General features: G+C 43.3%; 1 long non-coding RNA gene across 1 annotated transcript; it reads left to right on the top strand.

Moving 5' to 3' along the window:
* Positions 1-36,157: 36,157 nt before the first annotated feature.
* Positions 36,158-68,454, top strand: LOC128327600 (uncharacterized). The gene is made up of 4 exons (XR_008308700.1): positions 36,158-37,258; positions 41,981-42,057; positions 65,263-65,378; positions 66,040-68,454. It is a non-coding gene; the product is annotated as an uncharacterized LOC128327600 (long non-coding RNA).
* The last annotated feature ends 3,635 nt before the right edge of the window (positions 68,455-72,089 follow it).

Genomic DNA, 72,089 nt, shown 5'->3' with positions numbered 1-72,089 from the left:
GTTCTCAACATTGGGTTCCCAGACTTTGGATTAAAACTCCCAAGATTCCTAACCACTGATGTTAGTCCAGCTACATCTGGGGACCTAAAGCTGGGAAACCCTGCTCTATGTAGTTGTTTCCTGGCAAGAGATGATACCACCCTTATGCTACTGACCATCAGTACTAGATAAAATGCAATTTCATGGCCTGGCTTCTGAAACCTGTAGGTATGGCTATGTAGTAATTCGAGCAGACAATTATTAAAAGCAATTGTCTTCTTTGTATCTGTTTTATGAGGATCCCTTAGCTAGAAACAGGTAAGTCCTTTTGTTTGCTGAAATAATTTTCCCTTTTACCTGACCAACCTGATGAATGTTTACTTGGAAAGAATTCCCACTGAATTCATTGGCATTTACACCTAGAAATGTGTGCATAGATGTGTATCCTTAGGTCAAATTATTTGTGTGCCTAAACACTTTTAAGAGGCATTTTTATCACCAGAAGTGCCCCTTCCTTCAGTAAAACAGGGAGGCCCAATCCTAAGGACCACAAATACACATGGGGGGGTTTAACTCCTTCCCCTTCACTATTTCTCTTTATAATTGTCTCCTGATATGATTATTTGCCCCCAGAGTTGCTATTTGCAGCAAATGGTCTAATACTGTAATTTTTTTCGAATTGATTCATTCATTCATTGATAAGGTAGCAGCATTTTCTTAGTGGAATTATTTCAGTGGTGAATTATTTCATTGGTATTTCCATCCTTGGATGATGGAGAACTGATGCAAAATAGTGTGGTTTTTCAAAAGAATTAAAGGTGATGAAATCTCAATAGGGCTATGTTAATTTTTTTAATCAAATTGGACCATGTTATAAATTTTATTTTAATTTCACTTTTATCATGTTCTGGTCAGTTGCTGCCTCCCCCCCCCATTAGATTATAAAAGCTTTATTTTTATCATTCTAATTGCTCGTTAGGCAATGGATGCCTTGATTTGTGTTTGTCATTCATTCAGACTCAGAGGCCATATTATGAAATGTTGATAAATTTGATGTCTCTGTTGTATTACATTCCTCAGGTTTTCTGAAGGACATTTGTCCAGTAATATATTGCTGGAAAAAAGATTTAACACTCAGTGGAAGGCCTACAGAGTGGAAGGTAGCTCATCACATTTATTACTCCTCAAATCTACCATAAAGGCTTGGCTTTTAGTGCTGCTTTTTTGCTTTGAAACCCATGAAAATTGTTAATTCTGTGACGAATTGTAAACTTTGTGGGTGCCCTTCATTAAATACACCATGAGACAGCACTAAGTGAATGGACTAGTAAAAGATAATCTAGAAAGTTGCCCTTTAACCTTTTGACACTGCACATCCAGGTCACAAGGTGGTGTAGACTGTGGGTCAGACATTGTGATCATGTAAATTAGCGGCAGTGCTTTGATGTGAAGGGCGATGCACAGTCTGTACTTGCTGAGCCATGTGGGAAGTGAAATATATAACCTGGAAAAGTGAAAAGGGCTTCAACATGGTTTCAAGCATTTATTATAGAGTGACTGTGTAGTGTTTCCACACAAAGTAAAGAATCAAAATGATCAGTTATCAATATCTAGGTTCCAGTTTTTACTTACTTTTAATGGCTTGATCTTATTTTAGACCTGGGACAGCTTTGAGCTTTCATTTCATCCCTCAGAAGATTTGGCAGTTGCAAGATCGAGGCCAAAAAGAGATGCACCCGAGTCGTCTATAGGGAGCTGACACCCTTCAAGATTAGGGTAAGGCTAGGGGTGTGCACGGACAGTGAGCCACACAGAATTTGGACCGAACCAGTTCAGTCGAACCCACTGGATGGGCCCGTCGGGTAGATGGACCAGCTAGAAGCAGTTAGCAATCAAACCACTTGAACCGGCCCAATTTGTGGCAGACCAGTGACTGAGAACCAGTTCTGCACATCCCTAGTAAGAGTGAGCTGCACGGGCAGCTCAGGTTATTATTGTACCTGAGGCAAGGTGCAAAATGTTGTCTTGCCCCATGCCCCTGATGGGGCCAGCTCCCTTTCAAAAGTAATCCTTGTAAGCATTGAAAGTGCATTGGGGACAGGAAGGAAGGAAGGTGGCTAGCAGGCGCCTCTTTTCTCCTCATACGTCTTGCGAGCTTGGCAAGGAGCATGAGGGGAGGTGTTTCTTTTCAAGTTTTCAAAGGTCAGACTAGTCCCAAAGAGATGCTCCATTGATGGGGGGGGGGCGCAACATCCTGCTGGCAGCCAGTAATCTGCCACCTGAGGCTAATGCCTCACCTTGACTCATGAAAGGGCTGCCTCAGGTGAGCTGTACTCTGAGAGGTGAGCTATATTCAGGCACAGTAAATCAACTCTATCCAGTCTCCTTAAGTACAACCGAGCCTCAAGACTCACTCCTCCCTCTTCTCCCTGCACATACTTCTGTCGCACATACCTCTGGGTAGAATTTGGCCAAAAGTGCATGGGAAAGCAAAGAAGGCAATGCAAAGAGAAATAATGGAGGAGTTTTATTAACTCCTGGCTTGGGAGAGAGACTTGGGCTGTGGCTGGGATGTTATCAATCCTCTCTTCTGGCTGCTACCTGTTGCTTGCTTGCCTTAATTGCCAAAACATCCTGCAGCTGGACCAAGTTTGTCTGATAGAGACACACCTATTGGACTCTCTAACCTTCTGGCCCTTTATAAAGGTGGGCAACAGTGGAGGCACAACCCCTGGTGCAGCTGCCAGTGGAGCCTTCTGGTGGGTGGGTTGCCTGCAGGAGGCCACCGAAGCTCGCCACCAAAGGACCTTTGTTGGTGACCTTTGGGGTGGGACTGAGGGCTGGAGCAGACTTTATTGCATCTGTTTCCTAAAGGAGAGACTTCTGTTGACCATGGTACTACCATTGCCATACATGTTGTTAGGCCTAATGCAGGTGTGTGTCTTGGGTAGTCCAGATATGGGGAGACAGAGGGTGACTCCAGGGCAGCCATTCCAGTGGTGGGGGAACCAATGAAGATACGGCATTGATAGGTCAGCAGGCCACTCCAGGGGAAGGGAAACTAGAAAATAGTTGTTTCTCCTTCCAGCTAGCCTGCCATCTCTTTGACCCTGGGGAGTGCCAATCACCCACAGAACTCAAACCTTGCTACTGTAATGCCAGGTCAGTCCAAAATAAATCTGAGATCATTCATGACCTGATTGTGGATGAAGGCGCTGACCTGGTATGCATTACAGAGACCTGGTCAGGAGACTCAGCGCAAATCTGATAGTTTACAACACAGAGCACATTTGAAGATCTATGCTCTGGCAATACTGAATTTCAAATCTTTGATCACCTTTGATCACCTGCTGTGACATTTTAAATGCCTTTTTTGTGTGGATAAAATATCTTGTATTTGGGCTGAACTGGATTCTACATTTATTGCAGAGTCTACTAGGGAGTTGTCCAGAAATTCCTCTTACGGGATCAGATTGGATCACTTTCAGTTTGTGACTCCTGAGGATATGGACAAGCTGCTTCGGACTGTACATCCTACCACCTGTTCTCTTGGCCCTTGCCCAATTTGGCTTATTTCATTTGCCAATAGGACTATCAGAGAAGGTATGGTACATATTATAAATGCTTCTCTGAGGGAGGACAAGATGCCTTGTTGCCTTAAGGAGGCTATTATTAGACAATACTTGAAGAAACTGGCACTGGTTTCCTCAGAGTTAGCAAATTATAGACCTGTCTCTGAACTTCCATGGTAGGGCAAGGTGATTGAGAGGGTGGTGGCCTCTCAGGTCCAGACAGTCTTGGAGGAAACAGATTATCTAGACCCATTTTAAACTGGCTTTCAGGTGAACTATGGGATTGAGACTGCCTTGATTGGCCTGATAGCAATAGCAATAGCAATAGCACTTACATTTATATACCGCTCTATAGCCGGAGCTCTCTAAGCGGTTTACAATGATTTAGCATATTGCCCCCAACATTCTGGGTACTCATTTTACCGACCTCGGAAGGATGGAAGGCCGAGTCAACCTTGAGCCCCTGGTCAGGATCGAACTTGTAACCTTCTGGTTACAGGGCGGCAGTTTTACCACTGCGCCACCAGGGGCTGAAGGATGATCTCCATTTGGGTATTGACAGAGGAAGTGTGACTCCATTGATCCTTTTGGATTTTTCAGCAGCTTTCAATACCATCAACCATGGTATCCTTCTGGGTCTTGTTAATGAAACTGCTCTGGAGTGTTGGCTATGCACTCCTGACTAGCTTTGGGGTTTGTGTTGGAAATCAGCATATCTAGAGCGAGCAGTTCATTACAGGATAAATTTGTACAAAGCTTTGGTTTTGGAAATTACTGAAAGAGAGTTGGAGTCAGGATACAATCAGGTTTATTTAGGATAATAGGGGTACAGAATGGAAATATTGATTAATAAGCAACACAATATTAACTAATGAGACTAATAAGACTAGTAAAACTTAATTGAGGCTAATGAAGAGGCATTTTAGCTTGAGATAAAATCAACTCAAGGCTTGCTAGGGAAATGGGCATTTAGAAAACAGCTTTAGACTGTAAAGAGAGCAAGGAGAGAGGGGAGCAAAAGTGTTTGGAGCAGAGGTTGGTTACCTGTATGAAGATATCTGTATCCTTTTGATGGTGTGTCAGACACTTGTTGCTCAGCAGATGCCAAGGGACCTCTCTCTGGGTTGCAAGATTTTAGACCCATGTGCCACTCGTGAGTCAGGAAGCCAGTAAGAGTCTAAAGGTAGTCTGATCCCAGAAGACCAGTTATCTGGTGCAGCCAAGCATGCTATGCAGATTGGGCCTGGACACAGTGCCAAAATGGAGGTTGGAAGCAGGACAGACATGAGGGCCAAGGCACAGCCAGATGGACTAGCTGGTGCCCAGGCACATGTACATGCAACAGATGAATCTGAAGAAGAAGCACACCGCTTGATGGTGTCTGTGATACAAATAGGCAGAGGGCTGCCTTGGGGCCAAATGCTGACCACACCTCATTCATGATGAGGGTGACATCTGTGGTGGACAAAATAATACATTTTTGTCCTGTTCAATCCTAGGTGGGTGTGCTCCAGAGCACAATGAAGTGAAAAGGTTTAGACAACCTATATGTAAAAATATTAAACAGGCAGACTCAGAACTTATCTTGTGTCAGGAAGACCTTCTGCGTAGAAGATAAATTATTTCCTTAACATAATGAGCACTTTCCCCATGCTTCATGCCAACCATTAGCACTTATGTTAGAGGGATGAGCCTACTGCAATCCTATTTGCTTTTCCTGTGAAGGTGATTAACTTAGAAGAATAATCCTTTGTGCCAACATCAAGAAGAGTTTAGGCTACTCCTTTTAGAGAAATAATGTCTCCTTAACTCAAGCCTATTCAGCAATTGCTTCTGTGCATGAACAAAGAGGGAGCATGAGGAGTAGTTCCCCCTTTCAGTCACATGTTAGGCTTGACCTGGAGTTTCCTTCTCATGCTACCTGCTAAGTGACTTATTCTTGAGAGTTAGCCCATGTAGGCAAATGGTGAGCACACAATCCTGTGAATTCAGCTAGTCAAAATGGAAACTACAAGCCTGTAGTTCCATATCACATATAGGGGTGCTGCTGGGAGCTGCCAGACAAGCTGTTCTCTTAACAGCCGCCTGAGGGAGTTGAGTTTGAGTGGTACTGTTTTATAGTGGTTTCATTCCTACCTCTGGCAGATTCTAGATGTGTTTGGAGACTGGACAGGGGAGACTGTTGCTTGGAGACTGTCACTTGGAGACTGTTGCTCTGCATAACAGGAGTTAATATATAGAGTTCCACAAGGCTCCATACTGCCTCCAATGCTTTTTAATATCTACATGAAACCACTGGGAGAGATCATCAAGATATTTGGTGGAGGGTGTTATCAGTATGCTGATGACACCCAAATCTATTTCTCCATATCAGCTTAGTCAGATAATGACATAACTTCCCTAAATGACTGCCTGGAGGTGGTAATGGTCTGGATGAGGGATAACAAACTGAAACTGAATCCAGAGGCACTGACTGTGCAGGGTCAGAACTAAGAGATGGTTTAGATCTGCCTGTTCTGGATGGGGTTACACTCCCCCCAAAAGAATAAGTACATAGCTAGGGAGTGCTCCTGAATCCAAAACTATCTCTGGTCTCTCAGGTTGAGACAATGGCTAGGGGCACTTTTTATCTGCTTTGGCCGATACATCAGCCACACCTACTTCTGGAGGAAAATGGCCTTAAAACAGTGGTACATATGCTGGTAACCTCCAGGCTTGACTACTGTAATGTACTCTATGTGGGGCTGCATTTGTACCTATTCCAGAAACTACAATTTGTGCAGAATGAGGCAGCCAGCCTAGTCTTCGGGATAACCTGAAGAGAGCCCCTGGTGGCGCAGTGGTAAAACTGCCGCCCTGTAACCAGAAGGTTACAAGTTCGATCCTGACCAGGGGCTCAAGGTTGACTCAGCCTTCCATTCTTCTGAAGTCGGTAAAATGAGTACCCAGAATGTTGGGGGCAATATGCTAAATCATTGTAAACCGCTTAGAGAGCTCTGGCTATAAAGCGGTATATAAATGTAAGTGCTATTGCTATCGCTATATAACACTGATCTTAAAAGAATTGTATTGACTGCCGATAAGTTTTTGAGCGAAATACAAAGTACTGGTTATTACCTATAAAGCCCTTAATGGCTTGGGTCCAGGGTATTTAAGAGGCCGCCTCCTTTTCATGAACCATCCTACCTATTAAGATCATCTGGGTAGGTCTGGTTATGGCTACCACCAGCTTGTCTGGTGGCTACTCAGGACTGGTTTTTTTCCTGTGGCTGCCCCCAAGTTTTTTTCCTGTGGCTGCCCCCAGGGCTCTGGAATGCACTCCCTGTTAAAATCAGAGTTTCTCCATCTCTGGCTGTTTTTTAGAAGACCCTGAAGAACTTCCTCAGGCTTTTAATTAATTGTAATTGGTTTTATATAATAAAAATGTTTTAATCATTTTATCCTGTTTGTATATTTGTTGTATCAACCTATGTACACTACCTAGGAATGGGCAGTAATGCTTTTCAGTTTTTTCCACCATTTAAAAAACTTTTTTCCCCCTCCAGGGAAAAAAACCCCAAACTAACCCCATTTTCCCTAGGCACAATGCTTCGTTACTCATGGTTTTGTTACTCATTGTATTAGGTGAGGAACGTAACCCGTACTAGTAACGAGGTATACCTGTATATGTACCCCATGCTGACATTCACTTGGAAGCATAAGGTCCCCTTTCACACTCATCCATTCACACAGTATAAATCATAAGAACAAGGCACCAGAGTCTTTTGAAATGATGCAGCAAATCTGCATTCTTTAATGTCAGCAGGCCAATTCTTTTATTAGGCAGAATCTAGCAGATAGTTCTAGAGCCAAATGGATGTTTCTTAAGTGCCTTTTCAGTTGTGGCCCCTCAACTTTGGAACACTCTCCCAGAAGAGCTTCACCATGCTCCATCCCTCCATATTTTACAGAAACAACTGAAGACACATCTTTTTACAGAGGCTTTTTAATGTTTTATCCACTGCTTATATCTGGTAGGCTTTTAAAAAAGAATTTTAAATTTTAAACCTGGTAACCTTTAATTTGTAACTTTTAAAATTTGTATTTTTTTAAAATGTGGTTTTAGCCTGGTCTTTTAACTTTTGTTAATTTTATTATTTTTTTATTGTTTTATATTGCATCTATTAATTATGTGAGCTGCCCTGAGCAGTAGTGTGTACTGGGGGCGGGGGTATAAATATTTAAAAAATTAAATTAAATTAAATTAAAATTAAAAAGTGGTTTCCTAATGGTATCTGAATGGAGAACATTCTGTGGGGCCATAACTTCCACTTCCCTGGAGGGGCTTATGTGTAACCAGCCACCATCATTTGTTTCTCCATCCCAGAGGTGTGTCTATGTAGTCAGAGTAAAGATAGAATTAGCAGTGGCAAGCTAGGGGTGTGTGCGTGGGATATCTGGAGGCTGGAATGCCTAAGCTAGTAGAAATGCTGAAGCACCTTAGGATACAAGGATTTGCTCTCTGGGAACAGATGTAACCTGTTGCTGTGCTTGTAGGAGTGCTGTGCTATTTTCAGCCCTGTCTAATGCTGAATTTGTATGCTTGTAAATAAGCCAAATATTCCTAAGCCTCCAGTGATCCCTCCTCCTAAGGAAGCCAGAACCCGTGGTGTGGCATGCCTGCAACTTCTCACCACTTGAAGTCAGGTGGGGGCGGAGCGGGGAGCACATCATAATACAAGATGCTACCCATACCAGCACCATGAATCTCCCCAGAACTTCATCTAGTGAGCCTCTTCTTAATTAAAGGAGGGCTCATTCACTTTTCCTCACATTGCGGTCTCCCCATACAACTCTGAGGAACAGCACAGGGAGGAGAGTGATGGACAATGTACTTACTACAGCTTCCCATTTTCAGTCATTAAAGGTTTCCTCAGGCATAACCACAATACTGAAAATCATTCAGCAGGTTCTCCCTCCATGTTGGCAACCATCACTTCAGTAATGTTCCAGTAAACACAGCATTACAGTCAGTGTCTTCTAAAAGACTCCCTCTTAAGAGGATACTTTGTGTGATGAATCTCCTTCTGCCTGCTTTGGGTTATTACCCTCCAAGCCTGTGTTAACATTTGTTTGTTTTAACGGGTTCTTGTATGCCACACAGGCTTCTTAAATTGCCACAAAAACAGGATTTTATTGCACTAGACAAACATTTGAAACCTGCTAATAGCTGTAGCGTTTGCATTCCTGATGTTCTCTCACTGTAAAGAAAAACAGCAGCCAACAGTATAAGACAATTGTTAAAATGCCTGAGTAGCCAAGAATAGTTTTATAATACAAAAACACATGTCCCCTTACAAGGCAGGCTGCGGGCTGATGAATCAAAACAACATACCTTCTGAAACGCTGGATGCAATTCTCATTCCATCTGCTATGGGTGAATCCCAAACCTTGGGAACATCTGGATATTATATGCTCTAGCTACCCTTATTTACTAGAGGCAGTTGCTATTTCCAGTACCTGTCCACGGTGGAACACTGGCCTATTTTATCCTTTGGAGAGCTCTGGGGATTTTTTTAAAATTTAATTTAATTTGTTTGTTTTTTTAGAAAAGTGGTTAGTAGGAGTTGCTTATTGCAATTCTTTAAGTTTCAGCCCCTTTTCCCTAGGTGTTGAATCTTTCACTGAGATGCACCTTGACATTATTGTACATGCATGTGTTTCTTTTTAGACTGTGAGCCCCTTTGGGAGTAAACCATCTTATTTCTTTTGCCACATAAATCGCTTTAGGGACATTTTTGTTGAAAAGCCTTATATATAAAACACTCTTTGATAAAGCTACCTCATATTATTCACTTAAGAGATATAAGGGACAGTCTTTTGTAGAAAGCTGAAACCTTTTAATGTATTATTGAAACACCAGGTGGCATTTTGCTCACTAAGTTTCATATCTTGTTTTCTATATTTTTCTCCCTCCAATGTGAGGGCGAGTGTGAGTATGTGTGTGTTGGGGCCTATCTTGTTTCCCTCTAGTCTTCAGGCAGCACAAATTTATCTGTACTAGCTGAGGCCATAACAGCTATTTTTAAAGTGAGTTGATAGCTTATGCTCTCTTACCTTGGAATGAGCCCCATTAAAAGTGAGACTTATTTCTGAGTAAACCAGCATAAGATTGGACAGTTAGATTATATGCTTGCTCTGTTTCAAAGTGGATCCAATATTAAATTAAAAAGGGATCCTCACTGTATTGAAAATACATAATTGATTGATTGCTATTGTAGACTGGTAGAAAGTAGAAGCTCACGATTCAGAACTTAGACTATCAGCCAAAATGCTCTCTCTCCCCATCCCCCTCCCTCAGGACCAACACCGCTTGTGCTGGGCCCTGGGACAAAACCCTGCCTGCCATTATGCACTGGCCCCAAACTCCCCAAGCTTACTGAGTAGCAAAAGGTAGGCTGTGGCTTTTACTCGCCCCACCCACAAAGAAGAGAAGAAGAGGAGCTACTGCCACAAAATCCTTCAGTGGCGAGTCCTCCCCATCCTGCCCTGCCAGCCAATGAGCATGCCATCACAAGGGATTTGGGGAGAAAGTCCATTGGCCAGTGGGGAGACTTGGAGAAGGAAGAGCTGCTGACTGAATCTCAACTCCTACTCCTCCTTCTACTTGCCCAGAAGTCAAGAGGAGCATCCTCCAGGCCCTATGAAGATGCAAGGGCCTCTGAGACCTGTCAATTTATTTATTATATTGATTTACTGTATTTTAATACTGCTCAATCTAAGTAGCTCTAGGCAGTTTACGATAAAATTGTAATTATATTTTCGGATGGGGTACCTGACAGCAAAGGCAGCAGTAATGCAAATCTGATGGATGACTTGCATACTACTAACCACAGAGGGATCAGTGAGGTAGGTGGAAATAGGCCCTTGGCTGTGCATGAGCAGGTGTGCGCACTCGGGCCTATACCTGACCTAGTACACCCATGATGATGATGATGATGACGATGCTCTCCCCTCACCCCCCCCCCACACACATATAGCTCTCTTTAGCTTGGCCCCCTCCTCTACAGTTAAACAGTACTCCCAAGAAACAACAATGAAGGCTCCAGATCCTTGGGAAATGGGCTGTATCTCTCCCACTCCTTCAGATCAGATCAGATAAGTTAAGCAACACATGCTGCTGCTGCTGCTGCTGCAGAAGACAGTTCATGGAAGGCCACTGTGGAACAGATAGCTTTTGAGAGCCGTATGATGCTGGGTGTCTAGGAGCTGATGAGTTTCCCAATGATATGAGAGGCAGGCAACTGTGCAGGAGTTTCCACCTCATGTCACTAATTCAGCAGTCCAAAAAGGCTGGAGACAACAGAGGGCCCAACTCCATGTGATGTTAAATGCACAGTTTGGATCTGCATATTTACTTATTTTTCACAAGTATTTTTAAGCCCGTTTTAATAACGGGCTCTAGTGGGGGGGGGTGCTGCTCTTGCTCTGAAGCCCAATCCTCTTCTTGGGCCGCCAGCGGGCCCAGTCTTCTCGCCGCAGTGGCTGCCGCCAGCAGGGCCAGTCCTTCCTGCCGCCGCCGCGCCGAGAGTCAACATGGGCGCCATTATGTTTCCGCCACAGCGGACGGGCCGGTCTCTTCTCCCCACTCTCATCTCCCTGCCGCTGCAGTTTAGTATTCCCACCGTTGCCGTCTCTGCCCTCCCGGTCCCCCCGCGGGCCCGTTCCCCCCCCCTTCTCTTTTCTTCCCGGCTTTTTTTCCCCTCCCCTGCTGCCGCCTCTGTTCTCCCGGTCCCCCTGCTGCTGCTTTTGCCTTCTCCGTAGGCAACATGTTCTCAACATGGCCACCCGTGTCTGGTCGGCCGTATCTTTCTCGGCTGTTCTAGGCATGCGCTCTGCGCATGCCCAGAACGGCCGAGAAAGACACGGGCCGGAAAAGGACACGGGATCACGCTCAAGGCTTTTATTACAGAGGATTGCAAACAGCAGCCATAGGAAAGCCCAGCCAGGAGCAGTACTGTAGTGCACAAGATGTGTTTTTATCAGTAATGAGGAACTTAACTGTCCTAGGCAATGCAACGGTTCTCATAGAGAATATTACACTTATTTGCGCTTTAACCAACCTTTGTAGAAACATCTACCATTCCAAAGAGGTTCATTATCTTTGTTTACAAGCAAGAGGAAAACCACTTTATTCTCATGTTTATTATTGCTATCACGGTGGCATTATTATAAACCTGCTGCTAATGAAAGTGATGTGTAGTATATTTACTAGGGCTCTGCACAGACCAGAGAACCGGATCTAATCTAAATCAGAGCCAATTGAATTTATTCCCTGATACAAATGAGTGGCCACATCAAATCAATCTGATCAGAATCAATCCATCACCTAGACAAAATAACAGAAAATCAAGGAAATGCCTATAACCTTTTGTGTTAAATCATCGTGGGATGAGGATATGCACCTTCTCCTTTAATGATTTTACTTGCCTTAGGTGCTTGGAGGCATGGTGGCCCCTTCTGAGATGACTTCTCCCTGCAACCAAATCGGCGGGGCCGATCCTCACTAAATCATCCAATCGGTAGTAGCGATGGGCAGATTGGTGATTGGAAGACCTCTACAGACTAATATCACACTTACAAGGGATTAAATTTTCACCAATCCGCCCTCCCTCTGCTGACCCTTATGCCCATGAAAATATGTCCTTGAGGGCTGGGGGACCTTTTGGACATATTTCAGGATGCATTGGCAAGTGTGGGCGGAATCAATTAAAATTGCTGCTCCTCTATTGCATGATTGCAATGTTACTCTGTGTCACTGTGATTGGATAAGAAGGGAGATGAATGAATGAATCGAATGAATGAATGAGATGCAAATCAACCAATTGCAGCATGCTTCAGCAGCTGCACACTTGAAAACTCATTCCCTTATTGGTCAGCTATAGCTGTCAATTGTTTGCAACTGGGGCTGGGAGACTGCAGGGCTCCCTTCTGGCACTGGGGGAATCCCCACTTGCACGGTGCATTATGGGAGTTCCAAGGGCCTCCCGGCCCCAAACCTCCTTGCTGCCAACAGCGGTGATCATCTGGGTGTGTGATCCAAAGAGGAACAGATAGTCTATGGGAGATGTAAACTTTTAAAGGCTTCCTCACCCCTTTAGTCCTTTCTCATGATCATGAGAAAGGGCTCAATATGTGAGACTATCATATTAAGAAGTTGCAGCCCACGTTTTTCAAACAGTTTTCCCAACAGCTAGTGGATGGCTGGGAATTGTAGCAAGAACTTTTTGCTTAGCAAGCATCCAAGTCAGGAAAGGAATTCTTAAAGCATTGTGAATTCCTCTTAAAATGTAGTAGAGGGCCTTATGGGAAAATACCACAGATTCCAGAAGACATCATAAATAGGGACTGCTGGAGCCTTTCCCTCCATATTTTGCTGGTCATCCAAGGGTCATATACCAGATGTAAAATTGACTATATGCAGCATGGGCTACTGTACACTCATTGCCCTGGAGATGTGCCAGCAACATGCATGGCAAAACTCTGCATTCTCACATGGCCTGTGGCTCATGCTTTTTGCAGATTTCTCTCTCCATGGCTTTGATTTAATGTGAGTCAAAACTGTGAATGGCGTATAGAAAGCTACATGAGATGTAGCCTGTGGGTCAGGTGCCAATGAACAAAGGTAGCATTTGTTCCCCAAAAAACTAGTATTGGACATACAGAATGGATATGGCTTTAATAGAAGTCATGCCCTCCATCTGATCCTATCACAATCAATAGAGGCAGGAGTGGCCTCCCCAGCTTGTCTGGAGGAGTGTGGAGAGCAGCTGAAAAAGTCCTCACCCCGAACCACAGAGGAGCCAACTTCTTCTTTCTTCCCCCTTCCCCTTCTTGCCGGAGAATCTGTTAAGGCAGCAGCCAGTGATTCAATACAATACAGATACAACAATTAAATAAATAAATAGGTGGGATGATTTGGTCACTGAAGCCAGCATTGAAGAATGTTGGGCTAGAGTTCGCTCTCTGCCAGGAGGAGGAACAGAAAGAGGGAAGAAACCTCCACCCTCACCTCGGCTTACATGCCAGTATAAGGACAAGTGGGGGCATTAGGGACATAGAAAGCTGCCTTCTACCAAGTCAGACCTTTCTTAATAAGTCCTGAAAATGCCTTAGGAACATAGGGAGCTGCCTTTACTGAGTCAGATCATTCACCCATCTAGCTCAATATTGCCTACACTGACTGGTGGCAGCTCTCCAAGATTTCAGGGGATGCCAGGGATTTAACTTGGAGCTTTCTGCATGCAAAGCAGATGTTCTACCGCTGAGCTACAGTCTCATCCCTAAATACAGAAAAAACATTAGCAGTGAGACTCTACACGGGAACAGTAGTGAATGCTGTGTTCTAGAGCAGGGATTCTCAACGTTGGGTCCCCAGATGTTATTGGACTTTAACTCCCATAATCTCCAACTAAAGGCCACTGGGATTGGGGATTATGGGAGTTGAAGTCCAATAACATCTGGGGACCCAACGTTGAGAATTGCTGTTCTAGAGTATATCAACATTTTTAATGAAGCAATGCTCACTTCTTCCATTTTGTATTCCAAAAAGTGCATTGACACTGGCAAAAATCTATGTGTTGGATCCACATTTGATTCAGCCATTATAAACTGCCCCACACGTCCATGCATGACCTTCATCTGTCAGCCCTGGATATGGGTGCCACAATAGGCCTGGGTTGAGCAAGCATGGACACCTCAGAAACTGGAATCACTGGAGACATGCTTTTACTGAAAAGATAGAATAGCATCACTTAACATTTATCTGTTGTTTTTTACATCACTGGATAAGTGCCCCAATTTGTTAAGCCTTGAGTCCTTTTGAGATGGTCTAAATCAGGCCTGCTCAACTTCAGCCCTCCTGCAGATGTTGGCCCACAACTCCCATAATCCCTGGCTATTGGCCAGTGTGGCTGGGGATTCTGGGAATTGTAGTCCAAAAACAGCTGGAGGGCCTAAGTTGAGCAGGCCTGGTCTAAATGAATGCACATGAATGAATGCACAGGTATTAGATATATGTGTGTCAGAATCATGCTTCCTGCTCCTGGTCAGATAACCATACATTCTTCTGTGCCTTGCATGGAGACTATGCCCATGCAAAGTGTATGCACAGGAGCCTGCACAATATAATATCTAGGGGTGGAGGTAATTCACACAAATGGTGTATACAGTTTGTACATGGATAGGCTCCATGCTTAGATTTGGATGAAAACATGAGAATCAAGGTGGGGCCAGAAGGCATGGTCCTGACCTCCCCATGTATTCCTTCACCCCAGGTCATCATCTGATAAGGGGTATCATTATTTTCTAATGTTCCTGATGTTTCAAGAATAAATGACTTCTTGAGAAGCTTTTATTCAGGCCACAAGAGTTAAAAATCCAGTAACATTTGACTTTAGAAAGTGTGTAATATTGTAATATTGATGTATATATATATTTTAAAAACAAGATGTACATTCAATTGCTTTAAAGCATTTACCGTGTTTCTTTAGACCCCCCACACGTGGGTTTCCAATCAGAGGATTACCAAGTAACTTCAGAAATATAACAAAGTCTGTGTTCTAGTAAATATTTGTAAAGTAAAAGCCTGGGAAGAAACCACAGTATATTTTACTGCTGATAATTTAATAAATCTGTGGCATGTCTGAATTGTGTACTATAAAGCTTGGAATGTGTCAAATGATGTTCTGTGTAAAAATTTGTTGGCAAAGATGAGATGTGTAAATGACATTTGTCATTCCAAAATGTATAAATTAAATCTATATTAAGATTTTGCTTTCATTTCACTGACAGCTGTAGTGGAAATACATAATGAAGCAGAGCTGTTTGGAAAAAAAGAATTAAAGTGGAGATACTAAGAATGCTGTCTTAAAATTGTGGACTGCAGAAAATACACCTTGTGCAGCCATGAATAGCCTGTGAACGGGATGTTGCTGGCTTCTTTGCTGAAAGCCCTAAATTAAAGAAACCTCTAAAATGAGGCTGGAAGACGCTATTTTACATAGCACTGTAATATTAAAGAGAACCTTAAGTTTAAAGCATTAGCACTGTGCAATAGCTAAACTGATTCATGGTATGAATCCAGCATGAGATCTGTATGGCATGTACCAAGGACAGGACCTTTCTGGCAATGGCTCCACACTCATGCAACATTGCTAGACAGATTTGAATGGCTCTCTCATTCACAGCTTTTAAAAAGAACTTGGAAAACCTGTTTATTCTGCAGAGCATTCTTGCTTTATATTCTATTTCCTGGTCGGGGCGGATTAAAATGTTGCCACCTGTAGGCAACCAAAGATTTGTGCCCTGGTTCAAGGGGCTAGGCAGCTATACTTGTATAGGGGAATGCGGTAAGGATTCCCTTTTACAAGTAAAGGACTTGGGGTAGGGGGAGTTAAATCTTCTCCCCATGCTAGGAGAGCCCCCAAATGGGCCGAGAATGGCCCAACCTGTCATTTGGGAGGTCCATGAGAGAAGCTCTCTCTGCCATCCCCGCCACGCCGCTACCATCCTTCCACCATCCTGATGCGCAGTGGCAGTTTTTAAAAGGTAGAGAAGGAAGATTTAACTTTCCCCCAACCCAAGCCTTTTACTTGCACACCACTCCCATAATTTGCCGCCCCTCAAAATTTGCCGCCATAGGCAAGTGCCTATATTGCCTGTGCATTAATCCACCCCTGTTGCTGGTATCCATGTGTTTAGCAGCTGGTTTTCTGTTACACAGGTAAGTCAGATGGTTGGTCCATCTAGTTCAATTTTGTCCACACTGCCTGGCAATAGCTCTCCAGGGTTTCTGGCAGGTATTTCCCAGCCCTAGTGGGAGATGCCACGGTCTAAACCGGAGATCTTCTGCATGCAAAGCTGCTGCTCTTCCACTGAGGCACAAACTTTTTCCATTGGCCCAAATAGAACTTCAACACAAAGAGAACTTAAAACAGTGCTTGTGCAGTTGTGCAGCACTATTTCTACTGGAAACAATGGAAGTAGGGCTGCACAAGTGTGGGGGACATTGTTTTAAGTCGCTGCTCAGCGGCCCTGTTGCACAACTCTACTACTACTACAAATATCTATATACCGCTCTTCAGCCAAAGTTCTTAAAGCAGTTTACATAGAAAAATTAAAAAATATGTAAATAAGATGGTCCCATGTCCTCAAAGTGCTCATAATCTAAAAAGAAACATAAGTCAGATACCAGCAACAGCCACTGGAGGGATGCTGTGCTGGGGTTGGATAGGGCCAGTTGCTCTCCCCCTACTAAATAGAAGAGAATCACCACTTTAAAAGGTGTCTCTTTGCTCAGTTAGCAGGGGCACAACCACTGGGGCTGCCTTTCACATTGCACAGCAACACTGACAGGTCCCTAGCACTAGCCTAATACTGTGCAGCATTTCAGCCAATAAATAGTGTAAACCAGAAAGGGTATCTTACTATCTCTCCCCCGTCTCAGACTGTCAAGGAATGCCATTATTAAAATTAGTTATTTTAGTGGGTCTCAATTAAAGAAGAACTCAGTGGCACCTAAAACTTCATATAACTAAGATCTGAAATTTTTGTTATTACAGACAAAAGACAGTTGTGTAAACAGCTGGTTATATTCACTGAATGTTTGCTCCCTGAATTTAATAGACTGCCATAGTCAATTTTTGCACTAAAATTAAGCAATAATGATCGAGATGCAGGGCATTTCCTGGGGATTAATTACCAGTTGGGAGTAATACTTGGTCTGAAGTAATAGCCTTTGGCCATTAACCCCAGCTGGCCATTAAATCCCAAGGAAATGCCATGCCTTCAGCTCTTCATTGTTATAAAATAAGAATGAAGAGAAAGCCCTCAGATATATTTGCAGGTATTTGCTCAATATTGATGGTAATGTTTCAAATGAATCCATACTTCTGTATGCAAAGGCTGACATCCAGACTAAATTACTCATGAGTAGTCCATTGAAGTTAACGGGACAAGGTAGTCATGATTAACTTATCCCATTAATTTCAGTGGGACTATTCAGGAGCAATTTTATTTGGATGTCAGCCAGAAAGTTTACCTACCTGCTATTGCTGCCACAGACTAATGCAAAAGGAATATCCAAAGAATAGCATGTATGCTATTCTTAGCAGGACCCCTGCTAACTTGGAAAAGAGGCACCTTTTAATGTGGTGATTCTCTTTATTTAGCAGGGGGAGAGTAACTGGCCCTCTCCACCCCCAGCACAGTACTTCCAGTGACTGTGGCTGGTGTCTATCTTATGTTTCTTTTTAGAATGTGAGCCCTTTGGGGACAGGGAGCCATCTTATTTATTTATTATTTCTCTGTGTAAACCACCCTGAGCCATTTTTGAAGGGCGGTATAGAAATCAAATAATAAATAAATAAATAAACAAACAAACAAACAAATAAATAAATAAATAAAGTAAGTTGCTCAAGGAGAATGTTTGGATTTTGTACAGTTTTTTATACTGTAAAAATATATAAGGAAATCTGCTTTTAATGGATTCCTTGATTTAATTGATTTTATTTGTTTTTAAACACCACATGCTGATATTTGTATCCTCACTTGTAATACTGTACTTTGCATCATTTGTGCATTGCATGTACTTTGCAATACCATACTTTGCATATAATTTGAGGTGGAGGGATTCTAGACCCAATGCAGCCTAGGCAACCCCACTCTTGCAGTGTCCAACAGTGATAACATGGGCAATGGGGGATCAACAGCTGGGAGAGGAACTGGTGTAGGCCAGGCAAAAGCATGGGAGGCCTCAAGGTGAAGCCAGAGCTTCAAAAGGGCAGCTGTAAAGTCTAGGAAGAAGGGTGTTATTTCAAGCATGTAGTTACTGAGCTTTCCCAAAGCAAATTGCTTTCTTTCCACCTCAGTTGTCTGTCTGTAAAATGGGAATAACAGTAACTAATCTCATCATGTTGTGAGAAAGAGTAAGAGGTGAAGATCTTATCACCCCATCCATAAGGACAGAACATACATCTAAAAACAGGATACTACTGTAGACCTCTAGATTTGGCAGCATACCAGTTGGAGGAACCTATTTTGGCTTTTGGCTTTTTTCATTTGCTTCGGCGCAATGTAAAAACTATGTTTGACACTGATGTGATTTAAGTATGGCTCTCTTCTAGTAAATGTATACTTTTAAATAAATATCTCTAAGTACCCTACATCATGTAATGTCTGGGCCTGGCTATTTAAAGTCAGTAATGGCAGCACACCAACAGAGGATGCACTTGTGGTTTGGGTTACATTTAAATCCTTTTGTTTCTTACATCATTGATACTATATGGCCCAGTACACACTTACTGTGCAACGGCCAGGCAGCTGATTGCAACTTCTCACCTAGTGGGGGAGATGATTTGTGAACCTGTACACCCATACAGGCATAAGCAGTGCAGCAAGGGTGGGAGTCCTCTCCCAGACTTGAAGGAAAGGCATTCTTCACATATTCACACAGATACTTCAAAGCAAAGAAAAGACACACACACACACACACACGCGTCTCCAGTGGAGTAGCAAGGCTGGAGGCAGCCTGGGGGCAAACCCCAAACTGTAGGGCCACCTTTGCTCAGCTCCCCTGTTCTTGCCACCTGTCACCCCTTCGTTCGCCACTTATTATTTATTTATTTGTTTGTTTGATTGATTTTTAGACCACCCTGTGTATGGATTACACATAGGATTACAAAATAGCTCAGGGCGGTTCACAAACATCAAAGACCCTTTAAAACCATTTAAGAGCACTGGAAGGCCAGGCCGAACATCGGGTAGGTCTTTAGGGCTCTCCTAAATTCCAATAAAGAATTCAAATTACGGATGTCTGCAGGGAGCGCATTCCACAGTCCAGGAGCGGCTACAGAGAAGGCCCGCCTCTGGGTCGCCACCAAATGAGCTGGTGGCAACTGGAGCCGGACTTCCTCAGATGATCTTAGCGTGTGGTGGGGATCAGACCGAAGAAGGCGCTGTCTAAGGTAGCCTGGTCCTAAGCCGTTCAGGGCTTTAAAGGTAATAACCAGCACTTTGTATTTTGCTCAGAAACGTATTGGCAGCCAGTGCAGCTGTTTCAAAACAGGCATAATATGGTCTCTCCGGGTTGCCCTGGAGACCAGCCTTGCTGCCACATTTTGAACTAACTGAAGTTTCCGAACTACGTACAAAGGCAGCCCCACGTAGAGCTCATTACAGTAGTCAAGCCTGGAGGTTACCAGCTGGTGCACCACTGTTCTGAGGCCATTCTCCACTTGCCACCTACCTGCCCACCACCCACCTTCTGCCTGCCCCAACTACTTAAAGGAGCCCCCTATTCTCACTGAGATCTGGACAGCACCATTTTTAAGTTTGAGCAAGTGCAGCCAGCTGGTGGCGTGGTAGTGATGGTAAGAGGTCTTTGAAGATGGGGACAAGCACCTAGAGGGGCCAGGGAGGCAGCAAGCATGGCCACTGGGCTGCCATGGCCCAGGTGCACTGCACACCCTCACTCTCACTGTCTGTCTGTCAATTCTCCATGGGCTCACTTCCATTTATGTTTAGGATGAGAGCATTAATCAAGCCATTATGTTTCTTTCAGAGATCCAAGGAATGGGACAAAGTTCATTCCCCAGACATGCACTTTGCGCCTTCTGTGCTTGCGAACAGCCTGTTTCCTCCCACCCCGGCCCAGCCTTTCCCCATATTGTTCACTAGGAACCAAAGACTTACCATAGGAGTAGGACCAGTGGTGAGGCTTGCTCATTCATTCATTCATTCATTTATTAAATTTATACCCCACCCAAACTTACGTCTCTGGGCGGCTAACAATTAAAACACATATAAAAGTTAAAACAGTTCAACATATAACACATATAAAAGTTAAAACAATACAATAATTTTAAAACCATAAAATTAACAAACAGTATTTTTTAATTAAAAACCTGAGAAGGCTTGGGTAAAAAAAATGGGTTTTCAAATGTTTTTTAAAAATAGCCAGAGATGGGGAGGATCGTAACTCAGCAGGGAACACATTCCATAATCTCGGGGCAGCAGCCGAGAAGGCCCGTCTCTCTGTGACCACCAAATGAGTTGGCGGTAACTGGAGACGGACCTTCTCAGATGACCTCAATGGGCGGTGGAGTTGGTAGCGAAGAAGATGCTCTCTTAAATACCCAGGACCTAAGCCATTTAGGGCTTTATAAGTTATAACTAGCACTTTGTGTTTTGTCAGGAAACCTATTGGCATCCAGTATAACTCCATCAGCAAAGGTCTCTCCAGAGACCAACCTGGCTGCCGCATTATGAACCAACTGAAGTTTCCAGACTATGTACAAAGGCAGCCCCACGTAGAGCGCATTACAGAAGTCCAGCCTGGAGGTTACCAACAAATGTGCCACTGTTTTGAGGTCATTGATCTCGAGAAATGGACACAGCTGACATATCAGCCGAAGCTGATAGAAAGCACCCCTGGCATTTTATGCCTGAGAAATCTAGTCTCACATATGATTAAATGGCCAGGAGTGAAAAATCCACCTAGGAACAGGGAGGCTCCTCACTGCTGAGTAAGCTGCATCCTGAAGGAAACACAACTCAGTGGAGGGCTTTACCCCAGCACCCCCCACCCACAATGTACTGCTGTTACTCTACCACAGGCATTTTTAATAAACAAGTGTGGGCCTGCAACAAAATGTTGCTCTATATCATTTTGTCATTTATGTCAGATGTACATGTCTCGCATCTGCTATATACTGTATGACAAACGTACATGTGTCACTCAAAGCTGTGGCTGGGAATGGTGAAAAATACAAAAGTTAGCAACAGACAGGAGTCTTTACTTGGGTCTTATTTCATGTGCTCCCCCCACCCCACCCCATTTTCTGGGTTTGGGGAAGGGCACAGTTATTCAGTCTAACTTCCTTTTCATGAAGCCCTAAAGCTTCAAGAGTTAATGTTAAGAAGCAGGGCTCTTTACTAACTGCTAAGGGAAACATCTATATCGAGAAGCAGAGATATAGGAAGATGCTGAAAGGCATCATCTCATACTGTGCGGGAGGAGGCAATGGTAAACCCCTCCTGTATTCTACCAAAGACAGTCATAGGGCTCTGTGGTTGCCAGTTGTCGACACCAACTCGAGAGCACACTTTACCTTTTACAGAATAGGCTTAGGCACATTTCTATTTTTAAGTGTTGTTTGTGGTTATCTGGACCTCCAGAGTGTCCCCATAATGCTGGGGAGCACTGTTCCCTCTAAGGCATGTGCACATGTGTGTGGTCACAAGTTTTCTGATGTCTGCTCAGTTAATTTTAGATCCCGCTCAAGCTGAATTAGGAAGGCCCCACTCTGAATGCATGTGCACACACAGTGCCTTGATACTGCTGCCCAGAACAAAACTCCTTCTGCAAAAAGATGGAAAAAAATTAGAGAGAACACTGCTGTCAAGAATTGTAAAGTTGTAAAGAAATTCCCTCAGAACTTCCCCACGCCTTCTAGCACTTGAGAGGGCAATTCTTCATAACAGCAGATTAACTGTGTCAAACTCTTTCCCCTTCAGAAACAGACCAGGGTTACCTGACTGGTGAGGGAGTCACAAAGTTTCAGCATTTTACTCTGTGAAGACTATTAGACAGCTTTCCCCTCAGAAGCAGAAGAGGTTGTTCAAGCTGAGAAATGTCCCACTCTTTTTGCTGAAGCCCTCTTTCCCTCCCTGTTCTCAGCACTACCCACCTGGGTGCTTTCCAGATCACATGCTGTTCAGCAGTAAAATGCTTCGGCTTGGCAGGATCATTTTAAGAATGTAAATTGCTTGTGCTGTTGGGAATTCTCTCTGGTAAGAGAATCCCTTTTTCATTATAGCAGAGTGCACAGAGGCACAACACAGCGGAATTTACTTAGGCATGCGTGTATGCTGAGAGTAAAGTAACTTGGAGCCAGTTCATAGTTTCTAAACGATATATATGGCATTTATTAGAGAACTCCATTCTGGATAAGAAAGTGAGGAGTTAGGATCTCTAATCTATCTATCTAGCTGGATGCAGATGGATTCTGCATCTCTGCACACATGGTGCAGGGAGAGGAGCTTGCTTGCATGTTGCAAGCTAGTAGGAACAGGAAGAGAAGAGAGAGAGGAAATAGGAAGTGTCCCTAAGATTAGCAATCTACATTCCAAAGGGATAGTGTCAGAGCAGTAGAGAAGGGATAACCAGTGTCTTGACCCTCTAGCCCTCTGACTCACTAGTCTGTCCTCCACTGTCTTTGAGACAAGAGGCAGCGCAAAGTCCTTAACTTCCAACATGTGCAACCCTCCTACAATGGGAAGATACAGCTGGTTTTTTACGACACACATACAATGTTGAAGTACTAAAACACAAGGATAAAATATGAAAGAAGGCATCGGAAATGTGAATGACACCTTGCTGACAGCACAGAGACTGCGATGTCGAAACACAGGCAGTGCAGAAGCACACTTAATGGACATGTAGTGACACTGTCGTAGGGTGTAATCTGGAAAGCGCCCTGTTTGTTTTAAGTTATTTCTATTTTATTTATTTTTACATTTATATCTCATTCTTTCTCCAGGAAGACCACAGCAGTGTATATGGTTATGCTTCTCCTCATCATGAGAGGAACAACTCTGTCAAGTAGGTTAGGCTGATATATGGTGATTGGCCCAGAGTCACCCAGGGTATTTCATGGCTGAATGGGGATCTGAAACAGTGGCGTAACGGGGGGAAACAGCGCCCAGGGCAAGCTCTGCCCCTGAAATTGCGCCTGCGCAGTTGGGAAGCGACGCCAGGCCAGACAGCAGGCCTCGGCGTCACTCTGCTGCACTCGGCAATCTGCCGCCACCGCCGCACTCAGCGATCCGCCACCGCCGTGCGATCCAGGGGGGGTCGGGGGGGCATGCCACTTTTTGGCGCCCCCCCCACGTGACCCACCAGAGTGGTGCCCAGGGCACGTGCCCTGGCTGCCCCCCTATCGTTACGCCCCGGATCTGAACTGAGGTCTTTCCAGTCCTAGTCTCAAGAATTCTGTCCCATTGACTAACATGGGCAGTTTTGGAAGTTTTTGCCCTCCTTTTTCCCTCGTCAGATTTTTTTTCTTTCATTCAAAATATTTATACCCCTCTCCAGTACACTAGCGCTCAAGGTGGCTCACAACATTAATAAAATAGATACACTAAAATAAAAGATTAATAAAGTTAAACAAGTTAAAAGACCAGGCTAAAATCACATCTAAAATCACATTTTTTAAAGAGTTTCAAATTAAAAGTTATTAATAAAAAGCTAAAAACTGAGTACTATAAAAACTAAAAACCTACCATATATAAGCAGCAGATAAAATATTTAAAAGCCCCTTTAAAAATGGAGGGAGCGAGCATGGTGAAGCTCTTCAGGGAGGATGTTCCAAAGCTGAGGGGCCACAAACAAAAAGGCCCTGTCTCTAGTCCCCGCGAACTGGATCTCTGTTAGTGGTGGGACCATGAGCATGGCCTGAGATGCTGAGTGGAGGGCCCTGGCAGGTTCATATAGGCGAATGCTGTCCTGCCAGGTTCATTTTTCTGAAACCAACATATCTGCAGGTCACCCTGCGTCTGCTGGTACCTCCCACTTGCCTGCAGGTGCTCCACTTCTCCACCCATAAAGATCATAACATCGCAGTTCTTTCAGAAATAGTACATAGCTAATACTTTGAATCAATTGCTCTTAAAATAAAAGAATAGCAGACTAACTTGAGAGGCCACACCATCATCTTTATTATGGTCACTGGCCAGAAAAGAAAGGCCACCTTGAAGAGGAATTTTTAATTTATCTGGCCTTTATCTGAAGATAGATTGTTTTCACTCCAATATTTTAAAGAACAAACTGGTCTAGTAAAAAGAACCAGTTCCCCTATGCAGTGTTGCTTCTCAACAAGGCAATGAACATGGGCCAGAATCCACTGAAGAGTTAAGTGTGCTCAAGCCTATTGAAATCAATGAGCAGCATCCAGATTAAGCTACTTAATATTACTACTCAGAGCAGAAGTTAGTCTATAGAACTACTTAATTTCAGTGGGATTACTCATGAGTAATTAAGTCCGGCTGCTGCCCAATATCTGATTTGGATTATGGCCACAGCATTATTCACTGGAAATTGGACCCCAAGTGGTACCTAGAAGCAGCAGCATTGCAAGCAGTCAGAAGTTTTCAGAATTCAGCTGCCTTTAAAAAAAACGAACAGGCTCATGGAATATATTATCAGTAGCATTCTGTGCCTCTTGTTTATTCATGAAAAGGTCAAAGATATACCTTGCATAGCTACCATATATGGCCAGAGGGCCATTAGTTTGGGTGGGTGTTTTGTGGGTTTTTTTGGAGGTTCCCCCCCCCTACATCAAAGCCCTAAAACATGCATCCTCATTGAGTTCGTTGACATTGATACACAGGGTGGTCTGTAAATACTTGAAAGCTTTGGTTATTGTATAAAATTACAAGGAAGCTCTCTTGCATCACTTGCATTGAGTAGTGAGTTTCTTTATTTAAAATAAAGCCAACACTTTCTGAAAACAGATAACAGTATTCTGCAGACTCAAAAGGAATTCTTAACATTTGGTCTAACTCTACACAAAGTGGTCTGAACTTCATGAAGCATCCATATTGTCTCTCAAAAGCAATCTAGGGCATTAAAAAATAAATAAAATAGCCTACTTTCATGAGCCAGAGGAGTGCTGCACAAAAATGAGAATTGGCAGGAAAGAGGGTGGGGAAGGGCAGAGCCCGGCATGAATTACTTATGCCCCATCCTGTGAGCTTTTTGGAATGCAAGACAGTGCCCGGGGTCAGCACAAACCCACACAGCTGATATTAAAAGCTGAAATATTTATTAAAATGAATTTTGAAAACAAAGCGGCAACTGACCAAGGGCTGTGTCTGATGTCACAGTGTTTAGGTGAGTGGTGGCCAACTTCTTTGGCAAGAGTGCCACCAGTTCAAGTTCAGATAGTGCTCCTCTAGGTTGCACTACAGTCAAGGGTGGCCCATGGGATTGTGGTGCCTGAGGCAAGGTGCAAAATGCTGCCTCGCCCCCTACCCTGGTGGGGATGGCCCACTTTTGAAACCAACCCTTGCAAACCTTGAAATGAGGGCAAGGATGATTGCTAGTGGGCTTTTCTTCTCTCTTCATGCTTCTTGCAAGCTGGGCAAGGAGTGTGAGGGAAGGTAGGTACTCCTTGCAAAATCTGCAAGTTTCAGATTGGACCCAAAGGACTGCTCTGATGGGAATGGTGGGGGCCAGGGGGCATCTTGATGCCCTGCTGGTGTCTCAGCAATCTGCTGCCTGAGGCAAACTGCCTTACCTTGCCTCATGAAAGCATTCTCCTGACTACAGTATGCTATGCATGCAGCCTCTGAGCCTTAGGGTGGTTTGACTCTAGTCTGCTAAACTGGGAAGCAGGTGGCAGTGTTAAAGAGGCAAGCGGGAGTGCAGACCAGTGTTCCCTGTAACAGGGATTCCCAGATGTTGTTGGTTACAACTTCCATAATCCCAATCTGCAATGGCCTTTGATTGGGCATTATGGGAGTTGTAGTCAACATAACAAGATCTGGGAATCTCTGTTACAGGGAACACTGGTGCAGACCTGATTCTGCTATGGGCAGGTCACTGGCCTTCCAGCTCCTATCCACGTGCGATACAACCTCCTGCTGCTGATGCCACTTATGGCACCCGTGTCACAGACTGGCCTTCTGTGTTTTAGCTTTTGACACCATTACCTGATTCACTGAGGCAATGTGAACATTCCGTGTTGAGTTGGTCTGAACAAACTCACAGATCTTAGATTGGAACACATTGGTCCCTCTAGCTCAGTATGGTCTATACAGCAGGGCCAAACAACTGTGATGCAAGAGCTGCTTTTGGAGTACTGCTCCCACCATTCCCAGGCACTGTGGCCAGTAGTCAGGATGACGGGAGTTGTAGTTCATCTTCAGGAGAGCCAAAGTTGTGCAGTCCTGATCTACACTGACTGGCAGCAGCTACCGTAGGCATCTTTCTTAACCCTACCTGGACATGCCAGGGGCTGAACCTAGGACTGACTCCATGCAATGCATATGGTCTGCCACTGAGCTGTGACTGAGAAGCTGTACCTTTTCTGATTTCAGACACACATACAGGTGAAACTCGGAAAATTAGAATATCGTGCAAAAGTCCATTAATTTCAGTAATGCAAATTAAAAGGTGAAACTGATATATGAGACAGATGCATTACATGCAAAGCGAGATAAGTCAAGCTTTAATTTGTTATAATTGTGATGATCATGGCGTACAGCTCATGAAAACCCCAAATCCACAATCTCAGAAAATTAGAATATTACATGGAACCAAGAAGACAAGGATTGAAGAATAGAACAATATCGGACCTCTGAAAACTATAAGCATGCATATGTATTCAGTACTTGGTTTGGGCCCCTTTTGCAGCAATTACTGCCTCAATGCGGCGTGGCATGGATGCTATCAGCCTGTGGCACTGATGAGGTATTATGGAAGACCAGGATGCTTCATTAGCGGCCTTCAGCAATTCTGCCTTGTTTGGTCTCATGTCTCTCATCCTTCTCTTGGCAATGCCCCATAGATTCTCTATGGGGTCAGGTCAGGCGAGTTTGCTGGCCAATCAAGCACAGTACACTGTATACTTTTCAGAGGTCCGATATTGTTCTATTCTTCAATCCTTGTCTTATTGGTTCCATGTAATATTCTAATTTTCTGAGATTGTGGATTTGGGGTTATCATGAGCTATACGCCATGATCATCACAATTATAACAAATTAAGACTTGACTTATCTCGCTTTGCATGTAATGCGTCCGTCTCATATATCAGTTTCACCTTTTAATTTGCATTACTGAAATTAATGGACTTTTGCACGATATTCTAATTTTCTGAGTTTCACCTGTACATCCCAGATCACAACATGTACTCAACTTAGACCTGAAAATTACCGACTCAAGTGTTACACCCCTCCTACAAAAGCACCGACAAAATCTCTGTATCAAATCTTTAATACAGAGCTGCTCAACTCCAGCTCTCTTGCAGATGTTGGCCTATAATTCCCCTAATCCCTGGATATTGGCCACTGTGGCTGGGGATTATGGGAGTTGTCGTCCAAAAACATCTGGGGGGCCTAAATTGAGCAGGTCTGTACCTAATATGATATCTTAACCAGTCATCCGTACACTGTAATTTATGTTCCAGAAATGTGTGTTTTGATCATTTATACAATTTAATGGTATTGCAGTAATTTCAGTTTTGTAGTCAGCAATAGACCGGCAAGCATAAATTTAAATTCATAGCAATGTTGCAAAAAACATAAATGATTATAATGAAATATTAGAATTTTAAAACAAAAATATATTCTCAAAGAAATGTTATTAAACAAAACAATTCAGGGAGCAATTCATTCATTCAGATTCAGATGGTAACTGCCTTCAACTATTTTCAAGTAGCCTGCAGTTTCCCACAAGAAAGAGGTGTGTGTAATTTTGGGAAGGGAGAACTATCTATTTCTCATTATTTTAATAAATTTCATTTATTTAAAAATGACACCAATTTCTTCTTGGGATAAGATTATAATTGCATTTCAAAGTAGTTCTCTTGAAACATTCTAGAACAGCTTATGTTCTTAAAAACTCAGTTCTTTACTTTACATGTTTTAACACCATTAAACCTGTGTTTGAAGTTACTAGGATTTGTTAAAAATTTGATAATGCCTAAGCAGATAAGAGATTATATGCTTTATGTATATATTTGAAGGATTTATTTCAGCTCGGGTACAGTGCATTAATTGGCCACCTACAGTGAGCGATGTTTAATATTTTGAACTTTTTTCCATGCTAGTATCTAGGCAGAAGACCTCGTCAAGTATTCTTTTAACTAAATTTGTTAACTTTCTGGAAAACATTTAAACACTAGTGTGTTACTTGTGTGTCATATTACATTAATCTCACTTCTAAAGACAGGTTGTATACATACGTAATAAATAGCCCTTCAGGGGATCACATAGAGATTAACTGAGAGAAATTTATACAACGTAATATAGAATATCTCAGTAGACATTGAGGGAAAATTGTCTCAGCAGAACTGGTTATCACTACTTTGGATCATGATTGTGATATGGTCGAGTGGAAAGCTGTAATCATTCCAAGTTGTCCAAAACTATTTTTGCAACTTCTAGATAACTGGTGTTTCATATTGTGATGTGCATAATAATTGCATGTTGCGTTTATATAATCATGATGGAATAGACATCATTGAAGACCTGAGTTCAGCAGAACCTCTACAAGAAATGAGAATTACTTAGCAATGAAATTTGTCTAATTTGGACAGCTTTTATTAGAACAAATAACTTTAATCAAGTAATGGTGTTTTCAAAGTGGACAGAATTATGTTTTAAGAAAGCTACATTTTAATTAGGTTTGAGGATGAATTTGTGCCCCCTTTCCTTCTTTAAAATCTCATAACCATTTCATTTTAAAAGTATCACATTTTTGTATTTTAAACATGCAGAATGCTTCAGGTTTTACTTATGCCATACTGTTAGACAAAAGACCATTGTTTAAAATGAGGTATCCGTCAAAGAAAAGGCATGATGTATATCCGCTTCTCAATGGGATATATAGAATGTGGAGAAGATGTGAGCCTCAGTACCTGAATCATAAGATGTATTCGCCCTTTTAAACCTTCTAGACTGTGTATAGTCAGCATGTGAAGAGGGTATGGGATTGTCCCTGATCTCCTGAAATATGCATTTACCAAAGTAAATTTTCTGGACTGAGGTTGCATGCAGCCAGTGGAGTCTAATTTGGTTTGGTTCTGGGGAACCCAGCATCAGGTCTCACATCTACAATAGGCTGTATGGTGAATCAGTCTGGTAGGCCTTGGGAAACATGTTGTCCAGCACCATTGGTCAGAGGCCAATGGGCTTGTGGACAGGTTCCAGAGCAGGCTGGATAAAGGGTCCCTCCAGGCGCCAGAGTATAAAATGTCACATGCAGACAGCCAGATAGGACTTCTATAAGACGTCCTCTCATTCAGAGGAGGCAGGGAACTTATTTAGGAGAAGAACAAAAAAAGATAGAAGAAAGCAGAAAAGGTGGAGGTGCTCTCTTTGAGCAAGGAAAGGAGGCTGAACCTATCAGGAACATTACCTGTAATACCCTGTAACATCTTTACCACAGTTTGTAAATGGTTTGCCCCTAAATTAATAACCAAAACAGTTTCTTAGATAGATAAAGGATATAGATATAGATATAGAGCCAACATTCTCACTACCTGTGCAGTCAAGCACCTGAAAATATGTCCCTGAAGGTTGTGGAGCCCTCAAGGACATATTTTTGGGTGGCACAAGGCTCTTCTGGGGAGAGAGATATTAGCTCTGTGGAGCTAAGAAAGTAGTCCACTGTAAGGCTGCATGGTTAGTGGGGATGTCAGCCTACTACCTTTGGTTTTAACTTTACTTCTGGTTTTAACTTTACTTTTGGTTTTAACTTTACCTCTTGCTGGTTCATCCCATCCTAACACTTATCCCACCTATTGGGGAAAGGGGTTTTTTAATACGTTTTTATTGTTCTAGATTAAGGAAACTTGGTGGCAGTAAGGACACATATGGAGGTAGTATTTGTGGGTCCCGTATAGTGTATTCTCCAAATGTGAGGTTAGTGGTAGCAGAACCATCACATTTGGTGAAATCTACCACAGGCTCATTGTCTGACCTCAGGCATGTCGCTACCTTTCAGCCTAAGCTCCTGATTGGTGAAACAGAAATAATAGTATTTTGACTGCAAATGGATAAACAAGGTATATAGAGGACTGCCTCCTCCTGTTTTGTCCTGCCCATCCTTTGCTTTAGCATGGAAGGTCTTTTGATTGGTCACTTGCAACACTGACCAAAATGCCAGTGCCATTGAGAACAAGAGCAAGTTGCTTCTCTGAGGCATGCCCAGAATGTGAAACTCCATTTGTAGAGAGATTCATCTTGCCCCATACTGGATGGTCTTCTAGTGCTGCTGAAGGGGTTTTTTTTGTTTTGTTTTGTTTATTTAGGCAAGCAATTTGGCATATCTTCTGCCTGATTTGGTGTGCTCTCTCTTAGTATTATAGCTGGCTCTGCTGTTGTTCTACTGTAATTGATTGGATCTCAACTAGTATTTTTGTTCACAAGAGGGGTGGGGGCAATTTTTGCTGATCCCCACTTCCTTTGCAACTTCTTGTGCCTCCTAAAAATGTGTTCCTGGGGGTCCTCCAGACTTCAGGGGCATATTTTCAGGGGTCACATGGGGCTGCAGAGGGAAAGAATAAGTGAAAATGCCCCCTCCCCCATTGCATGAAAGAATTCATTGAGGCACTTGTTGGATCCAACTCATTGTTTTGATATGGTTTTTAAATGAATATGTGATGTATTATGTAGTTTTTAAAATATGAATTAGGAACATAGGAACATAGGAAGCTGCCATATACTGAGTCAGACCACAGGTCCATCTAGCTCAGTATTGTCTACACAGACTGGCAGTGGCTTCTCAAAGGTTGCAGACAGGAATCTCTCTCAGCCCCATCTTGGAGATGCCAGGGTTGGAACTTGCTCTTCCCAGAGCAGCTCCATCCCCATGTTGCAGTGCTCACACATGTTGCAGTGCTCACACATCAAGTTCCCCATTCATATGCAACCAGGGCAGACCCTGCTTAGATAAGGGGACAAGTCATGCTTACTACAACAAGATCATTGATCCTGTATATTGTAAGCCACCTTAAACATTCCCTGATGGCCATTTTACTTTGATTAACCACGGAAAGGCAGGTGTGCATTCACATATTGTCCAACTTGAAGCTGGAAGTCCCTGAGAGCTATCGGGAAGCACTCCATACACAATTCAGTCTTTTCATTGCTCATTGGAGCTTAGCCCGATCTATGTCCGGGGTTAAAAAAAATCAACTTTTTGCATAGGTCTTTTCGATAAATTCGAAATATCCATAACTCCCCTCTTAATCCTGCAGTAAAGCCTGCTGTCTGGGAAAGCTCCAAGTATGGAAAGGCAGGAATAAAAATAAATAAGCATTGCAAAGCACTTTGCAAACAGAAAGCCCTATAGAAATGACAAATAAACAGTAATGCCACATTTGCATGAGTACTTTCAAAAGCAGTATTGACAGTGGAGCTGAGTTGAGAAAGAGTAGTTCATCCATACTAAAATATGAGTACTATTTTAAATTTGTGGATTAAACCCTCTTATTCCTATCACTTAGATGTTTAACTGGCACTTGAGCATATATCATATATGAGCTCCTCACTCACCTCACAATATGGAGCAGGGGACTAGTTTATTACTTCTTCCTGCACTGGTACAGAATTAGGTACAATTTCCTTTCTCTTTATACCCCTTCTTTCTGGCTTTCTCATCCAAGTAAAGGATTATGGGATTGCTATTAATGAATGATACAGCGGGAAATGACTTGCCTAGCAAGCATGAGGTTGCCGGTTCAAATCCCTGCTGGTATGTTTCCCAGACTATGGGAAACACCTATAGCGGGCAGTAGCGATATGGGAAAATGCTGAAAGGCATCATCTCATAAAGTAAAGGTAAAGTGTGCCATCAAGTCGATTTCGACTCCTGGTGCCCACAGAGCCCTGTGGTTTTCTTTGGTAGAATACAGGAGGGGTTTACCACTGCCTCCTCTCACGCAGTATGAGATGATGCCTTTCAGCATTTCCCTATATCGCTGCTGCCCAGTTTAGTACCAGCTAGGATTTGAACCGGCAACTTCCTGCTTGTTAGTCGAGCATTTCCCATACTGCACGGGAGATGGCAATGGTAACCCGCTCCTGTATTCTACCAAAGAAAAGCCACAGGGCTCTGTGGTTTGCCAGGAGTCGACACCGATGGCACACCATTAATGCATTGCTTTTTTCAGAAGGGTAACACAGAAGCAAATAAAAGAACACAACACACTGGACACACTCTACAGAGACAGCTAATAGACGCAGGGGGCTTGCCTCTAGTTGCACAACAGAAATGTAGCTCATGCAATAGGGCTTTCCTTCTCCCAGTTGCAGCCGCCAACACCTCTGCAAAGCTGCTCCTGAAGGTCAAGTGACTCTCCCCAGAATGGAATGGGAGGCTGCAGTGAGAGGGGGGAATCAGTGTAAATTGTGTGGGAGCACCTTGTTCAAATGGATTCTGTCCAGCAAGGATGGCATGAACTGAGACAAGAGGGCATGCATGTCTCAGAGGCTCAATGAAAAGATGTCATTAACACTGCAATCTGACAGTGCAGTAATTTCAGTTTTGTAGTCAGCAATAGACCATAAATTTATATCCACTGCAATGTTATAAAAAATTTAAATGATTATAATTAAATATTAGAATTTTAAAACAAATATATATCCTCAAAGAAATGTCATTAAATGAAACAGTTCTGGAAGCCGAACATTCATTCAGATGCAGCTAGTATTTGACTGCTTTGAACTATTTTCAAGGGCAGTTAGTGCACTTAACCTTCAGTTTACCACAAGAAAAATAAAAATATATTTTTACATTTATATCTCATTCTTCCTCCAAGGAGCCTAGAGTGGTGTGCATGATTATGTTTAGCCTCACAACAACCTTGTAAGGTAGGTTTGGCTGAGAGATAAGTGACTGGCCCAGATATGAGAGGGCGGAGGGGCAAGGGTCCATTTCACTTTTTATCCCAGGGCCCATCCAACCTTGCTATACCTCTGTTAGGTAGACTGCACCAATTTTTTGAAAGACTGAAGAGAGCTAGTCTTTCAAATGAATGTGCACAGATCAGGTGTAGTGATCATCTGTGATCATCTCACTCCTTCTCGGCACATTCATGCATGTTGTCTGAAAAGAGCTATTATTAAATTATGTCAGGAAGTTGTTATCACTCCTCTACTTAGATTTATAGAGGAGGGGGAATGCATAGCCTTTAGACAGAAACATATGTTTCAGAAAAATGCAAGTGTTCAGTTTCCAGCCTTTCTTATATGAAACTCTTACCATGGTGAAAATTATAAACACTAACATATATGTGTGCATCTATCCAGCCAAAATAAGCTATTGTTGAAAAATAATTTATTTCTCAGAGCATTAAGAGTTGAAGTAAATACAGTATTCATTACTCAATCTTATTAATTATTATTATTTAAAATATCATTTAAACCAATGCCGTAGAGTTCTAGAACCGTATCCTTGCCTTAATTTTTTTTTCTTTAAAAAGCAGTATTTCACATTTCCATGCTTTGTTACATGCCATATAGGTCTCAATCCACAGTTTATTTTTCAGATGCAGTTCCATACACCAAACCATGTGCTGTGATGAAAACTCTACTTCCAGAAGTGGGTGTGTGCATGCTTGATGCTCTTGCATTAAAAATACCTTTGCTAACAAATGCTTAGGACTGTTACTTCTAACACTGGAGCAAGGAACAGTGGTGCAGCAAGAGGAGCAGACTCAAAACACTGACAGACTAACATCACTGGGGAAGGGGCAATTTTGACAACCTCCCCCACCCCAGGAAGCCCTCAGGCCACGTGAAAATCTGTCCCCGAGGGTTGCACAACTGTCAGGGACATATTCCAGGCAGCTGAAAGGGCTTTTGAAGGGAGGGGAGGGAAGCAAAAATTGCTTCTGCCTCTCCCTTCGCCCATGTTGGAGTAAGGAGCAAGGATTCAATACAACTAGGTCCTGGAGAGAATCTATCTATGTGGTCGCTAAGAGTCGACACCGACTTGACGGCACTTAATCAATCAATCAGTCAGTCAGGTCTTGCCACTCTGTGGGCACAGAGCTCTTCTTCTGCCCTTATTGTACCGCAGAAGATCTGGGCCACTGTGTTGTTGCCTTGAAATTCCATAAAAATGCAGCAATATACTGTATATCAAATCCATCAACAGTATCTCATACATTGGGGTACATGCTAGCATCACATTTTAACATGACCACAAAACAGTGCTCAGGATGGGGTTAGGCAAATGGAAGCAGGCTTGGTTGCCATTGGCTAGGGTCACTGGGATCACCAGCAAGTTTAGCCTCCACCCCTGTTCTCAAGAGTACTTTTTGACAACTTAGAGGTTGCCATTCACTCTTATAGAGAAAAATAAACCACTACAATTGAAGTGACTTACGCTGAAAGAAAATCTGCCCTTTGCCTTCTGATATTGGGTGGCCAATCGTCTGTGGGCAAGGAGTGTGTATGTGTGTGTGTGGCCTTTTTATGCAGAGCACTGCATTCCTCAGGGGTCCTTACAAGCCTGCCCTCCACACACGTACCCCCACCCTTCAAAATGATGGGCATTTTGTTTGAGGTGGGGAGGAGAGATTTGGACAGACAAAATGGGCAGCTAGATAGATAGATAATGGAATAATCACAGACTATTGCAAGATGGTTCTACAACAGTAGCATTCAAGGGAGCAGCTGCTCTGCAACAATAGGAGTAATGAGGCCCTGACCCTTTGCTAATGTTCTTGAGTCAACATTGTGTAAGTCTTTTATTACCATTATAACACAAACAAAGCAGAAACATCTATATATTGAAATCAGCTGTTCCAATATGCATTATGTGAGCAGGATTTCTGTAAAAACAATCCTAGGTATTTGCTGTTATTTGAGACAGTCCAAATAACAATGAAAGCTGAAGGCTCGTAATGGAGTGTCAATTCAGTATTTGCTTTAAATCAGCTGTTCAGAAAATGTGCTTGATGCAGCCTAGTCCTATATATGTCTACTCAGAATTTGGACCAGCTTGACTTAGGAATTACTTCCCGAGGTGTGCATTGTGTTGCAGGCTTAGTTATCAATTAGTGGCAGAGAATGAAATGATGGATACTTGAACTGGTGGCTAAGTTCCAGCCAACTCACTGGTTTAATTTACAAGAAATTGTAGAGTATTGTTTAGCTGTTTGGAAGGCCAGTGCTGCAAATACGTTTAATGAGAATCAAATAAAAACAGCTCATACTACTGGGCCCAGCTTTGTAGATGTCTGTGAGATATGGCTGATGTATCACCTCAAGTGGCGCAGTGGGGAAATGCTTGATGAACAAAAAGAAGGTTGCCAGTTCGAATCCCCACTGATACTATACCGGGCAGCAGCAATATAGGAATTATAGGAAGATGCTGAAAGGCATCATCTCATAGTATGCGGGAGGAGGCAATGGTAAACCCTTCCTCTATTCTCCCAAAAGAAAACCACAGGGCTCTGTGAGTGCCAGGAGTCGAAATTGACTTGACAGCACACTTTACCTTTACTATACCCTTACACTCTAAACAGGGTCCAGGTGAAATAGTAGTTTGTGATTACAAATGTTAAATCAAATAACTGGCACCTGAGATGAGACTTTAAGGTGATAGTGTTGGAGATCCAGCTCCAGATGGCATCAACCCATTGTACCAGTAAACCCCTTTTCACCAGTAACCACTAGGGGCATAGGGAGCAGAAATAGTCAGTTAGGGTCTCCTCTTTCCTGTTTACCTCTGGCTCTATGACCCCTCAATTGAAAGAATGTACTCAGGAATTTCCTGGGAGTGACTTCCTCCTCCTCCTCCTTCCCAGAACGCTTCTAGCTTTCTCTCTGAGCACCAGGCTTCTATTGATCTCTTCCTGACCACCATGTAGCCAGCCAGCAGTTAGATATAGGTCTGTCCTATCATCAAGTTCTTCTATATAAAGTAGATTAGTCTAACCTTAAGTCAATCTCCATGCTTATCATTTACAAGCTGTTGCTCCTGAGACCCTGTTGACTTCTGCTGTAATGGGAGTGAGTTCCTGAAATACTCTGCTATATAAGTAATTACCCACCCCGCAAAAAAATAGATCCCAATTTATGGCGTTAGTTAGAACTCTGAACACCATTTGCTGTAAGATTAGGTATTCTGTTGTGTCCACTAGGGGTGTGCACTAGGAGTATGTGTCCAGTTTATTTTTACATTTCAGATTCTGGACCAGCTCCAAGCCAGCCTGGAGGGTTTGGCTCAAAGTTGTGCCAAACTAGGCCCAGACCAGCTCAAGGGTGAACCCTTGATCCGGCCCAGTTCGATGGCAAACTGGCTTGACCTCAAGCCGGTTCGCACATCCCTAGTGTCCACATCATAGTATACCACATATACAAACAAAAAGGTGTGATAAAAGGAAAACAGAATGAGATGTATGAAAAAAGTAGTAGTGGGGGAAAGCATGTGCTTCAGATTGCCTTGGATAAAACCCTTCTTTTCTCCTCCACTATGATTACATGTTATCCATCTCCTTAGCTCTCAGCTTTGTTTCTGTATAGTGGCATCTGTTGATCCATAATAGTATCTTTTCTTATTTCCCCTTAATGACTTGTATACAGTCTCACACTCTATTTTACAAAAGCTCAGCTGCATTTTAATATCTCATGTTCCCTTCTCCCAGGTTTATGATACCTAGTATAGCCTACCTAGCTTTATACATTAAGTTCCTTCCATCTCCTCAAATCTCACTTCTTCTGCAAGACTCATTCTGGACCACCTTGGTTTCTTTCATCCTCTTGAATCCTATACCATTTCACTCTCCTCAGTCCTATCCTTGCAATTGCTTTATTTCTGCTCTGACTTCTTTTAACTTTAGCCTGTCCTTCTTGATCAGCCTTCTGGACAGTTCCTTTTGAAATCTGTACATAGCCTTGTTCCTGGCTTTTAAAAATGGTGGTAAACAGTGGTAAGTGTCAGATGGATTTTGCTATTTGAAGACTACATTTAAACAGTAGAAATGATGCAAAAATCAATACAATTTTTTTAGACATAACCTCTTGCTTTAATTAACAAAATAGCAATACACAAAGTAGATATTTTTATTAAAAGGCTATGATGCCACATAAGGTCTCTTTGGCATTTATTTGTTTATTGAAAAATATTTATTTTAAAATAAATAATGTAAATAGCCTACATTTTCCAGTAGGGATGTGTAGAACATTTCAAGCTTGAAATGTTCCAACTTTGGGCCATTTTGAGTGTTTTGAGCTTGAAACAGAACACCCTTCAAATGAAGGGCCTGCTTTGAGTTCAGAATGGAATAATCCCATTTCAAGTTAGAATGTTTTGAGTGCTCTGAGTACCATTTTGGAGGCCTGTTTTTCCCTTGCTGATTGGTTTTGGCACTGGCTTCTGGTTGACTTGCAATCTCCTTGCTTCTTGGTTGGCTTGCTATCATACAAATCAGCTTGATTTTTATGATAACAAGCCAACTAAGAAGCAAGGAGATTGCAAACTAACCGAAAGCCAGTGCCAAAAGCAGTCAGCAAGGGGAAAACAGGCCTCCAAAATGGTGCTCGGAACACTCAAAATGTTCTGAGCTCATTCTGTTGGAACAATCGGTCAACCGGTTGTTCCGACAGAATGTTCTGGCATTTGCATTCCATTCTGAACTTTGAACAGAACACAAATCCCGTGCACATCCCTACCCTCCAGTACACTACTGCTTGTGGCAGCTCACAGCATTAATAAAATAGATACAATATAAAACAAAAAAATATTAATCAAAATTAAACTACTTTAAAGACCAAGCTAAAACCACATTTAAAAGTTACAAATTTCAGTCATTTCAAATTAAAAAGTTACAGGTTAAAGCTAAAAACTAACAAAAAAACCTACCAGGGCATGAAATGTAAGAACAGAACTTGAGCAAAGTTGATCTCTAATGTAGATGAATCAGTCCAAATTTTATTCCACTGCATTATTTATTTGTTTTATTGGAGCAGATATCTCCCGCCCTTCTATATCAATGTACTCTGAGTGGCTTACAGAATCTTAAAACAAGAGCACTATAACACATAATGAAATAGCTACAATAGAATATCAAGAATAGGATATCAAGATAATTTAAAGCAGTAGTCTGATGCTATGTAAAAAAAACCATAGCGTCAGATTAAAAACACATTTTGAGCCCAAATGTTAAAATGCCTCTAGGGATGACATTGTTTTCAGAGCCCAACAAAAGGTGAGTAACAAGGGACCAGGTGTACCTGGGAGGCCATTCTATAATCTGAATGCCACCGCCCAAAAAGTCCTGTTTTACATACCTATCCACACAGGGGTGTAGCAAAGTTGAAAGCAGCCCTGTGGGGTTGAGGATACCCTTTGCCCCCTGACTTTGCAGTCCCTCCATCACCTACATTGCCTCCACCTCCACTGTTGTCTGTCTTCACAGTCCCTGCTGCCACTGCTGCCGGTCTTCGTGGCCATCGTACCCTCCCTTCGCCACAGAGTCAGCAAGCAGCCAAGTCAATACAGTCCGATGATGTCATCAAGCTGTTCCAGCCCACTCGGTGGTCCAGGGCTGCCCCTAAGTCAGGGGAACAGGCTGCTTTAAAGGGACTGCCTGTTCTGGCATCAGGGCAGCTCCGGTGACTTCGGAGAGAGGGGCATGGGAGGCAGCAACTGGTTCAGATTTGATTATGTGATGACATCACTGAGGAAAAACGAAGCTATCACTGTGAGGTTGATACCTATTCAGGAAATTGGGAGCCACCACACCATATATTGGGCAGACTGAATGTGTGCTGGGAGAGAGTGCTTTCATGGGAGAGAAATTTTTAACAAAAAGCACTTTGTGTTTCAGCTCAGGAACTTAGGAAGCTGCCTTAGGAAGTCAGACCATTGGTCCATCTAGCTCAGTATTGTTTACACAGACTGACAGTGGCTTTTCCAAGGTTGCAGGCAGGAACCTTGGAGATGCCAGGGAAGCAACTTAGAACCTTCTACATGCAAGCATGCAGGTGCTTTTCCCAGAGCAGCCCCATCCCCTAAATGGAATATCATACACTACAGTGCTCACATATGTAGTCTCCCAGTCAAATGCAACCAGGGTCGACCCTGCTTAGGAAAGGGGATAATTCATGCTCGCCACCACAAGACCAGCTCTCCTCTTCAGCCCTAGTGTAACTTCATTTCTGTTTCCTAAAGCACATTAAGAATAATTTATTCAATGCATAATAATGTGAACCAGCATAGTGTAGTAGTTAGAGTGCTGGACTAGGACCGGGGAGACTCGAGTTCAAATCCCCATTCAGCCATGATGCTAGCTGGATGACTCTGGGCCAGTCACTTCTCTCTCAGCCTAACATACTTCACAGGGTTGTTGTGAGGAGAAATTCAAGTATGTAGTACATCGCTCTGGGCTCCTTGGAGGAAGAGCAGGATATAAATGTAAAAAATAAAATAAATAAATAAAATAATAAACACGAGTGTGTTGTTCCACATCCCATAGGTGCATGGACTCCCACTCACATCTCTAAGACTAAGAGATGTGTGCATTTTTCGCAACTGAGATCAAAGACTGTGTTCAATTATAATTTATCATTTAACATGCCAGTATTGCAAAGCCTTACAAGGAAATCATTGCCAGGCAGTTAATGGTTCTAAACTTCACAGAATAGATTTTTTAAAGGTTTCACTTGGATAATAATAATATAAAAATAATGTTGAAACCACTACAACATCAAATTACGTGGACACAATCCCTGCTACTTTAATGTAATATATAAATCCAGAGATTTCTCATGCCATCATTTTGTAAATAATTACAGTTCTGCTGAATCTGTTGTATAAAGTTTACATGGAGGTTCACTGCACCCTTGGCTCTTGTTTAGAACATTCGGAACCACCAGAGAAATGTTGACATATCGCTGCACTGTTTTAGTGCACAAGACATCTACTACATGGGAACATAATAAACAGGAGCATAAAGACAGGTTTGTGCAAGTAGTTTGGATTGACCTTTCTGGCAGATGAAATCCATCTTAAAACATGGTGCTGATCTGGACAGACATGTAAACTTATTCTTGTTACCACAACTACTAGTTCTACAAATATACTCATATGCCCCACAAAGTACATCACTCTCAGCAATGTGATTTTAAATAAGTCATAGCTCAGTCACATTATAGCTATACAAGACTCCCAAAATTCTATTACTAAGAAGTACCTGTGTTTATATGACTGCTGCTTTAATGTTAGGCATGATTAATTCACTCTGAGAAGGTGCTAAAGATGCATGGCTGATTGAATGATGATTGACTTACTTATTTTGAGCAGATAATAATCAGTTTAGAAAGTGATATGCTTTTGCCAAAAACTTACTTCCCTAACCAATAAAAGCCTATCATAAAATTCTGAATCTCGGAAAGAGCAAATGTTACAGCTCAGACCTGCAATGAAGAAATTCATCTGAATGATCCTCTAGGAATAGGAGTTTTTAAAGACAATTTTGTCTGAATTAGGATCAGTTCATACAACACTTCTTTCATTCACATAAGTCTTCACAAGTATATTTTAGTGTGCATACACACAGTCTAAGAACACAGATTGATATCCAGAGTCGCTTTCTGATAAGATGAAAGGAAAATGCACTGGCATGAGAGAGAGCTTCCCTAGCTACGTTGTCTCAAGTCCACTGCAGGGTGAGCAAATTTTGATGGTCCACTCTGGCTCCAGGAGTGCCCCTGTGTCATGCAGTTCTCGGGCACATTTTCATGTGACACAGGGGGCACACCTAAAGCCAGAGTGAATAATCAAAATTCACCCCACCCCCCCGCTATATGCCTGAGCAGACAGGCTGTAGAGTGGGGAAGCTCTCAGGATCAGATCTGGTGAATTAGCAGATTCAAACAGAAGTTAGATACCAAATCTTTTAGAATTTTTAGGTCAAATCTAGCACTTTGAATAGTGCCTGTAAATATACTGGAAGCTAATGAAGATCTTTCAAGGCATTGTGGTGGATCCCTATTAATAACCTCGCTGCTGAGATAGATAGATAGATACACACACACACACACACACACACACACAACACATTACTGTCATGCAGTCTAGATGTTAAAAAACAATGGATCATTGTGGCTTAAAAATGGATTGTGCATTCAATCACTCATTTGGAAAAGGCGTATGTATTAAATACTAAAGTAAAGTGTGTTGTCAAGTGGATTTTGACTCCTGCCGCCCACAGAGCCATGTGGTTTTCTTTGGTAGAATACTGGAGGGGTTTACCATTGCCTCCTCCCGTACAGTATGAGATGATGCCTTTCAGAATCTTCCTATATCGCTGCTGCCCAATATAGGTCATGTTTCCCATAACCTGGACCAGCAACCTTCGGCTTGTTAGTCAAGCATTTCCCTGCTGCGCCACTTAAGGTGGCATGTATTAAATACTAGCCACTTCAAATGAAGGCAGAGGGAGCAAAACCCACATAGTACTGACAGTAGTGCTGATGAATAGCTTAGTTGCAACATTTAACCAATAAAATTTTCATTTCTGCTACCCTGAATTGAGATTTTAACATGATTATTGGAAAGTTTGATGTCATTTGGTTTCCAAAGACAGACCAAAAAATGCCATTGGAACATGCAAGTTAATGATTTTTAATATGATTTATTTTGTTTTCAGCAATTTACCACAGGACTGTCTCTTGCAAAGATTATGCACATATCTACCTGAAGTGTTGAGGCACACATGAAACTGAAGTAAGTGGTCTCAGCCTCCTCCCCATTGGATGTTTCTTCACATTACAAAGCCACCTGACAACTTATCCCAGTTCTACCTTATTATTTGCCTTTACTCAGAAGCAGTGACAATCTGGAGGGGTCACGGGGTGTAATTTCACATAGGATATGCTGCAGTGGCAGCACAGAGAGGCTCAGCTGGAAAACTTGCCCAGTGCCAGTCATAGCAGCTTTTCCCTGTCAGGCTGTTAAATTTTATCTATCTATCTATCAAATTTATTGACCACCTGACTTCCTTAGACTCGAGGCAGTTTACATATATTAAAACAACAACAGCGAAGACAAGGGGGGGAAGAAAAAAGTGGGGGAACCCCCCCCCCACACACAAACTAAAAGTCTGGCAAAATAAGTAAGTTATCAGAAGCTTCTTAAAGGACATTTAAGGGGGCATTACGAATCTCAGGAGGCAAGCTGTTCCATAAGGAGGGGGCTGCAACGGAGAAGGTCCTCCCACGAGCGCGGGCCCCACGTACCTCCCCTGGGCCCGGAACTCTGAGAAGACCCACCTTAGATGGCCTCTCAGGGCGGGTCGAAGTTGGATGGGAGAGGCGGTCCTGAAGGTACACAGGCACCAAACCCTGAAGGGTTTTATAGGTGATAACCAGAACTTTGAATTGGACCCGGAAGCGAACTGGCAGCCAACGTAGCAACCTCAACAAAGGTGAAACATGATCATATTTTCTGCTGCCTATAAACATCCAGACAGTGGCATTTGGGGCCAGCTGAAGCTTCCGAGTCATCTTCAAAGGCAACCCCAGGTAGAGCACATTGCAATAGTCCAACCGAGAAGTGACGAGGGCATGAGTTACTAAATGAAATAAAAGATGGTGGGTAGTGTTTAAATGTCTTACATTTTCAATTTAATACTTCCTCCCCACATAATTTTCAAAAAGGCATCTGAACAAACCGTATAGAATCATAGCACAAAACATGGATGTAGTGAGTGTCGGGAGGATTGCTTAAAAATTTTTCTCCTTCAAACTCACTCTCTCTAACTTACAAACTTGGTTCTTTGAAAGACAGGACACATTTTAGTTGCCAGTCAAGCCATTATATAAAGCCTGTATAAAGTTCAGTGCACTTTGAAAAATATTTTTTGCCTTAGTACGTGTTAGAGAAATGCTTAAGAAAGGCTGCTTAGTATAATGAGCAGTGTGTGTATCTTCTCTGTGTGATAACAGTTGCATGCTAATGGCCATGTTTAAAATTCCTACTTCTTATCTCATTTCCTGATTGATGGGAACTTGAACTAACCTCTAGACTTCCAGACCTCACTCTGTTAACTGTCGCTTCATTGGCAGAATGAATCATACAACCTGAAAAAATCCGACACACTTTTGTTTCCTTGTTTGATCCTAAGATGCCATATTATCCGGGCAGATACAAAATTATGTCTGAGTTCGGCCATACCAAGATGCTTGAAGAGCTGTACCATATTGGGGTGGGGGGGGGAGTGGAGGGGAAACTTTATTATATAAAAACCTTCAAGGATATTTTCACTCCCTATTTTGCAACCTATGACAACAAGAGATACAGGCTCTGTTTTAAAGCAAATATTTTAAATACCTTTCCTCTTTCTTCCTTGGGCATACACATATATCCATTTTACCTTAAAAGAGATTAAATGAAAGCAACAGAAATCAAATAATTTCCTGCAGCTTCCCTGTTTTTCTGCATCTCCCCCCCACCCCGCCCCGCATTTGCTTTCCTTTCTTTTCCTTTTCTCTTCTTTTTCTGAAAAGAAATAACAGGCTGGAAGCACTGCCTGTGGCTTGCTGCTAGTCTTGCTTCTTGTGTGGTCCACACAGACTTTATGATTTATTCAGCTAATGGGAAAGGAGCATGACCCCCTGTGGCCACAGAAAGAGAGCTGCATGTGGGTTTAATGCTTTCACCACAAAAATGTCTGCTATGACTAAGCTGTGTGGCTGAAGTCACTGTCTGAATGGTGCTAAAAAGGAACTTAGGCTTTAAGTGTGCACTATTTACTATAGATTGGCTCTTGGGATTAGGCCAAGGGTTTCTTACTCAGTTTCAAAGAATAGCATGGAAGCTGCTAAGAAAATTAGAGCTGAGCAATTTATTTTTACCAGTGTCCCTAGTGAGTTCTCCAGTGAAGCATTTGCCTCATAACCCTATTCCCCACCCTCCAAATCAGTTACCAAAGAGCAGTTCAAAATGTGCCAGCTTGTTTGTGAGCTTAAGGGGGGTTATTCCTTGCATTTCCCCATTTCTTCTTTCTTTCCCTTGTGTGGAAAGCAAGACATTTCTTTCTCCCCACATGTTCGTAAAAGAAAACAAAGCTTCCTGAGGCAAACAGTCACTGATAATGCTGTTGTATATATGATATTATGGGCAGAATTAGCACTTATTCTGTTTGCTGGCACCATATATTTCACCGTAACCTAAAACTAACCCTAAGGTTATAATATTCGAGCTCCACCTCACCCCTTCCATACACAAATAGTGCATTCTATAAAACTCAGTGCCTGGTTATGCTAATATTCTGCCCCCAAAAGGTCTATAGACTCTAAAAAGCCATAAACAGATACATAAGAACAGACCTGCTGGATCAGGCCCAAGGCCCATCTAGTTCAGCATCCTGTCTCACACAGTGACCCACCAGATGCCACTGGGAGCCTACAGGCAGGAGTTGAGGGCATGCCATGACATGGGTCTGTTTATGGCTTTCTCTCCTCCCTCAACTCTGTTCAGTTATGTGGAATTGTCCTGGCACAGTACCCTTACATTAAAGTAGAAGTGGGAACAGCCACAATCAAACAGTTGTGGCCTTTTGCCATTATCCTTCATAAATTACCAAGCACGCTCTCAGGCAAACAGAAGCTACTGCTTTGAAAAATTATCTGGTACACCAATGGGGACTGGGGAGGCTGTATGTCCATTGTCCTAACTCTACTGCAGTGGTGCAAATTTCATTATATTACATGATGATCCCTGGAAATGGACTCTTCGTGATATAGGATCCCGTTTGAAAGGAGTTGATATTTCACCCCTTATGACTGGTTTGTCACCATGTTTCATGGCCTAGGCAAAGATTCATGGTATGCTGTAGTCATTCCATGGTCATCTGCCTCCAATGCCAGCTCACTCACAGAGTTATATAACAGAGCCATCTGATACTTCACAGAGGCACTTTTGGGTTGTTCCAATATGTCATTTGTGGGAGAGGACAGAACGACTGTCCAAACTCCCTGCTACCATGTTTAATCTTTGTGGAACAATTTAGCTTTACCATAAATTATTTCAGGTGCCCTAAATTTGGGCAGGTGCCTAAGGCTCCCACTTAGAATAGTGTGTGGCTTCACAATCCAAATAAGCATACATCAGAAGAACCATCTCATTTATAACAAGCTTCTCTGCTTGTACACAGGAGCCACAATCTTTTTATGTACTCCTGGCTTCAAGTTTTTCCAGGAAGCCCGATAGCCCGAACATTTTAACCATATATTAGTTTCCCACCTCTGTCCCACACCTGCAGCTTTTCAGAAGCTCAGAATAGAGCAGGTCCTCTTCCTCCCTTATGAGTCTGGAGAGAATGTCCCACGCTCCTCACCACAAGCAACATTAGAATACTAGGTGCCTGGTCAACACAAGAATGGGATATTTTCTGTATTGTCATGATGGTTTCAGGGACTGAGCAACACAAAATAGATGTACACTGGGAAGGCTTTTGGTAAGAACCAAATAATAAACTAGGTGTCCTCTGTATTCTTCATAAAATAATAATATCCAGACCCCAATGCATTTCAGGCAACATAACCCTTCCGCAGGGGAGCGCTGGTCTTGTGGTAGCAAGCATGACTTGTCCCCTTAGCTTAGCAGGGTCCACCCTGGTTGCATATGAATGGGAGACTTGATGTGTAAGCACTGTAAGATATTCCCCTTAGGGGATGGAGCCACTCTGGGAAGAGCAAAAGGTTCCAAGTTCCCTCTCTGGCTTCGCCAAGATAGGGCTGAGAGAGATTGCAGCCTGCAACCTTGGAGAAGCCGCTGCCAGTCTGTGAAGACAATACTGAGCTAGATAGACCAATAGTCTGACTCAGTATATGGCAGCTTCCTATGTTCCTATGAACTATTGCATGCCAGTAGTAGCTGCTTACCTATGTAAAACTCAGTGGTTTGTTGTCAACTTTGAATGTTCACCCCCTCCTATGTGTACCTTCATTTATCTGGACCTGGCTCATTCTGTGACTGCTGGCAAAACAAGACAGTGTACAGCATGGATCTGCAACAGGCAGAGCACATGTTTTGCATATAGAAGGTCTCAGTTAAATTCCTGGCATTTCCAGAGTGGTTTCCAGACTGTGAGCTCTACAGCAGTTGGAGGTGGTGTAAAATGCTTTGACGTGGTAGGATCATATTCAAAACATAAATAAAAGGGTGGAAGCTGTTTGTTGCATATGCTGTGGCCTTTCCTATTGCCACCCCTAATGTGTTTTACCAGTAGGGACTGTTCATATTGCTTGAAAGACATGCTCTCCATGCCCTCCTACTGCCACATTTTGGGCCAATGGGGTCACAGAGGAGGCAGGGGATGATGATGTGATAAGGCTTTTTAAAAAACACTTTGGGGGGGGGGGGTAGCTTTGCAAAATGCCACCTATAGGGGAAACAGTCTTTTCTAGCTTGTGCATATTTAACTATTCCTTGCCATGGCTGACAATAATTATTTTTTTAACTAATTAAAAACTCACTGGCAGAGGCTGAAAGAGGAAAGGAAGAAACATAATTACAGAAAAATAAAAATAAAAATAATCACAATGGATTTAACATTAATGGAGGAGGTGAAAGCAAATAAAAGGAAATTGCACAAATGCACGCTTGCACAAGAGCACCAAGCAATTTTAAAAAAAAAATCAAAAGCGCAAAGGGGCTTTAGATAGTAACAAATAGTCCAATTGCTGAATGAACCCACCACACCACCTTACACCACAGAAACAGCGAGGCAGCCGTCCTAAAATGGGAAAATACAGCTATTTTTTTGCAAGGTACATGCAATGTTGTAGCACTGACAGAGGCGTAACTATAGGGGGGCAGGGGGGGCACGTGCCCCGGGCGCCATCTTTTCTGGTCACGTGGGGGGCACCGCCATGACCAAAAAATTTTTTTTTTAATTTTTTTAAAAAAATTTTTGTTAATACAAATGTTTCCTGCTCAGTGCAGCAGCGCTGCAGCAGTCAAGGGAGCGTGGCGGTGTCCCCTCCCCCATGAGCGGTCCCTTCTGCGCCCCCCGCGCCCCCCCCATTGCTTTGCTTGCGCCTGGCGGCCAGTCAGTGGCCTGGCTTGGCGGCGGCGGCGGGCGCTTGTGAGGAAAAACCTAAGTATAATGTAGTATGTTGGGGGGACGGGGGGTGCGCGGGGGGGGTGCCATTTCAGTGCTTGCCCCAGGCGCCGTTTTCCCTAGTTACACCTCTGAGCACTGAAACGCAAAGATAAAACCTGAAAGAAGGCATTGGATATATGAATGGCACCTTGCTGTCAGTGCATGTACTGCAGTGTCAAAACACAGGTAGTATGGAAGCACACTTAGCAGATATGTGGCAGAACTGTTGTAGCGTATAATCTGGAAAGGGCCCGGGGGAAGGGCTGGGAAAGACTCCTGTGTGAAACCGCGGAGAACTGCCGCCAGCAGTGTGAATGAAATTGAACTAGATGGATGGGTCTGACTAATCTAGAAGGCAATTTCCTGCAGGTCAGGATGCATATTAGGATTTAGCATGGAACGGCCACAACCTTTAATCTGACCCAAATTAAAGTGATACCCCTTACTGCATCATTGTTGTTGAAATTCAGCTTTTTGAGCTGATCAGTGAATGAAATGAAAACTGGACAAAAATTAAAAATCAAGAATTTTATTCCACAGGATGTGGCGATGGCCCCAAGCTTGGATGGTTTTAAAAGGGGCTTAGACAAGTTCATGGACAAGTCAATGGCTACCAGTCTTGGTGGTTATAAGCCACCACCTGGTTCAGAGGTAGGATGCCTCTGAATATCAGTTGCAGGGGAGCAACAGCAGGAGAGAGGGCATGCCTTCATCTCCTGCTTGTGGGCTTCCCAGAGGTATCTGGTGGGCCATTGTGGGAAACAGGAGGCCGGATTAGATAGGCTTTAGCAAGGCTTTTGTTATATAAGAATGAAAAATAGTTGTTTATTAATATTTTTCCTATTACTATTACTTATATATCGCTTTTCAACAAAAAGTTCTCAAAGCGGTTTACACAGGAAAAAAAATAAGATAATCACCTGTCCCCAAAGGGCTCACAATCTAAAAAGAAACATAAGGTAGACACCTGCAACAGCCACTGGAGGCATGCTGTGCTGGGGCTGAATAGGCCAGTTGCTCGTCCTTGCTAAATAGAAGAGAATCACCACTTTAAAAATGCCTCTTTGTCCAGGTAGCAGGGATAATTATTTATCAATAATTAATTACTATGTACTAATAGTTGTGTATGAATTAGCATTAATTATAGAATAAAATATTGATGCAATAATAATGATGATGATAATGATAATGATAATAAATAATTGTATATACTGCTTTTCAACCGAAAACTTTCTCAAAGCTGTTTATGTAGCAAAAGAAATAAGAAAATGGTTCCCTCCCCTAAAGGGAATCACAATCTAAAAAGAAAACACAAAGAGACACCAGCAATAGCCATTGGAGACAGCCTAGGCTAGATTTAATAGGGACAGCTGCTATCTTTCTATTAAATGTAATAACGCCTCTGCTTTAAAATACGACCCTTTACCCAATTAGCAGGGGTAAACATCTAATGATGACATCTAATGGTAAACATCTAATGATAACTTCTAGCATATTTCTTTCCACTTACTCTCCTGAGAAAAATAACTGAAACTGAAAACAGTAACACAAATATGCCTTAGTTTCTTGTCTAAATCAAACAAGTTGGTGGGCATACCAACATGTTCTCCAGATGGATCAGCAACAAGTGCTGTACATCTGTACATGGCACGGGCTGCACACAGGTGTTTCCAGCTGGATGTTTGCTGTCCCCTGTAGTAAACAGAAATATGGTTTCTGATGGAAGGGAGAAGGATCACCCACGACTGCTTCCCAGAATGGTACCAAAAGCAAGAATAGTGTCAGGCCACCCACTATTGGTACACAGTCTGTCTCCTTGTTTGGCCTTATTCTAGAAGGTGGAGCTCTGATAGTAGAACTGCAAGAAAGTATCACATCTCATTTAGACACAGATCTATTTCTAGCTCAGTTTAAAGCAGAGTGAACGGGCAAACATTTGCTGAGGAAAAGATCTTCTCTCCCCCAAATTATTGTTTTGTGCTGGGTCTCAATGAGTGAAATCTGTGATTTTTCTAAAGTAAACCTTAGGTTTTCTTAAATTATCCCATGGCTACTACCACAGGATAATAGACACTGTACTGGTAACACTTAAACATCTCTCTGTACATCTAAGAATAGATCTCATTCCTATGCAGTTAAAGTAGGATTTTTCTGTTTGAATAGGCAGAGTTGTGTGTAACATACACTGTAAAACATTGAGGCGGGTCTCACGATCCGTGAGGCCCGCTTTTTGAAAAACTGCGAGGAGAGTGGGCTAAGCCCGCTCTCCCCGCAGACAATCGGGCAGTGAGCCCTGGGCGGCTGGATCGGCCACCCACATGATTGCCGACTCTGAGACGGAGCTGGCGGGGGCTGGGGGGAGCGGGGGCCACGCAGCCCCTGGAAGCCCCAGTATGCCCTGCGCAAGCGCGCAGGGCATACTGAGGAGACCCCCAGAGCCAGGAGGCGGCTTTTCACCTCCCCTCTGGGGGTCTACTAAGCGCCATGGCTATTCACGACCAGATCGCCCGAGCTTGCGAAGCACTTGCTCCACAAACCCGGGCTATGGGGAGGGCTACAGGAGTGGGTTAACCGCTCGAGAATCACCGGGCTCACAGCTGAGCCCGGTGGTTCTGACGATCAGCAAAAATTGGGCTAGCAGAGGCTAGCCCGATTTTTGCTGATCGTCAAGAATAGCCCCAATGTGTAACACAACAACCCAAGTTCTTTGCCAAGAAAAGTGGTATTCTGAGATTAGTGGCTGATATACTGCCACTGAAGCATGTGTGTAAACGGAACCAGGGGACATTTTTCCTGCAGCAGTCTCTCCCGCACTCCCAAAGCCCTCTGTCACACTGGAAACACATCACTGAGGGCAGTTATGTGTTTCTGCTATGACAGGGGGCTTTGGAAATGCAGAAGAGCACTCTGAGAAAAGCACCCATTGACTCTGAAAACACATGCATAAGGAGACTGATGTAGCTGTGGGGGCAGACCCACTGGACACGCAAAACTGTTTTTTACACACACACACTTCGGTAGTCAGGATGTCAGCCAGAATAAAATATACAAATGAAGCAGAAGTGCACTTTTTTCTTGGGTTTTATACTTTATTTTAATTCATGCTATTTGCACATTACATTTTGTTTGCATTTTCTAGCCAATGTATGCACAAGGAGATAGGCAAGTGATTTAAGTCTCACTCTCTGATCACTGGAAATCTTATTCAGTGAGGTCATTCACACAATCAGAAACTGTGTTCTACCCGGTTTGGAAACTGTGTGTGCTCCTAGTTTTCGGTTGTGTGGAAGCAAGGTAAGAGAAGAACCTGGGTAGAAGTGATTGTGTGGAAGCAAGGTAGGAGGGGAACCTGGGTAGCTATTCCTCCCACCTTGCTTCCACACAATCATGTCTACTCAGGTTCTCCTCCTACCTTGCTTCCACATAACCGTAAACTGGGAGCACACAGAGCTCCCAAACCTGGGTAGAACACAATTTGTGATTGTGTGAATGACCTCAGTCTCTGGCTTTGGAGATTTCACCACATATTAGGGCTGTTCTTACAATGATTGCTGGAGTAGGAGATGCCTCATACCCTAGTTTGGGATCTGCACATGGTCTTGATTTTTGATAATCTGCAAGAGGAAAACCAGCTAGGAGGCTTCTTCTGTAATTGTCTGCTCAGCAGCAGCTGAGTACGAGGGTTCCCTCCTACCCAGCTGTTAACTAGGTAGGAGGAAAAGCCCCCCACCCAACTGCTGTTTAGCAGATGATTATGGAAGGAGACTCTGGTCTTGTTTTCCCCTCGCAGATGATCAAAAATTGGGACTGCACAAGGATCCCTAACTAGGGTAGGAGTTTCTCTACCCTAGCAATCATTGTGAAAACAGCCCTATGGTCTACTCACTTTCATTCTTCTTTGTAGCTCTCAAGATGAGAAAACCTTTGAATCCTAAAACCTGAGAACTAGGAAAGTTAATTCTGCACTTGCACAAAATTGCAGAATACATGCAATAAATAGGAGAAATCCAGAACTAGATATCACATGAGAAACAGCTGCCATACAAAAGCAACATTTTGATAGGGTTTGGTGTGAAAAAACCCATTGTCTCTATGAGGACTGTTTCAATTTAAAGCAGTCTGATGCAGCTCTGTTGTGTGCAGACAAACATATGAAGCTACCTTATATGGAATCAGGCCATTGGTCCATCTTGGTCAGTACTGTCCATATTAACTGGCAGAGACTGTCCAGGACTTAAGAGAAGGGTCTTTCCCAGCCATACCCGAGGACTGAACCTGGGACCTTCTGCATCCAAATCATATGCTCTACTGCTGAATGACAGGCAATACCCCTTGTGGCAATGCGGTCTGTCATGAATCCTGTGGCAGTTTAATCTTTTATGCAGCCCTTTCTGGAATGAAAACATGTCACTGATGAAGTGTGAAGTGGGTCTTTCTAGAGAGATATAAACCATTGCCTAGGGGTACTCAAGTTGCTCCCTGAACTGTCTTGGTCTGGTCAAGACTGGACCAGGAAGATGAGCATCAGTCATACTGCACATGTGGAGCACTAACTCATATATCAGGCTTCTCACTCAACTGTTTATTACTTATAGCTCACTCGGGGGGAAATCCATGCATAAAACTTATATTGGTGAAAAAAACAAGCAAGCACAACTTATAAAATAAACTATCTATAGTCCAACTGGACCCAGGACTGTTCAGACCCCCTGAAGAGATCATTCAAATCCAGTAACTCTCACACAGGATTCTGCTGGAAAACTGAAAACCTGTCCTAGTTCTCTCACACTGCTTGCGGCACGTTGAGGCTTTCTGGGCTTGGCTCTTAAAGAGGCAATGCCTCTTTGAATCCTGCTAATTGTCAGTGATTCAGACACCATGGAGACTGGCTTTTTCCTTCACTAAGATCCTGCCAAACACCATCCCACTTCAGATGCTAGTGCTTAATTTCCAAACTGAAATCTGCCCAGAGGTCACACCTGGTGATCAGGTAATCTCATATATATATATATATATATATATATATATATATATATATATATATATATATGTTGTACAGGTGCACCACTATAATTGTGGGGGCGGGGATATCCCTGGTCCCCTGAAAGAAAGGGGGCCTGCCAGCTTAGCGACAGTTTGCTCTCTGCTCCCCCTCCTGCTTTTCCAAAGGGGCAGGGCCCCAACTCCACTTTTTGTTTCAGGGCCCACTCTGACCTTACTATGCCCCTCCTCTTGCACCTTTAATAGTTCTATAGGGCATTTACCAGATTACAAGTTTTGTACTGGTGGAAAGTGTTTCAAAGTGCAACGGAATGGTGCAACAGTTTCAAACCATGAGTAAAGGGTTTTTCAATGCTTCATGGTAGGCTGGTGGCCATTCATATTGCTGACCAGTGCAATGTGGTTTCCAGGCAGGGGGTGTCCATATTCTCCTCAAACTGCATTATCTGCCCCCTCCTCATGCTCCATTTTGGGCCAATGGATTCGCGGAGGGAGTGGGGGGGATGACATAACAACCTTTAAAAAAAAATCCTTTCTGGACTGCCTTGAGCAAAGCAGTCAGGAGGGGAAAGCGCCATTCCGAAATAAAAAATTAATTGCAGCATTGCACCCTTGCACAAGTGCTCCAGCCAAAAGAACAATGGCAGAGATAAACACCAGGGGAGTTGGGGACAAGGGAGTTTGGAACAAGATGGTGGTGGCACAGGAGTCGAGGCAGCTTCCCCCCCTTGCTTTGCACCCCCCCCCACCAAGTGGTGAGCAAAGCAAGCCCAGGCAGAGCCTCTTGGAGCCCCCTTGCAAAGAGCCACCACCACTGCCTTCACTTGCAGTGAGCTCAGAACAGCCGCTGCCTGAGCCCTGGGGAGGCAGGAGGGGGAGCACTCCAGAGGGCAGTGAGGAGGGGTGGCTGCCGGCTGCTCCCCTTTTGCACAATGAAAAATAAGAACAAATAAGAAAAGATAAAATCAAAAATAAAATCAAAGCAGGAAAGGGCAATATGGACAGATGCCGCCCCCGCCTCACTGAATGAACCTCCCACACCATGCCACTTACACTGCGGAAACATCGTTACAACCCTCCTACAACAGAAAAATACTGCTACATTCCTGCAACGCAGATGCAACATTGTACTGCTGCAGCACAGCAATAAAACCCGAAATAGGGCATGAGAAATATGGACAGCACCTTACTGTCAGTGATGTCTGAACGCATGCAGTACAGAAGCACAATGAACGGACACATTGCGAACTGTTGCAGCATGTAATCTGGAAACCGCCCAGGAAAGAGAAGTTCAGCAAGATCAGCTGAATAGCAACCTAGACATGTCAACATTCTCTCTTTCACACAGAAAAAATGAGCCCATCCTCTTTTGCGTCTGTTCACAGTTTAATCTTTGTCACGGAAGTCCTTCCCTCTCTAATCCTAGATAGGTGCATAATGTAGTTATGGTTACTCAACAGGTATAATTTGCACAATGGTTCCTAATGTGTTACTGCCTGCTATGCTGAACAATGAGTTTGGAACATGTAGATCATGCTTATTACACAATATGGAGAGAAAGACACTTTCCACATGCTTAAAAGTCCTCTTCTTTACTGTTATTTCATATCATATGTTTCTAAGCTGAACCATCATTATTACACAAATTCTTGGGCTAAGCATTTGTAAACCTTGGATCAGACTAAACTTTATTCAGGGTGACTGTGGCTGAGAAAGTTCATAAACTAGCATGCTGCAAGAACCTTCCTTGCCTACCGAGCGTTTGCTAAAACCATTGAATATACAAATAAGCAACAACCCACTGCTCTGTGCCTATTCAGGCCAATTGAAATCCTGTTTCTGGGCCAAAAAGTGAACTTCAATTTGATGGAAATTCTTTTGAGTTGGATAAATTTACTCTTAGCTTGAGACATATGTGGGTGGTCTCAGATGAAGGTTATGATGTCAAATGGCAATGATCTCAGAGGGGATCCTGCAGTGGCAAGTGAACGGAGAACAAGTCCCTCCACTACACACAACCCCATGTATTTTTCCAATAGGCAATAAGTTGTTCTATGTAGAAAAGCCATCTTTGTGTAGTAAGTAAACAGCAGTGGGATTGTGCTGCACAGAGAGTTGGGTAAATTCTTCTTACTGTGAAAGACGTCAGTAAGTTGAATAATCATGACCCTTTTGATATCTCCCTACTAGTGCAGAACAGGGCAGAGGGTTGAACACATAGATATGTCCTTTGAGTAGAAAGACGAGGATTTTAACCATTAGTCAAAATGTCTTTTTTTTTTTAAGAGTAAGCATTAATTTTTCACCCTGTGGGTTTTCTATTAATTTTCTTCCCAGTTTCAGGTGTTTGAATGCTGTTCCTCTCATCAGCATCCAATTTTCTCTGTTTCACTGAAAGACAAGAATAAGCCTTATTTTTCCTACAATTTGGAAATCCTACTGTTCATGCTTTGAAAGTTGATGACAGACTCTGACATGCATGGGACCTGTGAATGTGTCAGAACAGTCCAGTCAGCTGTCTCGTTTGCTTATTTGTAGGCCAGGCTTTGTATGCACTGGCTTGGCAATCTTGAGCACCGAGGCTTTGCCAAGGACAAATAGAAGTGGCTGCTCAATTCTAAATCTAAAATGGTGTGAACAGTATTGATTGCTCATATTTTTCGTGTGTAAAAATGAAGTGTTTAACAGTCAGAACCTCACAAGATTTTTGTAAGGATTAATGGGATTGAGAAGGAAAGTCAAAAACTAGGTAAGGTGATAGAGATCTGCAACCAGATCTTCCGTCTTTTTAAATTTTGGCAAAAGACAGGTGCTGAGGGCTCAAGATGGTCCCAGGGCATAGTCCGAAGGAACATGACATAGCCACCTTGCTACATATCTAAACTGACCAGGTCTGGGTCTGGTCAGTGCCTGGATGGGTGAATGCCCAGGAAGTAAGAGATCTTAAGTTAAATGACGAGGATAGGGCCATGGCTCAGTGGTAGAGCATCTGCTTGGCATGTAGAAGGTCCCAGGTTCAATTCCTAGCATCTCCAGGTAGGGCTGGGGAAGACTCTTGCCTGAAACCTGGCTGAGCTGTTGCCAGTCAGTGTAGACAATACTGAGCTAGATGAACCAATGGTCTGACTCAGTATAAGGAAGTTTCCAATGGTTCTGTGTGCAAAAGGGCCACAGCATGGTGGGAAGGGGTTAATTTCCCCCTCCTACACCATTCTTCTTGTGAAAATTGCCCCCCTAAACTTCTATTTGGGTCATTAAGGGAAAGTTATGTGTACAAACTGCAAACTGCAGCTTTCAGGGAGCAATTTTCATGAGGAAAACAGCATGGAAGGGAAAGGTAACTTCTCCATCACCCCCATGATACCAGTCTGAATCCTTACCATCACCCCTGTTCTTTGTAATAATGGAAAGAGATGGTCTCATCTAGTTTGGCTCTGTAACACAGGGAATTTCTACACAGACATGAACTGACTAAATAGTTTCCCCCTTTGTTTAGAGGACTGTAGGAATTGTCAATCTGTAGGTGGCAGGGGTTTGGATTTTTTACAGTGAGAGGGTTCAGACAATCCGCAGCAAGTCCAGGTGTTGTGAACCTCCAGTTCTCACAAGTGTGCACTCCTGCTACAAGCTGCAGCTACCACTCAAATGGTGTCATCTGAACTCACCAATGTCCAGTTCCCAAGTCACACTTCCCTCCACAACCCAACATCCACCACCCATCTTCAAATCTAGGTTACAGATGCAAGTAGTGGAGGGAAGTGCAGCTTGGGAACCATACATTGGTGGGTTCGCACAACACAATTAGAGAGAAAGTTGAGACTTGTTCCGGGGATGCTCATTGGTGGAGGTTTGTGCCAGTCGGACTTGCTGCAGGTTGTCTGAACCCTCCCCAAGAATTATCTGCACCCTCACAAAACTACATTTCCTAGGTGTCTACAAAAGAAAGCATAACAAACTGTTAAAAACTGGTACATGTCTGTGGTGTAGATATTCCCATAGTTACTTGCTAAGTTCCAGTCAGTAAAACCCAGGCTAAATGTAGAATCAACCCTGTGCCTCACAAGCCCAAATCCAAATTATATTGGCTTAATTATACAATTTGTGTGACACAACACAACCTATAATCAATCACCACCACTGCTTTCCCACTCAGTAACTCACAAGAAGGGAAAGAGAAACAGCACTGCAACTCAAATAATGTCAGATCTGTAAAAGTAAGGCCAATGTTGAATATAACATGGATAGGCAACATCTTAGATGAACACCTTTCCAAGGTTTCTGTTTATTTTTGAGAATGTTTCCATATTATTTTCTTTAGTAACACTAAGGAATTGGCAAACATTTTGATGAATTTTGTATGGGGAGGGAAACTAGGAAGGGTTCCAATGGTTATAATGCAGAAGCCATATTTTTAAAAAGGAACATTGAATGTACCAATGTACCAAGTATTACATATTATTATGCTCACTGCTTCAAAGTTAATAGATGCATGTGGAGAAGAATAAATTATGGTATTTTACAGTGCAAAATTTCATCTTAGAATCACTTGAGTATCTATCCTAGCATTTTCTGTGAACCTATTTTATGTTAACCTATATTGTCAGGATATAAGACAAAATTGCTTGCTTGTGGCATAATTAGATATAAATACATGGTACAAGGAGGAAGTTGTGCCTTAATGATATAAAATGAAAACAGCTATTGATTCCAATATTTTAAAATGAGGAATTACTTGCTGTCTAATTTAAGAGATGGGGAGGTAAAAACGACCCCAACTACATTTGAATCTATTATTGTGAGTACTAAGTCAGCAAATGGATTGTCATCAACATGTATTCTGAACTGCTTGAATTAGAAAATCAATTTGGGAACAATTTCAGGACCAAATGGAAAACAGTGATGTAATTTGAAGGCACTTTTGATAGGATCCCCCACCCCCAAGGTTCTACAGCTTCACCTTGTATTAAACTTAAAGAATAATGATTTACTGCTAACAAACTGAACAAAATCTATACAAATAGTAAAGAACTCTATTAAACCTGCATAGATGTTTGGTGAGAGTGCCCCAAAATACAAGTGTACTTGAAAACAATAGCCCATGTGATTAAGCTAATGGTTAATTATGACATTCAGTTTAATCCAATGTACATACTATTGGGATATCTGGACAACTCTATAGAAAGTGAACATCAGTGTCTTCTTTGGGACCTATTAGCAACAGCAAACATTATTATTACATCTAAGCGTCATACTCCGAGCCCATGGCTGAAAAGTTACAAACTTTGGAAACGACTTTGCTGCCATGCTTGGGAGGTATTATAAGTTAGAACAAAACAACTAGGAACATCCACAATAGTCATACTTAAGCACCACTGAAATCTATGAGACAAGTTAGTCGTACTAGGGTGTGTGAACCAGTCTGGTTTGAACCCTGGTTTGATTTGAACCGGGAAAGTTCCTCAAAAGGGGAGCTGGTCTGAGTTCAAACCGGACTGGTTCGGACCAGTTTGGGAATCTACTCATAAAGAGGAATGCAGTGAGGATTCCCCTTTATGAGTAAATGTCCAGGGGGGTTACTGCTAAAGGGAGTGGGAGGGGAGTCAGGGGTGCTTACCTTAAGCGGCAGTGGTGGTGATGGTGGTGGCAGATTCCCCCCATCTCCGCTGGCCTCCTCCAGAGTAGCCTGGGCCAGCTGTGGCCTGGTTCAGGCCTCCACAGACACAAGGAGGCAATTTTAGTGAGGTCACTGAAGTGAAGTCATTTTATGACCTCTCTAAAACTGCCTCTGCATGTGCGCAGAGGCCTGAACTGGGCTGCAGTTGGCGCGGGCTATTCTGGAGGAGGCCGGCAGGGGTCATGGAGAACCTCTGCTGCCCCCACCACTGCTGCGTAAGGTAAGTATCCCTAACGCCCCTCTCAACCCCTTTAGCAGTAGGGAAGCCTATTGGCCTCTATGAGTGGTAGGGAAGCCTAGCGATAGGGAAGCCTATTGGAAATGAGTTTGAAGCCTACTCTGGGAAGAGCAGAAGCAGCTTGAGGGGGTGAGAAAGCTTTGCTAAACAGAACAACATCTAGCCTTCCCCCACCTTCAAACTAACTAACAGGAGGCGGGGAGATTTCGAAGGGCTGGTTTCTCTTTAAGAGATAAGTCCTAGTCTGTGTGTGTTATTTGCCAGAGCTAGCATTTGCCAGGGCTAGCAAACTCCAGTGTTTTTGTTTGTCCCTGCCTGGAGGGGATGAAGTCAGCTAGGGCTGGGGGAGGCCCAACATTCCTTTGACAATCCTTTGACCCACATCCTGTGTCTCAGTTTGAAGACTACTCTCTACATAAGAGGCAAAGGCCCGAGAGCATAGCGAACAGGGATAGAAAACAGGACATGAGAGTTTTGTGGGAGTTTAGCGGGAAGTGTGCGGGGGAGCCTGGAACAAGCCCCTGTGATCACAAGGAGCCCAGTGTAGAAGAGAAGGTAAGTACAAATCCTTTCCTCATATTCTTGGGAAAGACTGTTTGCACAGTTAAATAGCTGAGCATTACAGCTGAGACTTATCCTTCTAATAAACTATCTCTAAATACTGTAAACAGCCAACAAAACCAGTATGGAAATAGAAAGTCAGCAGGGGAGGGGGCACTCCCCAGTGTATTGCACAGAGTGTCGCATGTATGACTATTTTCCCCATGGGCAGAAGTCATGAATATGTGCTCGGTGCAAGGAGCTCCTGGCTCTCAAGGAACAAGTTCATTCCCTTGAGACCAAGATGGCAGATCTGGAGAAGCTCAGAGAGACATGCAGATGAGACCTTCAGGGACGTGGTAGAGGCATCCCACTCCAGGGCTGATAGCTCCTCTGCTGTCAGGGAGAATGAAGTACTTGGGCAAGGAGGACATCGATCTGAGGAAGAGGGAAATGCTCCTTTAGAAGGCACCCCTTACGTAGAAGATGAGCCTATATCCTCTCGCACAGGGGATACTCCTCCGGGGGGTGGGGGCCTCCTTGTAGTGGGTAATTTGATCATTAAAGGTATAGAGAGATGGGTTTGTGACCTGCGTGTTGACCACACAGTGACTTGTCTGCCTGGTGCGAAGGTTGCGGACATCACGCAGCATCTAGATAGGCAGTGCTGGGGAAGAGACAGCTGTTGTGGTGCACATCGGCACCAGCGATGTGGGGAAATGTAGTCGGGAGGTCCTAGAAGCCAAATTTAGGTTGATAGGTAGTGTATTGAAGTCCAGGATCCCCATTCTCAGAAATGCTACATGTTCCACGTGCAGGAACAGTGAGACAGGTAGAGCTGAGGGGTTTCAATGTGTGGATGAGACGTTGGTGCCGGGAGGAGGGGTTTAGATTTGTTAGGCACTGGGATATATTTTGGGGTAAGCAAGGCCTGTACAAAAGGAGCGGGCTGCACTTGAACCAAGATGGAACCAGACTGCTGGCACTTAAAATCAAAAAGGTTGCAGAGCAGCTTTTAAAACAACACCTGGGGACATACTGACAGGAGCTGTGCAGTATCCAGTTCGGCCAATGCCATCCTTTAAAGTGCGAGGGTGCAAAGGATTCAAATAAAACAGAAGGAGACAGAGCAGAACCACATAAAGAGCAAACAGAAGGCCGTGCCAGCTGGTCAAAGAGTCAAAAGAAAGATAGCAGAAACCAGGTGAAAGATTCAGCATATAGGTGCTTATATGCCAATGCCAGAAACCTCCGAGCCAAGATGGGTGAATTGGAGTGCTTGGTTGCTATCACAGAAATAGATATAGTAGGCATAACAGAAAGATGGTAGAGCAGTGAGAACCAGTGGGACATTGTTATCCCTGGATATAAACTCTATAGAAAGGACAGGGAGGGTGGAGGTGGAGTAGCACTGTATGTTAAAGAAGGGATAGAGTCTAACAAGCTAGAAAACCTAAGTGGACTTGAGTCCTCCACGGAAACCCTGTGGGTGACAACAAGGCCTGAAAGGAATGTACTACTGGGGACGTGCTATCACCCTCCTGATCAAAACACTGACAGTGACTAGGAATTGCAGCAGGAAATCAGGGAGGCATCAAGGAGAAGCAGGGCTGTAATAATGGGTGACTTCAATTACCCACACATAGACTGGGTAAATTCACAGTTGGGTAATGACAAACAGGTCAAATTTCTATATACGCTGAATGACTGTGCCTTAGAACAGTTGGTCCTGGAACCAACCAGAGAGAAGGAGACCTTGGACTTGATCCTGAGTGGCACCCAGGACCTGGTGCATGATGTCAGTGTCATTGACCCTTTATGGAAGAGTGACCATAGTGCGATCAAATTCAGCATACACGTGGAGAGAGAATCACCAAGGAAGGCTAGCACAGGAATTTTGAATTTCAGAAGAGGAAACTTCTCCAAAATGAGAAGTATAGTCAAAAGAAAGCTGAAAGGGAAAATCAGGAGTCACTTCGCTCCAGAGTGCATGGTGTTTACTCAAAACCACAAGACTAGAAGCCCAGTTAGATTGTATACCCAAAAGGAGGAAGGGTACCACTAAGTCCAGGAGGATGCCAGCATGGCTAACAGGTACCATCAAGGAAGCCATAAAAGGGAAGAAGACTTCCTTCTGAAATTGGAAGGCCTGTCCAAATATAGAGAAGAGTAAGGAACACAAACTCTGGCAAAAGAAATGCAAGGTGACAATAAGGGAGGTGAAAAGAAAGTTTGAGGAACATTTAGCTAAAAGCATCAAGGGGAATAACAAAAACTTCTTTAAATACATCAGAAGCAGGAAACCTGCCAGGCAGGCGGTTGGACCATTAGTCAATGAGGGAGTGAAAGGGATTATTAAGGAGGATATGGAAGTTGCAGAGAAGCTAAATGAGTTCTTTGTGTCTGTCTTCACAGCAGAGGATACTGAGTATATACCTGTTCCTGAACCAGGCTTTTTGGGGGGTCGAAGTTAAAGAACTGCATCAGATAGAAGTGACAAGAAATGAAGTGTCTGAAAAAACTGAAAACTAGCAAATCACCAGGGCTGGATGGCATCCATCCAAGAGTCCTCAAAGAACGCAAATGTGAAATTGTCAACCTCCTTGCTAAAATATATAACTTATCCCTGCAATCAGGCTCTGTACCAGAGGACTGGAAAGTAGAAAATGTAACACCGATTTTCAAAAAGGGATCCAGGGGCAATCCAGGAAATTACAGGCTGGTTAGCTTAACGTCCGTTCCAGGCAAATTGATGGAAAGCAACCTCAAGGATAAAATTGTAAAGCACATAGAAGAATATGCTCTGCTGGGAATGAACCAGCATGGCTTCCGCAAAGGTAAATCTTGCCTCACCAACCTTTTGGAGTTCTTTGAGAGTGTCAACAAGTGTATGGATCAAGGTGATCCAGTTGACATAGTATAAATGGACTTCCAAAAAGCTTTCGATACAGTTCCTCATCAAAGACTCCCGAGGAAAATTAGCAGTCATGGGATAAGGGGGCAAGTACATGTGTGGATTGCTAACTGGTTGAAAGATAGGAACAGGAGGGTAGGGATAAATGGAGAGTTTTCACAATGGAGGGAAGTAAGAAGTGGGGTCCCCCAGGGAGCTGTACTGGGGCCGGTGCTTTTTAATTTATTCATAAATGATCTAGAAGTAGGGGTGAGCAGCGAGGTGGCCAAATTTGCAAATGATACCAAACTCTTTCGGGTAGTGAAATCCAAAATGGATTGTGAGGAGCTCCAAAAGGATCTCTCCAAACTGGGGGAGTGGGCGACAAAATGGCAAATGCAGTTTTATTTTGGTAAGTGTAAAGTGATGAACATTGGGATGAAAAACCCCAACTTCAGGTATATACTGATGGGATCTGAGCTGTCGGTGACTGACTAGGAGAGGGATCTTGGGGTCATGGTGGACAGCTCGTTGAGAGTGTCAGCTCAATGTGCGGCAGCTTTGAAAAAGGCCAATTCCATGCTAGGGATCATTAGGAAGGAGATTGAAAATAAAACTGCTGATATTATAATGCCCTTATACAAAGCTATGGTGCAACCAGACCTGGAGTACTGTGTACAATTCTGGTCACCATATCTTAAAAAGGACATTGAAGAACTGGAAAAGGTGCAGAAGAGGGCAACCAAGATGATCAGGGGCCTAGAGCACCTTTCTTATGAGGCAAGGCTACAACACCTGGGGCTGTTTAGGTTAGAAAAAAGACAACTGCGGGGAGACATGATAGAGGTCTATAAATTCATGCATGGTGCGGAGAAAGTGGATAGAGAGAAATTCTTCTCCCTGTCACATAACACTAGAACCAGGGGTCATCCCATGAAATTGATTGCCAGGAAATCTAGGACCAACAAACGGAAGTACTTTTTCACACAATGCATAATCAACTTGTGGAATTCTCTGCCAGAAGATATGGTGACAGCCAACAACCTGGATGGCTTTAAGAGGAGTTTGGATAACTTCATGGAGGAGAGGTCTATCGTTGGCTATTAGTTGGAGGGCTATAGGCCACCTCCAGCCTCAAAGGCAGGATGCCTCCAAGTACCAGTTGCAGGGGAGTAACAGCAGGAGAGAGGGCATGCCCTCAACTCCTGCCTGTGGGCTTCCAGCAGCATCTGGTGGGCCACTGTGTGAAACAGGATGCTGGACTAGATGGGCCTTGGGCCTGATCCAGCAGGGCTGTTCTTATGTGCTTAAGCCCCTCTGGCCGTTTACTCATAAAGAGAAATCCTCACTGGATTCCCCTTTACAAGTAGACCCACGAACCAGTCCAGTAGTTGTACTAGACCAGGACATTATTTAAAGGGTGTTTTGTTTCGACCTCAAGACACTTGAAATGGACCAGGTCTGGTTCAACCAGAACTGGAACTGGACCAGAGCAGGTCAGTTTGAATCCAATTTGGATTCAAATTGAAGTGGCCTGGCCGGTTCCATGCGCATGCCTAGTCATAACTAACGTCCCATTAATTTAAATAGAACTGGATGTTGTCCTATTGAAGGTTGTTCCCCCAAACCCCCATTGGATCGCAAGCCAATCAGAAGCCAGTGCCAGAAAACCAAACAGCAAGGGGACAACAGACCTCCCAAATGGTGCTTGAAATATCAAAACACTTTGAATTGAGTTTTCTTCCAAGCTTGAAACAGGCCCTTTATTTAAAGGGCATTTTGTTTCAAGCATGAGACACTCAAAACGGCCCTTTTCCAGCTGAAACATTTTGCACATCCCTACTTTTTATATTTATTTCAAGATATTTATTTCCTTTTTGTTTGTTGTGTTTTTGTTAAATCGTTTCTCAAGTTATCATAAGTTCCTGCATGTTATTCTGAACATATTCTTAATATTTCTTATTTATGATGTTGTAATGATGTGGTATTTTGTAGATGTGATTCTCAATAAAACATGTTTAAGCACAAAGGAATTAAGGTGCAGTGTCACCACCAGGAAAAAAAGTGGCAGCGGAGAGTCAGAAGGGACAAAGTGCTTATGTGGGAAATGTTTGCCCTACATTTTAGATTTTTGAAAGAGGAATAATGGTACATTTCATATGATTGTTCCTACTGTGAGCATATATCCTCTGAAGTAAGTGCTATGGATGTTGATGGAAAACTTTCAAGTAAGCACACTTAGGACTGCAGCCTTATTTGAATTTGCAGTTTAGTATTCCGCAATGGGGGCAGAGCTTACATTCACTCAACTCTGATATCACATCTAGTTTGGCCCTTAGTGTCATCTTCAAATTTGGCTGCCTCACTATGACTGAATTCAGATGAAAGAGGAATACAGAGGTCCCTTCACCTCCTGCTTCCAAAGCCGCATGTTTGAATTTGGCAAACCAGAGTTAAGAACGAAAAGGGACCTTCTGTCAAGAAGGAAGCCTGTACAGCCAGCTCCCCCACCTCTCTGCAGTCTCACTGACTGCAGAGAGGCAGCTCTCCCTGTTGTCTGAAAGCAGATGGGAGAGCAGGTTCCACATTATGTCTATACTGGGCCTCCACCTCTGACTCCAGATCAGTTATGTATACATTAAGTTGCACAAAATCAGATCCTCATGGCATTCCATTTTTATTCCCTTCATTGTGGACACACTTTGTTTATACACTCTACTTATTGGGTTTTAACCATAAGATAACTCATTTTCATCTCCATAATGTAGAAGTTTTTCAAAGAGCCTTTGGTATGTCTCTTGAAAGTCCAGTATATAATAACCACCTCATCACCTGTATCCATTTTATGTGAGGCATGATTTGGCTTTGCAAAAGGCATTTTGCCTGCCCTGATGGACATGAATTGAGTGCTGCAGAGACACTCTTCACTTTGATAAGCAGAGATTGTGACAGAGGTGCGAGTCACAGCGGCTGGCCACCTCAGGATGGGTGGCTAGGTGTGTAGGTGACCTGACTGCTGTTTGGCTGCCCAGTTGCTGAATCAGGAAGAGAGCTGACCTGGCCTGTCAGATGTGATAATATCATGAGTGCTAAAAATATGGGTTTTCTTTTGGGAAGGGTTTGGAGGGCAAACTTTTGGAAGACATTTGTGGGGAGTGGGGATCTGAATGGCAAATTAACATGAGGGGTCTAGATAGATTTGAATATTCTGGGGCAAATTAATTGAAGGGGAAATGATTTGGAAGAATCTGGGTGGGAGATGAATATATATTTTAATATGTATTTATTATTTGGATATATTATTTGCACATTCTGATCTTACCTGGACACATCCTAAACATAGTCACTAGGAATTAGTTTCACAAATTGTGAAACATAGTCATAAATTCTGATGATTTTTATGGAATATACTTCCAAGTTCCAAGTAGGAATGGTGAACATTTTCAAAAAAGTGAAATTTGATATTTTCATTTTAGGAGCCCTCAAGCAGAAACCAAAACTTGAAGAGAATTTCAGGGTCCATCCCAAGAAGAAACATCTGAGAATTTTCTCAGACTGTTTTGACCGTGTCTCCACATACGTACAAATCCAGGTAAGTAAGCATGCTTAGGACCACATGCCTTAATGCATAAAAGATTATCCCGATGGATGATTTTTGAGAAGGTGGTATTTGAAGCCTTTGGAGTTTTGATCATGGTGGGGGCAGCCTAAGGCAGCAAAGGACAATGTGGCACCTTTCCATTTGTAGGAGGGTGCTCAGCATTCTCAAACCATGATGCTGAGGCAAGCCGTACATGAACACTCTTGGGCTATGCCACAAAGCAAGATAATGTCAATTGGCATGTATCCTAGTGGCATGAGGAAATGTGGTGGCAGCAGGGAGGCCCCTGGGATGGTACCCTTGTCCCCCTCCTTGTGTCCACTTTATCTCATAGAAGGGCTGCCTCCTGGTAATGGAGTTATTATTGATGTTTATCTTTTCTATCTCTATAACACAGCTCTTGTTATTGAACCTTATTTGTGTAGCAAAATTCTCTTGTTTTGAATGCTGGGTCAAATATTGCTCAGGAACAACATTCAGACTTGTCTCTAAATGAAATGCTCTCCATTTTGTACCACAATTAATCCCCTGAGGTAAGTCTAGCACAGATACATCTTCCACTGTATGTAAACTTGGATGAGGCCTACACTGGAAGTTAAAGCTCGGTGGATGGCAGATCCTTTCTCAATGCTGAATATTTTCATTTGTTTAGGAGCTCCAAATCTGAGAAGAAGGACAGGAAGAGAAGGACATCCTTCTCAAGTGCCTCTTAGGAAAATAACCAGAGAAGACAGTAAGCTATTCATAAGGATTAAGGCGAATGGGTGAAAGTAAATTGTTTTAATTAGGTTTCTGAATTTTAATCCAAAACAAAACTCACGGCAGACACACTGCAAATAGCAGCAGATATATCCCACAGCATCAGATGCCTGTTCAGCTTCTCAGAAAGGAGTCAGCAAGAAGATCGCCATCATCTCTCACCTCTCCTAATATATGTAGCACTCTCCGTAAATTAATCAGCTGCCTCTCTGCCTGGCATGAAATTGCCTTGATCTTGATTTGCAATGGTCATGATGCTTTTGTTTAGTCTTGCGGTTAACAGTTTAGTAAATATTTTTAAGGCCACATTTAACAAAGATACAGGATAACAGTTACTACATTTCACTGGGAGCTTACCCATTTATAACATTTGGATAATACTGCTGTTTAGCTGCCGGAGGGTTTTTTCCTTTTTCTTTACCGATTCATACAAGATATTTTGGAGGCACTGGATGAGGGCCAGGAATAAAATGCCCTTTTACAACATCCTCTTATACACTGCTCCTGGAGCAAGCCATCTCCTCCAGTAGATATGCCATTTTTCATCCACCAATTTCCATCAGGGAAAGTACTAATGTGGGTACCATACACCAAGCCATGCTGCTGAGCAACCTCCATTCTTCTCAGTGGGGCATGTGTGAGACTCCAGAACTAGCCCCAACCCATTGCCATGCACAAAGGATGTTCAATAATATTGGCTGGCAGGTAGTGACCATTATTTGTAACACATTGTTGATAGATGCAAAACCCCCACATAAACCCCACTGAAATGGGGTCACAGGAAGTATCAACTGTCACAACTACAAACTAATGAGGCTGGGTGAGGCAGCTGCCTCAGTTGGTAGACTGGTGGAGGAGGAAGACTGCCTGTTCGCTGCATCAGCCAACCCACCACCTCCCCCAAATCTCTCTTGGCTGTAACATACCAACCACTGCTGCTGTCTCCAACACCTCCTCCTTATCCTCCTCCTCCTTCACTCCCACCCAAGAGAAGGGAGCAGAAAAGATGGCAGATTGACAACAGAGGAGGACTGCCTGCTAGCTACCTCAGCCTGCCTACCACCTCCGCCAAACTTCACCTGGTGGCAGAGCAACGGCCATCACCACGTTCCTCCTCCAGCCTCACCTCTGGCTTTTCAAAAGCCAAGGGAAGAAGGGGCGGAAGAGGGAATATAGAGGCAGACAAAGAATAGAGTACTGGGATACAGAGCCACTCCAACTTCCTCTTCTGTTTCCTTCCCTTGACCTTTGAGAAGTCAGAGATTGGATTGGAGGAAGGGAGTGGCAGCTGGTGCACCACTACCAGATGGGATAAGGAAAAAGGAACCCAGAAGCCCCATTGCAGGGGGAAGGGAATCTGGGAGCTTCAGCATTCCACTGGGAAAGGAAGGGAAATGGAGCCCAGGAACCCCAGTGAGGGGAGTGAGGGATTCTGGAAGGCTCCTTAGTGGGAGAGGAAGGAAGAGCACTGTTGGGAGATCCTGAGCTGAGTTGTTAGCTAAGTGCTCAGTCTGTGTTCCTTCTGGGGTCCATGACTAGTCAATAAGCATTGATATCCCAGTCTTCTAAACATATTTGTGCTTTATGTCACATTATACTCGTGACCAATACCACATCCCATGTCAGTGAGTTCCAAAGATAAATTATGTGCTGTGTGGAAAAATATCTATTTCCTTGATTCGTTTAAAAACAAAACAAAAACAAAAACCCTGCATGTGTAGGTCCTGTTATCCTTGGCTAAGTGTGAATTTAGAATTCACATGTGAAAATTGGATCAGATCCTCTGTGGGGCTGAGGATGCTTAGCTCTTCACAGCTTAGTACTCATGCTACAGTAAAATGTCGTCAGGGAGCTGTCAGATTTACTGGGCACAATGGTACAAACTGTTCACTATATCCTGTTTTTAAATGTCAACTTTTTTTCTCAGTGGGTGGGCTGACTAAACAGAGACTTTTTAACATGGTACTTTGCTGTTTTCTAAACAGAGCTGCTATGCATGCTATCTAGTTTATATACAGCTTTTTAAAAAGCAGGTCACCCTTATAAATATGTTGGGTTTAAAAGAAACTGGCCTGGCCAAAAAAAAAAAAATGGTTTCTTGTTTATAATATCTAAACCTTTTGGTTTTCTGAGTTTTGAAATGAGTATGCATACATCTTACAATACAGTACAGCCAATGATTTTTTTTTACAGTTTTTTGTTCTGACACACAACATGGAATGTAGCTAATCAGAACAGATGTGTTTACCTTGTACTGCTAGCAGTAATTTTTAAAAGATACATATTAAAATATGTTTGGTGTTTCAGCTGTGCAATATGGAATAAAAGCTGTAAATGTCAAATCATTCCAAATTATGAAGATTAAAACAAACAATTATGGTACAACAAATACGTGTGTGTGTGTGTGTGTGTGTGTGTGTGTGTGTGTGTGTGTGTGTGTGTGTGTGAAGGAGAAATACTACAGCAGAATCCTGACACTTCTCTCTCGTTTATTAGTAGGGATGTGCATGAACCTGTTCAGATACGCTTTTCCAGGCCTCTGAACAGGTTCAAAAAACCAGCACTGTTTTGTCTTTGTTTTTACATTTTATATCCTGCTCTTCCTCCAAAGAGCCCAGAGCAGTGTACTCCATACTTAGGTTTCTCTTCACAACAACCCTGTGAAGTAGGTTAGGCTGAGAGAGAAGTGACTGGCCCAGAATCACCCAGCTAGTATCATGGCTGAATGGGGATTTGAACTCAGGTCTCCCCGGTCCTAGCCCAGCACTCTAACCACTACACCACGCTGGCTCACTTTAAAGGGGTCCATCAGGTTGGCAGTGTACCTCCCTGCTTCCCCATTGCCTCAGACCAGAAATGGCTGGAAGTACCCAGCGTGCGTATGTGCGTCAGGCTCGTGTGTGCCCTGTGCACACCTCGCACTCGCCTGCACACACATTGGGTACTTCTGGTCACTTCTGGTCCAATGAGGCAATGGGGCGGCAGGGAGGTATGCTGCCACCCAGCCGGACCCTTTTAAAGTGCAGCGCCGGTGGGGGAAATGTAGCGGGAGGGGTAAGAGTACCCTCCCCCACCCTTAAAGTTATTCCACCCTTGAGCCGCCCCCTGCCGGTTATGGATTATGTGATTTTCACCTAAGCCTCAGTTGAACGCCCCCCCCCAAAGAACAGCCCATTTACAAAGCAACACAAGTGATACTGAGCCAAAATATTGTATTAGAATGGGTGCAGATTAGCACTATTCTAGTGTTCAGTGCACATTTCATGTTTCTTTTTAAAAACAAGAGTGATGAAATAGTGAATACCTTCATGTATAGACCCAGCCCATATGAAATGCTGTACTGTGTCAGGAGGTGGCTGCTTTTGTAATGTGTCTAAATAAAGGTCACTTCATGCAGACTGCTGTGTAATAGTTGTATGTCCCATTGACTTCTGTGGGATGATCACATCCATCCATTTAAATCCAACCCCATAGCTCAGCAATTCTCCAGGTTTGGGGTTAAAAAACAAACAAAACCCAACCCAATTTCCTGTTCTGAATATGACTTCTAAAAGCTGTATGAGTTTTAAATTTCATAATGGGCAGATATCTGCTTTATCATTATTCCAAGGGGCACTTTCAAGGAAGTCCACTTTTCTTTCCGACTGCACTGCAGTTGATCCTTATACGACAGGGTTGTGCATTTGGGGTTGTATTTATATTGGTCTTTGGGGATTCATTTTGACACATTTGAGTATTCTGACATCCAGAAACAAGCAGGATAGCTAGGGACCTGTCCATATGCAGTGCTCCTGCCTGCTGTCCTCTCACTTTGTTACTGTCCTGATACCTATTGTAGAAGGTGAGGTCTTCTTGCTTTACTCCCTGACACCTTCCTAGATAATCTAATTGTCACCCAGGAGCAATGTGCAATTGCAGTTATGCCATTTTGAACCATGCATTCACAGCAGATTCATGCTGCAACATTTGGACATGAAGTAATCCACTAGTGATGTACGAAACGGCTCGACCTTGAGCCGATTCGACATCAGGCCGGGCCAGGGCCAATTTGGGGTTGTTTTGTTGTTGTTGTTTAATGGCTGGATTGCCCAAAATGCACTGACTACATAAAAAAATTATATCATTCTGGTTGGACTCTAAAATCACACATAGTCAATGTCCAAACTAGCATACTAGATTATGCCAGATTATCTTTGTGGATGTCCTCTGTTTGTAGGCTTTATGGAATGATCAGAAAGAGTCAACGTTCTGTGTCCATACCAGATGAATGGGGAACTCACCTAAAAAGTCATTAGGTTAATAAAAGCCAAGGTACAATTCTTGGGTGCAGGAAGGGCTGAGGAATACATGATGGGGGGTCTCCTGTGAGAGTTTTAAGAAGACCCATTTTAAACATACAGCAGAATTAAGAGGCTGCAACATTCGTACATGAAGTAATCCACTAGGGATGTGTAAACTGGCTCGACATCGGGCCGGGCCAGGGCTGGATTAGGGTTTTGGGTTTTTTTGTTTGATGGGAGGCTTACTGCCTCCAAGGTCTCAGAGGTGCTGCTGTTGCCAAGGGGGTGGGGGGATGCATATCGTCCATCCTACTCCTGATGCTTCTCACAAAGACAGCCTTCTGGGTGGGCCAAGCCTCATGACCACCCTCTGGACAGTGCCGCTTGGGATTGGCCCAAAAAAGAAAGCCTCAGCTGACATTTTCGCCAACAGCTTGGCTTGGCTGCCTGGGGGTGTGGGACTGAGAAGCACTACTAGCAATGTCTTTTCTGTAGGGTCCCAACCCGAGGGCTCTTCCCTGTCTATAAGAGGGTGGTTGTATGAATGTCAGCCAGCTTCCGAGATACCCTTTTTGGATTTGCTGGGCTGTGTGGCCTACTTTACAGAGAGTGACAGGGATAAGAGGGGAGGAGGGGTCTCTACTAGCTTTGTTAATTATTGGGCCAGCTGAACTGCAGAACCCAAGGAAGGGTCTGCTATGAAGCATGAGATCAATTTGGCCCCAGCAAGAGCCCAAGGAGTGAGCAGGAGGATCTTCCTTCCCCTGCCTGGGAGGGACGATGAGGAAAGCTCCTCCGCAGTGCTGCCCACTTCCCCACTCCTTCCTGACCTGGCAAGGAGATAAAGTTTGGACTACCTCATTGTTATGGTGGTGAAATGCCTCCACTGCCACAGCAGCTGTGGCATATCGATTGCAGGCGTTCCTCACCCTTCTGCCAGCTTAGCTGAGCAGCTTCACCTTCTCTCCAGGGGAAGGGCGCTGCACCCCCCACCAGGTGAAAGGGATGTCTGGCTCCCTCAGGTCCTCATGAGGGAGCCACACCTCACGAGTGGCACCTTAGAGGGACCATGACAGTGCCCCTAAACCTCTGCACCCTTGGCCAGTGCCACTTTGGCCACCACCTTAATCCGGCCCTGCACCATTTGAACTGAATCAGCACAGGTTTTTGTTGTGCCTAAACTAATTTTTGCATCAGATGTTTTCAGTGCAGGCATTATATTCATCAGATTGGTTTGAGTTCATTCTAATTCAACAAGAAATCTAATCCACAGTAAAATACTTGTGCGGACAAGACCCAACACCTCTTACTTAAGCGTATTAGCAATATAGTAAGTTTCAGGACATGGGTTGAGGGCACATGATAACAGTCACTTTGCTGAATCTAAGCAGTTCTAGGTCTGAACAATGCCTGGATGAGTAACCAGCTGGAAACTATATGTATGCCAGCTTGAATTGCATGAGGGAGGAAAAGTGGGATATACAATAAATGTCATAGAATAAATATTTCTTGAAAGTAATTCCCACTTAAATCAATGGGATGTTTTTCCAAGTTGTAGGATCAGGATCAGGTTTTAAGCCTCTCTTTTGTCTTCCCCTTACAGAGTTAACATAGGGACACAGGAAGCTGCCTTTTACTGAGTCAGACCAATTGGTCCATTTAG

The sequence above is a fragment of the Hemicordylus capensis genome, chromosome 5, assembly GCF_027244095.1.
Source record: "Hemicordylus capensis ecotype Gifberg chromosome 5, rHemCap1.1.pri, whole genome shotgun sequence".
Lineage (NCBI taxonomy): Eukaryota > Metazoa > Chordata > Lepidosauria > Squamata > Cordylidae > Hemicordylus > Hemicordylus capensis.
The sequence above is the reverse complement of the archived record's forward strand: the minus strand, read 5'-3'. Positions and strand labels throughout refer to the sequence as shown.